Source organism: Stegostoma tigrinum, chromosome 2 (genome assembly GCF_030684315.1).
Source record: "Stegostoma tigrinum isolate sSteTig4 chromosome 2, sSteTig4.hap1, whole genome shotgun sequence".
In the NCBI taxonomy this organism is placed as follows: domain Eukaryota; kingdom Metazoa; phylum Chordata; class Chondrichthyes; order Orectolobiformes; family Stegostomatidae; genus Stegostoma; species Stegostoma tigrinum.
The window spans coordinates 162948078-163019549 of record NC_081355.1 but is presented as its reverse complement, the minus strand read 5'-3'; the positions used below and the strand labels follow the sequence as shown (position 1 = coordinate 163019549).

At 50.7% G+C, this 71472-nt stretch overlaps 5 non-coding genes across 5 annotated transcripts; all 5 read left to right on the top strand.

Moving 5' to 3' along the window:
* Nucleotides 1-32577: 32577 nt before the first annotated feature.
* LOC132207285 (U2 spliceosomal RNA) lies at nt 32578-32768 on the top strand. Its single transcript, XR_009443420.1, has one exon. It is a non-coding gene; the product is annotated as a U2 spliceosomal RNA (small nuclear RNA).
* A 7404-nt stretch (nt 32769-40172) lies between these two features.
* On the top strand, nt 40173-40363 carry LOC132207282 (U2 spliceosomal RNA). Its single transcript, XR_009443417.1, has one exon. It is a non-coding gene; the product is annotated as a U2 spliceosomal RNA (small nuclear RNA).
* Nucleotides 40364-47766: 7403 nt separating this feature from the next.
* Nucleotides 47767-47957, top strand: LOC132207274 (U2 spliceosomal RNA). The gene has a single exon (XR_009443414.1). It is a non-coding gene; the product is annotated as a U2 spliceosomal RNA (small nuclear RNA).
* Nucleotides 47958-55361: 7404 nt separating this feature from the next.
* LOC132207268 (U2 spliceosomal RNA) lies at nt 55362-55552 on the top strand. Its single transcript, XR_009443404.1, has one exon. It is a non-coding gene; the product is annotated as a U2 spliceosomal RNA (small nuclear RNA).
* Nucleotides 55553-62950: 7398 nt separating this feature from the next.
* Nucleotides 62951-63141, top strand: LOC132207259 (U2 spliceosomal RNA). The gene has a single exon (XR_009443388.1). It is a non-coding gene; the product is annotated as a U2 spliceosomal RNA (small nuclear RNA).
* Nucleotides 63142-71472: the final 8331 nt, after the last annotated feature.

Sequence of the window (71472 nt, the reverse complement as noted above, 5' to 3'; positions counted from 1 at the left end):
CTTTTGTCTTCAAATAAATCTGTTGGACAATAACCTGGTGTCGTGCGATTTTGGATCTTCACCACCCCAGTCCAACATTGGCACCTCCACCTCATGGTGAAAAGTTTCAAGTACAAGAGCATGGATTTCTTGCTGCAATTATTAAGGGCCTTAGTAAGACCGCACTGGGAACCTTACAGTGAAGAAGGAGATAGCTGGGACTGCAGCTGCTGGAAGTATCAACCTGGTGAAGCTACCAAACAGGACTACTTGCATAAGCAGCAAGTGACAGACAGTGCAACACAATTTCACAACCAATGGTGCAGATCGAAGCTCTGCAGTCCTGCCACATCGCTCATGAACGGTAGTGAACAGCCGAACAACTCACTGGGGGAAGGGGCTCCACAAATATCCCCCATCCTCAACGATTACAACAGAGCAGATGATAATGCTGATGTTCTCCAGTTGTTCCCATCGTCACCGATGCTAATCTTCAGCCAATCGTGATATCAAGAAACAGTTGGAAACAGTGGACACTTAAAGGCTCTGGGGCCCTACAACATTCTGCTGCTTGGCCTGCTGTGTTCATCCAGCTTCACACTTTGTTATCTTGGATTCTCCAGCATCTGCAGTTCCCACTATCTCTACTGAAGGTCAATACTGACGCTCTCAAAAATCACCAGTAAAAGAGTTTGTTCCACTCACATTCATGGCTTAACTGAGAGCCTTAAATGCAAAAAGTATCATTTCAAGCCTCATATTTGACAAAAACGTTGAAGCAAACGCCTTCCAAAACTTACAGGATTTTTAACCTTGGCAAGAAGTGTGCACTGGGACTCACAAAACAACTGCTACACGTAAAATACTCAACGCCTGCCCATCAGAATCCAATCCGCAAACAGAATTTTCCAACCATTCACCAGACAAAACCCAACCCATGATGGACAGAAACCCAATCCACACACTCGTAATATTCAAGCTCCCATCTGCAAACAAACTGGTTTTGTCTGTCTCTCCCCGACTTTTTCTCCCATGCCTGAGCCAGGCTATCTTGTCCTTCTTCGTTGCACACTCTGTTGTAACCTTTCCCTTGGCTTTAAGTAGCAGCTGCTGTTGTTCACACTGCTGAGCCATTAAGGGCAAAATGTTTAAACCCATTGAGTACATACTGGGTCTGCGTAGCAATCCAATAAATCCCACTGCCCCATTCTAACACAGAAATAAAGGACTGAATGATCTACCTCAGTGCTGTATAATTCTATGATAACAGGATCAATGTGAATATACAAAGATGACAGATGAATTTTCTTAGATAATGAAATGTGAGGCTGGATGAACACAGCTGGCCCAGCAGCATCTCAGGAGCACAAAAGCTGACGTTTCGGGCCTAGACCCTTCATCAGAGAGAGATGCTGCTGGGCCTGCTGTGTTCATCCAGCCTCACATTTCATCATCTTGGATTCTCCAGCATCTGCAGTTCCCATTATCACAGATGAATTTTCTTTATGGGATTATATTTGCTCCTCATATCTCCACAGATGTTAATGATCTTTCATACTGAGAACCAGGGCAAAATGGGTCATTTTCTCCCTTTACAAAGCTTCTTCCAGGTTATCTGACTAAGCCTTGCATGAGCAGTATACAAAAAAGCACTTTATCTGAGAGAGCTTGCTTTAAAAGAGTCCACAAATCAGTGAAAACGATCCAAGCACCTAGCTCTGTGAAGAAGCTGACTCAGGGAGCTGCTATTTCACATGATTGTTCCGGATCACACCTGCAATCACAGCAGCAGGTTTATCATAGCTCGCCCCTACGGTTACAGATAAGAAATTCCACCTACACAGCATACCACAGGGCACTGTGAGCAGAGACAAGGAAATAAAAATGAATTCATTGATGTCTTCTCTAATCACACTTCACTTGGTACAGAGATAGTAAGAACTGCAGGTGCTGGCAAATCTGAGATAACAAGGCGTAGAGAGGAGCAGGAAAGCTGACGATTCGGGCCTACGCCCTTCTTGATCTGAAGAAGGGTCTAGGCCCGAAACGTCAGCCTTCCGGCTCCTCTGATGCTGCTTGGCCTGCTGTGTTCATCCAGCTCTACACCTTGTTATCTCACTTGGTACAGCTCAGGTTTGTGCTGAAATGTGGGAATGTAAACTGATTCTGTTCGATTAGAGCTGCCTATTTAAAACAGCTTTGCGTAACACAAGCCTATTACAGATGACAATGTCTGAAATTCTCCAAACAGTTGACTGAAATATTGGCCTCCTGCATTTGCTCTGGTTCTTTGAAAGGGATATTCAAATTGTTTGAAGGAATGTGACGGGACTGAGTGTATGTTATCTCTGACTCCAGTTTTGACAGTTCTTACTATCTCGGACTGAGTGTACTGTCTTGGCTTACCTCAGCCATGTGACCTCTGCCTCAGCTAGCAATGCCTTTCTGTGCTGTTTGCAGCCACTCTTCAACACACATTGCTTGATGCAAAGGGTTGGTGCAGGCTTGATGGCCAAATGGCTTCTTTCTGCACTGTGGGGATTCTATGATCCATGTGACCTTATAATGGAGGAAAGGTCGTGGACGAAGCAGCTGAAGATGGTCGGGCCGAGGACACCACTCTAAGCAACTCCTGCAGAGATGTCCTGGGCCTGAGATGACTGACCTCCAACAACCAAAAGAATATAAGGTGTAGCAGCAGAATTAGGCTATTTGGCCCATTGCGTCTGCTCCACTATTCAATCATGGCTGATATATTTCTCAATCCCATTCTACTGCCTTCTCCCCATAACCCTTGATCCCCTTATTTATCAAGAACCTATCTACCTCTGTCTCAAATACACTTAATGACTTGGCCTCCTTCTGTGGCAATGCTATTCATAGATTAACCATCCTCTGACTGAAGAAGTTCCTCCTCATCTCAGTTCTGGAGGTTCATCCCTTTATGCTAAACCTTTGCCCTTGGGTCCTAGTCTCTCTTACTCGTGGAAACAGCTTCTCCAAATCCACCCTATCCAGGCCTCTCAGTACTCTGTAGGTTTCAATAAGATCAAACTACTCCAGAGTCCTCAACTGCTGCCCACATGACATCTTTCTGTGCACCAGGTGTGTTTCTAACCAGCAGAGAGTATGCCCTCTGATACTCATTGATTTCATTCAGTGAAGAAACTAAAGGATGCAGGACAGAGAACCAAGACGGACTACATGAGAACGAAACCAGAAGGCGCAAATACCGCACCACCAGCACCACCCCCACCCCCCACCCCGACCTCCGCTTCAAAGGGCCTCCTAAAGTACACAAACAGACATTCTCTTCAGACCCATTGACTCTTAATCGGGCACATCTTCACACAAACTGGCCAAGGACCTCCAAGAGAGACTGAAACAGCTAGTCAACGGATCGCCCCATTCCATCCACTCAATCCAAGAATTCCTCAATAACCTCAAGAACATAAAAATCAGCAGCAGTGAAATATGGTAACCTTTGCCATCACAGCATTATTCACGTCAATTGACATCCCACTCGCCAAAGAAACACTGGCTACATGACGAGAGGAAGCAGGGACCTAGACCAGCAGCTCCATCAGCAATGACAACACACTCAAACTACTAGACTTGTGCCTCACCACACTCTTTGTCTTTAATGGTCAAGTATACAAATAGATCAACGGTTCACCAATGGGATTACCTGTCTCAGGAATCATCACAAAGGCAGTCATGCAAAGACTAGAATACACTACCCTCCCCCTCATTCGACCTTAACTGTGGACTGGGTACTTGGATGACACATTTGACATCACTAAACACACCACAATAGGAGAGTCCCACCACCTGATCAACAACGTATTCACAGGGATTAATTTCTCGAGAAACGAAGAAAACAACAATCAGCTTCCGCTTCTGTACTTCCAAGTTGAACGTACGGCCAACAGGGAGTTCCAAACCTCTGTGTACAGGAAAGCAAACCATACCGACCAAATCCCCAACATCCACAGCAACCACCCCAACATCCACAAACAAAGCTGCATTAGGACACTATTTAAATGGGCCGGGACACACCGCAACGCTCTGGAACTACGCCAGGAAAGAGGGCGAGTACCCGTACAAAATCTTTGCTTTGAGCAGATATCCCCGGAACTTCACCCACTACTAGATATGCCCATTAGACAGACAACAACAGGAGGACACAGTACGCCCTAACGCACTGGCCACACTGCTCTACATCATGAACATATCAGAACTGGCAACGTGACTCATAAGACCACTAGGAATCATGGTGGCCAACAAGCCCACGGCCACTCTATGACAAACACTTACAAGGATTAAAGACCCCATTCCCACAATATGCAGAACGAACGCGGTTTACAAAATACCATGCAACGACTTCCACAAACATCACATTTGGACAGACAGGAAGGAAACTAGCCATCAGTATACACGGACATCCGCTAGCAGCGAAACAACATGGCAAACTTGCCTTAATATCTCCACACTCGGACAACAAAGGCCATTAGTTTAACTGGGAAAACAGAACCATCGTAGCCCAAGCCAAACATAGACACGAACAAGAATTCCGAGAGGCACGGTTCTCAACCCATAATGCAGTCAATAAACATTTCGAATTGGATCCCGTATACAAACCTACACAGAACAAAACTGGAAATGACAGTACTCACCATAACAGACCGGACAGTATAAATTGCAAGCAGAGTAGAACAACATTGCTTCATCGGAGACCTCACTGATGATGTTACCTAGCACGGTGGTGAAAAGTCTGAACGCAAACAAGCCAGCTCGGCGAGCAAATCAACGACCTCGTTCATTGATTCCAATTTTGCTCTGGCTCTTTGACGCCATACCCGGTCAAACACAGTCCTGATATCAATGGCTGTCACTCTCACCTCACCGCTGGGATTTCAGCTCCTCTGTCCATGTTTGAACCAAGGCAGTAATGAGGACAAGAGCTAAGTAGCCTTCCAGAACTTAAGATAACAAAGTGTAGAGCTGGATGAACATAGCAGGCCAAGCAGCATCAGAGGAACAGCAAAGCTGACGTTTCGGGCCTAGACCTTTCTTCAGAAATAGGGGAGGGGAAGGGGGTTCTGAAATAAATAGGGAGAAAGGGATAGAGGAGAAGACAGGTGGACAGGAGACAGACAGGTCAAAGAGGCAGGCAGAGAACTGGATATCAGCACAGATCAGTGTCGGTGGGGAAATCAGTGAGGAGATAGGTCAGTCCAGGCAGGACGGACAGGTCAAGGGGGCGGGATGAGGTTAGTAGGTAGGAGATGGGCGGTAGGGCTTGAGGTGTGAGGAGGGGATATGTGGGAGGAAGGAAAGGACAGGACAGGTTAGGGAGGCGGGGACGAGCTGGGCTAGTTTTGGGATGCTGCGAGGGGAGATTTTGAAGCTTGTGAAGTCCACATTGTTACCATTGGGCTGCAGGGTTCCCAAGAGGAATATGAATTGCTGTTCCTGCAACCTATGGGTGGCATCATTGTGGCACGGTGGGAGGCCCAGCATGGACATGTCATCTGAGGAATGGGAAGGGAGTTGAAATGGTTCGCGACTGGGAGGTGTAGTTCTTTAGAGCAAGCCGAGCGTAGGTGTTCCGTAAAGCGGTCCCCGAGCCTCCGCTTGGTTTCCCCGATGTAGAGGAGACCACAACGGGAACAGTGGATGCAGTATACCACGTTAGCAGATGTGCAGGTGAACATCTGCTTGACGTGGAAAGTCTTCTTGGGGCCCGAGATGGGGGTACGGTGGGGGGGGAGGTGTAGCACTTCCTGCGGTTGCAGGGAAAAGTGCCAGGTGTGGTGGGGCTGGAGGGGAGTGTGGAGCGGACAAGGGAGTCACGTCTTAAGAGTGGTCCCTCCGGAAAGGAGATCAGGGCAGGGAGGGAAAAAATGTCATTGGTGGTGGGGTCGGATTGCAGATGGCAGAAGTGTCGGAGGATGACGCGGTGGATCCGGAGGTTGGTGGGGTGGTCTGCGACAACAAGGGGGATTCTACTTTGGTTGTTCTTGCGGGGATGGAGTGTGAGGGATGAGTTACTTGGGCCCATGGGGTGTGAGGGATGAGTTGCTTGGGCCCATGCAGGTACCCATGGCCACCCCTTTGTCTATAGAAAGTGAAAGGAATTGAAAGAGAAGTTGTTGAGGGTAAGGACAAGTTTGGCTAAGCGGATGAGGGTAACAGTGGAGGAGGAATGGTCGGGCCTGGAGGACAGGAAGAAGCAGAGGGCCTTTCGGCCATCTGTATGGGGAATGCAGGTATATCGGAACCAGATCATTCCCAACGGACTATAGTCCTCATTCAGGCCTTCCCAATTTGCCTCCAACCGTGACAACGTCTGCATTCAAAACATTGATTTCCTTCAGAAGCATTTCTCCCTGCGACTCCTGAAACAGGCACTCGCTGTAATGTGCCAGCATCTCCTGTCACGACAATTAAGACTACCCCATCTCAGAGCCTCCCTCTCCCAGGCCTGCAAAGGACCCCTCCTTATCCACCCCACCCACCTCCCTATTTCCTACATACAAACTGACATTTTCCCAGCCACCATCAGTTCTAAGGAAGGGTCACCGGACCCAAAACGTTAACCCTGTTTTTCTCCTCCACAGATGCAGCCAGACCTGCTGAGCTTTTCCAGCAACTTTGCTTTTGTTCGTGAGTTACAGCATCTGCAGCTCTTTTTGTTTTTGAAGGACCTCTCCTGTTTTTTTATTCTTCATAGGATTCACAACCTGAACTCACAGTTCTCCTCAGCTTTAGACAGTAAAAACCACAAGTACAGTAAACTTACTGGGGCCTACTTCCCAAATACCCAAACCTACACAAAGCCTTGCCGCAATTTCCCGCCACCATTGGCCACGTGGCCACTGATGGAGCATGCACGGATGACGTCACATCGTTCGCCGGATACACCAGTTCCGGGACAGCCAGTTTACACCCTCACCGCCTCTTTTGCCGCCTACGCCGAAAAACCACCCACCGACGCCGACGCAACTCCGCCCACCACAAACAGCGAAGCGACCACGCATGTCGCCCGCCGAAACTCCACCCACAAGCGCCAACGAAAGTCCGCCCACTACAATCGCCGACGCAGCTCCGCCCGCCGCCAACACAACTCCGCCCACCACAAACGCCGACGCAGCTCCGCCCACAGCAGACGCCGACGTCGCGATGCTCATGGTCTCCGCAGTTGGATGTAGCGAAAGTGCGCAGTTGGATGACCACCGCCGGCCAAGCAGCATCTTAGGAGCACAAAAGCTGATGTTTTGGGTCTAGCCAGAGCAGTTTTTCTACCGCTTCTGCCTCTACGCTTACTTCTTCATCCGTGAGGCTATCCCTCCGTCTAATTGACCCCTTCTCCCACCTCTAAAGCACTACCCTCCCTCGACCTCTTCAACTCCATTTGTTTTCGAGACATCAATCGCCTTAACCTCTTCACCCCTCTCACCCACTCAAACCCCTACTCCACAGAACGTGCAGCCCTCCGCTCCAATCCCAACCTCACCATAAAACACGCGGACAAGGGAGGAGCAGTTGTAGTATGGCACACTGACCTGTACATCACTGAGTCCAGGCGTCAACTCTCCGACACCTGCTCCTACCACCCCCTGGATCATGACCCTGCCCCCGAGCACCAAACCATCATCTCCCAAACCATCCAAAACCTCATCACCTCAGATGACCTCCTACCCACAGCCTCCAACTTCATTGTTCCCCAAACCCACACAACCCACTTCTATTTCCTTCCCAAAATCCACAAACCTGACTGCCCTGGTCGACCCATTGTCACAGCCTGCTCCTGCCCCATCGATCTTTTCTCCATCTGGACTCCATTTTTTCCCCTTTGGCCCAGGAACTCCCTATCGACATCCATGAAACCACCCACGCCCTCCACCTTATCCAGATCTTCCAATTCCCCAGTCCCGAACGTGTCATTTTTACTGTTGAGGTCCCATCCCAAAGCACCTATATTCCCCATGCAGATGGCCTAAAGGCCCTCCGCTACTTCCTGTCCCACAGGCCTGATCAGTCCCCCTCCACTGACACCGTCATCCGTTTAGCTGAACTCATCCTCACCCTCAACAACTTCTCTTTCAATTGCACACAAAGGCATGGCCATGAATAACCGCATGGGCCCAAGCTATGCCTGCCCCTTTGTAGGTTATGTGCAACAATCCCGCTTCCATATCAACACGGGCCCAAAACCCCACCTCTTGCTCCCTTACATTGATGACTGTATTGGTGCCGCCTCGTGCACCCACGAGGAGCTCGAACAGTTCATCCACTTTACCAGCACCTTCCACCCCAAGCTCAAGTTCACCTGGACCGTCTCTAATACCCCTCTCTCTTTCCTGGTCTTCTCTATCTCCATCTCTGGCAACCACCTAGAAACCAATATCCATTTCAAGCTCACCGACTCCCACCCAATTTTCTGCAAAAATGCCAACCCCTATTCCCAATTCCTTCACATCCGCCACATCTGCTCCCAGGATGAGGCATTCCACTCCCATACATCTCAGATGTCCTCATTTTTCAAGAGCCGCAACTTCCCTCCCTCAGTGGTCGCGAATGCCCTTGACCGTGTCTCCCGCCTTTCCCGCAACTCATCCCTCACACTCCATCCCCGCAAGAACAACCAAAGTAGAATCCCCCTTGTTGTCACAGACCACCCCACCAACCTCCGGATCCACCGCGTCATCCTCCGACACTTCTGCCATCTGCAATCCGACCCCACCACCAATGACATTTTTTCCCTCCCTGCCCTGATCTCCTTTCCGGAGGGACCACTCTTAAGACGTGACTCCCTTGTCCGCTCCACACTCCCCTCCAGCCCCACCACACCTGGCACTTTTCCCTGCAACCGCAGGAAGTGCTACACCTCCCCCCCCACCGTACCCCCATCTCGGGCCCCAAGAAGACTTTCCACGTCAAGCAGATGTTCACCTGCACATCTGCTAACGTGGTATACTGCATCCACTGTTCCCGTTGTGGTCTCCTCTACATCGGGGAAACCAAGCGGAGGCTCGGGGACCGCTTTACGGAACACCTACGCTCGGCTTGCTCTAAAGAACTACACCTCCCAGTCGCGAACCATTTCAACTCCCTTCCCATTCCTCAGATGACATGTCCATGCTGGGCCTCCCACCGTGCCACAATGATGCCACCCATAGGTTGCAGGAACAGCAATTCATATTCCTCTTGGGAACCCTGCAGCCCAATGGTAACAATGTGGACTTCACAAGCTTCAAAATCTCCCCTCGCAGCATCCCAAAACTAGCCCAGCTCGTTCCCGCCTCCCTAACCTGTCCTGTCCTTTCCTTCCTCCCACATATCCCCTCCTCACACCTCAAGCCCTACCGCCCATCTCCTACCTACTAACCTCATCCCGCCCCCTTGACCTGTCCGTCCTGCCTGGACTGACCTATCTCCTCACTGATTTCCCCACCGACACTGATCTGTGCTGATATCCAGTTCTCTGCCTGCCTCTTTGACCTGTCTGTCTCCTGTCCACCTGTCTTCTCCTCTATCCCTTTCTCCCTATTTATTTCAGAACCCCCTTCCCCTCCCCTATTTCTGAAGAAAGGTCTAGGCCCGAAACGTCAGCTTTGCTGTTCCTCTGATGCTGCTTGGCCTGCTATGTTCATCCAGCTCTACACTTTGTTATCTTAAGTTCTGGAAGGCTACTTAGCTCTTGTCCTCATTACTGCCTTGGTTCAAACATGGACAGAGGAGCTGAAATCCCAGCGGTGAGGTGAGAGTGACAGCCATTGATATCAGGACTGTGTTTAGAACATAGAACATAGAACATAGAACAGTACAGCACAGAACAGGCCCTTCAGCCCACAATGTTGTGCCGACCATTGATCCTCATGGATGCACCCTCAAATTTCTGTGACCATATGCATGTCCAGCAGTCTCTTAAATGACCCCAATGACCTTGCTTCCACAACTGCTGCTGGCAACGCATTCCATGCTCTCACAATTCTCTGCGTAAAGAACCTGCCTCTGACATCCCCTCTATACTTTCCACCAACCAGCTTAAAACTATGACCCCTCGTGCTAGCCATTTCTGCCCTGGGAAATAGTCTCTGGCTATCGACTCTATCTATGCCTCTCATTATCTTGTGTACCTCAATTAGGTCCCCTCTCCTCCTCCTTTTCTCCAATGAAAAGAGACCGAGCTCAGTCAACCTCTCTTCATAAGATAAGCCCTCCAGTCCAGGCAGCATCCTGGTAAACCTCCTCTGAACCCTCTCCAAAGCATCCACATCTTTCCTATAATAGGGCGCCCAGAACTGGACGCAGTATTCCAAGTGCGGTCTAACCAAAGTTTTATAGAGCTGCAACAAGATCTCACGACTCTTAAACTCAATCCCCCTGTTAATGAAAGCCAAAACACCATATGCTTTCTTAACAACCCTGTCCACTTGGGTGGCCATTTTAAGGGATCTATGTATCTGCACACCAAGATCCCTCTGTTCCTCCACGCTGCCAAGAATCCTATCCTTAATCCTGTACTCAGCTTTCAAATTCGACCTTCCAAAATGCATCACCTCGCATTTATCCAGGTTGAACTCCATCTGCCACCTCTCAGCCCATCTCTGCATCCTGTCAATGTCCCGCTGCAGCCTACAACAGCCCTCTACACTGTCAACGACACCTCCGACCTTTGTGTCGTCTGCAAACTTGCTGACCCATCCTTCAATTCCCTCGTCCAAGTCATTAATAAAAATTACAAACAGTAGAGGCCCAAGGACAGAGCCCTGTGGAACCCCACTCACCACTGACTTCCAGGCAGAATATTTTCCTTCTACTACCACTCGCTGTCTTCTGTTGGCCAGCCAATTCTGTATCCAAGCAGCTAAGTTCCCCTGTATCCCATTCCTCCTGACCTTCTGAATGAGCCTTCCATGGGGAACCTTATCAAATGCCTTACTGAAGTCCATATACACCACATCCACAGCTCGACCCTCATCAACCTTCCTAGTCACATCCTCAAAAAACTCGATAAGGTTTGTAAGGCATGACCTACCCCTCACAAAGCCGTGTTGACTGTATTTGATCAAGCCATGCTCTTCCAGATGGTCATAAATCTTATCCCTCAGAATCCTTTCTAACACCTTGCAGACAACAGACGTGAGACTTACCGGTCTATAATTGCCGGGGATTTCCCTATTTCCTTTCTTGAAGAGAGGAATTACATTTGCCTCTCTCCAGTCCTCAGGTACGACTCCAGTGGAGAGCGAGGATGCAAAGATCTTCGCAAGTGGCGAAGCAATTGCATTTCTCGCTTCCCAAAGCAGCCGAGGACAAATCTGATCCGGGCCTGGCGACTTGTCAATCTTAATGTTTGACAAAATTTTGACCGGGTATGGCGTCAAAGAGCCAGAGCAAAATTGGAATCAATGAACGAGGTCGTTGATTTGCTCGCCGAGCTGGCTTGTTTGCGTTCAGACTTTTCACCACCGTGCTAGGTAACATCATCAGTGAGGTCTCCGATGAAGCAATGTTGTTCTACTCTGCTTGCAATTTATACTGTCCGGTCTGTTATGGTGAGTACTGTCATTTCCAGTTTTGTTCTGTGTAGGTTTGTATACGGGATCCAATTCGAAATGTTTATTGACTGCATTATGGGTTGAGAACCGTGCCTCTCGGAATTCTTGTTCGTGTCTATGTTTGGCTTGGGCTACGATGGTTCTGTTTTCCCAGTTAAACTAATGGCCTTTGTTGTCCGAGTGTGGAGATATTAAGGCAAGTTTGCCATGTTGTTTCGCTGCTAGCGGATGTCCGTGTATACTGATGGCTAGTTTCCTTCCTGTCTGTCCAAATGTGATGTTTGTGGAAGTCGTTGCATGGTATTTTGTAAACCGCGTTCGTTCTGCATATTGTGGGAATGGGGTCTTTAATCCTTGTAAGTGTTTGTCATAGAGTGGCCGTGGGCTTGTTGGCCACCATGATTCCTAGTGGTCTTATGAGTCACGTTGCCAGTTCTGATATGTTCATGATGTAGAGCAGTGTGGCCAGTGCGTTAGGGCGTACTGTGTCCTCCTGTTGTTGTCTGTCTAATGGGCATATCTAGTAGTGGGTGAAGTTCCGGGGATATCTGCTCAAAGCAAAGATTTTGTACGGGTACTCGCCCTCTTTCCTGGCGTAGTTCCAGAGCGTTGCGGTGTGTCCCGGCCCATTTAAATAGTGTCCTAATGCAGCTTTGTTTGTGGATGTTGGGGTGGTTGCTGTGGATGTTGGGGATTTGGTCGGTATGGTTTGCTTTCCTGTACACAGAGGTTTGGAACTCCCTGTTGGCCGTACGTTCAACTTGGAAGTACAGAAGCGGAAGCTGATTGTTGTTTTCTTCGTTTCTCGAGAAATTAATCCCTGTGAATACGTTGTTGATCAGGTGGTGGGACTCTCCTATTGTGGTGTGTTTAGTGATGTCAAATGTGTCATCCAAGTACCCAGTCCACAGTTAAGGTCGAATGAGGGGGAGGGTAGTGTATTCTAGTCTTTGCATGACTGCCTTTGTGATGATTCCTGAGACAGGTAATCCCATTGGTGAACCGTTGATCTATTTGTATACTTGACCATTAAAGACAAAGAGTGTGGTGAGGCACAAGTCTAGTAGTTTGAGTGTGTTGTCATTGCTGATGGAGCTGCTGGTCTAGGTCCCTGCTTCCTCTCGTCATGTAGCCAGTGTTTCTTTGGCGAGTGGGATGTCAATTGACGTGAATAATGCTGTGATGGCAAAGGTTACCATATTTCACTGCTGCTGATTTTTATGTTCTTGAGGTTATTGAGGAATTCTTGGATTGAGTGGATGGAATGGGGCGATCCGTTGACTAGCTGTTTCAGTCTCTCTTGGAGGTCCTTGGCCAGTTTGTGTGAAGATGTGCCCGATTAAGAGTCAATGGGTCTGAAGAGAATGTCTGTTTGTGTACTTTAGGAGGCCCTTTGAAGCGGAGGTCGGGGTGGGGGGTGGGGGTGGTGCTGGTGGTGCGGTATTTGCGCCTTCTGGTTTCGTTCTCATGTAGTCCGTCTTGGTTCTCTGTCCTGCATCCTTTAGTTTCTTCACTGAATGAAATCAATGAGTATCAGAGGGCATACTCTCTGCTGGTTAGAAACACACCTGGTGCACAGAAAGATGTCATGTGGGCAGCAGTTGAGGACTCTGGAGTAGTTTGATCTTATTGAAACCTACAGAGTACTGAGAGGCCTGGATAGGGTGGATTTGGAGAAGCTGTTTCCACGAGTAAGAGAGACTAGGACCCAAGGGCAAAGGTTTAGCATAAAGGGATGAACCTCCAGAACTGAGATGAGGAGGAACTTCTTCAGTCAGAGGATGGTTAATCTATGAATAGCATTGCCACAGAAGGAGGCCAAGTCATTAAGTGTATTTGAGACAGAGGTAGATAGGCTCTTGATAAATAAGGGGATCAAGGGTTATGGGGAGAAGGCAGTAGAATGGGATTGAGAAATATATCAGCCATGATTGAATAGTGGAGCAGACGCAATGGGCCAAATAGCCTAATTCTGCTGCTACACCTTATATTCTTTTGGTTGTTGGAGGTCAGTCATCTCAGGCCCAGGACATCTCTGCAGGAGTTGCTTAGAGTGGTGTCCTCGGCCCGACCATCTTCAGCTGCTTCGTCCACGACCTTTCCTCCATTATAAGGTCACATGGATCATAGAATCCCCACAGTGCAGAAAGAAGCCATTTGGCCATCAAGCCTGCACCAACCCTTTGCATCAAGCAATGTGTGTTGAAGAGTGGCTGCAAACAGCACAGAAAGGCATTGCTAGCTGAGGCAGAGGTCACATGGCTGAGGTAAGCCAAGACAGTACACTCAGTCCGAGATAGTAAGAACTGTCAAAACTGGAGTCAGAGATAACATACACTCAGTCCCGTCACATTCCTTCAAACAATTTGAATATCCCTTTCAAAGAACCAGAGCAAATGCAGGAGGCCAATATTTCAGTCAACTGTTTGGAGAATTTCAGACATTGACATCTGTAATAGGCTTGTGTTACGCAAAGCTGTTTTAAATAGGCAGCTCTAATCGAACAGAATCAGTTTACATTCCCACATTTCAGCACAAACCTGAGCTGTACCAAGTGAGATAACAAGGTGTAGAGCTGGATGAACACAGCAGGCCAAGCAGCATCAGAGGAGCCGGAAGGCTGACGTTTCGGGCCTAGACCCTTCTTCAGATCAAGAAGGGCGTAGGCCCGAATCGTCAGCTTTCCTGCTCCTCTCTACGCCTTGTTATCTCAGATTTGCCAGCACCTGCAGTTCTTACTATCTCTGTACCAAGTGAAGTGTGATTAGAGAAGACATCAATGAATTCATTTTTATTTCCTTGTCTCTGCTCACAGTGCCCTGTGGTATGCTGTGTAGGTGGAATTTCTTATCTGTAACCGTAGGGGCGAGCTATGATAAACCTGCTGCTGTGATTGCAGGTGTGATCCGGAACAATCATGTGAAATAGCAGCTCCCTGAGTCAGCTTCTTCACAGAGCTAGGTGCTTGGATCGTTTTCACTGATTTGTGGACTCTTTTAAAGCAAGCTCTCTCAGATAAAGTGCTTTTTTGTATACTGCTCATGCAAGGCTTAGTCAGATAACCTGGAAGAAGCTTTGTAAAGGGAGAAAATGACCCATTTTGCCCTGGTTCTCAGTATGAAAGATCATTAACATCTGTGGAGATATGAGGAGCAAATATAATCCCATAAAGAAAATTCATCTGTGATAATGGGAACTGCAGATGCTGGAGAATCCAAGATGATGAAATGTGAGGCTGGATGAACACAGCAGGCCCAGCAGCATCTCTCTCTGATGAAGGGTCTAGGCCCGAAACGTCAGCTTTTGTGCTCCTGAGATGCTGCTGGGCCAGCTGTGTTCATCCAGCCTCACATTTCATTATCTAAGAAAATTCATCTGTCATCTTTGTATATTCACATTGATCCTGTTATCATAGAATTATACAGCACTGAGGTAGATCATTCAGTCCTTTATTTCTGTGTTAGAATGGGGCAGTGGGATTTATTGGATTGCTACGCAGACCCAGTATGTACTCAATGGGTTTAAACATTTTGCCCTTAATGGCTCAGCAGTGTGAACAACAGCAGCTGCTACTTAAAGCCAAGGGAAAGGTTACAACAGAGTGTGCAACGAAGAAGGACAAGATAGCCTGGCTCAGGCATGGGAGAAAAAGTCGGGGAGAGACAGACAAAACCAGTTTGTTTGCAGATGGGAGCTTGAATATTACGAGTGTGTGGATTGGGTTTCTGTCCATCATGGGTTGGGTTTTGTCTGGTGAATGGTTGGAAAATTCTGTTTGCGGATTGGATTCTGATGGGCAGGCGTTGAGTATTTTACGTGTAGCAGTTGTTTTGTGAGTCCCAGTGCACACTTCTTGCCAAGGTTAAAAATCCTGTAAGTTTTGGAAGGCGTTTGCTTCAACGTTTTTGTCAAATATGAGGCTTGAAATGATACTTTTTGCATTTAAGGCTCTCAGTTAAGCCATGAATGTGAGTGGAACAAACTCTTTTACTGGTGATTTTTGAGAGCGTCAGTATTGACCTTCAGTAGAGATAGTGGGAACTGCAGATGCTGGAGAATCCAAGATAACAAAGTGTGAAGCTGGATGAACACAGCAGGCCAAGCAGCAGAATGTTGTAGGGCCCCAGAGCCTTTAAGTGTCCACTGTTTCCAACTGTTTCTTGATATCACGATTGGCTGAAGATTAGCATCGGTGACGATGGGAACAACTGGAGAACATCAGCATTATCATCTGCTCTGTTGTAATCGTTGAGGATGGGGGATATTTGTGGAGCCCCTTCCCCCAGTGAGTTGTTCGGCTGTTCACTACCGTTCATGAGCGATGTGGCAGGACTGCAGAGCTTCGATCTGCACCATTGGTTGTGAAATTGTGTTGCACTGTCTGTCACTTGCTGCTTATGCAAGTAGTCCTGTTTGGTAGCTTCACCAGGTTGATACTTCCAGCAGCTGCAGTCCCAGCTATCTCCTTCTTCACTGTAAGGTTCCCAGTGCGGTCTTACTAAGGCCCTTAATAATTGCAGCAAGAAATCCATGCTCTTGTACTTGAAACTTTTCACCATGAGGTGGAGGTGCCAATGTTGGACTGGGGTGGTGAAGATCCAAAATCGCACGACACCAGGTTATTGTCCAACAGATTTATTTGAAGACAAAAGTTTTCAGAGTCTTGCTCCTTCTTCCACACCTGAAGGAATGAGACTTCAAAAACTTGCGATTTAAAATAAATCTGTTGGACTATAGCCAGGTGTCGTGTGATTTCTGACCTTTTCACTAGGAACAGTGGGAATGGATGTTAGGGCAGTTGCGTGCTCCTCCTGTAGAATGTGGGAGGTAAGGGTCTCCACTAGTGTCCCCGCTGCCTTCATCTGCGGAAGGTGCACCCAACTCCAGCTCCTCGTGAGCCACGTTAGGGAGCTGGAGCTGGAGCTGGAACTGGATGAGCTTTGGATCATACGGGAGGTTGAGGGACTAATTGAGAGGAGTTACAGGGAGGTAGTCACACCTCAGGTACCCAGCAAAAGGTAGAAGGGTTACAGTCAGGGGATGGAAAGGGAACAGGCAGACAGTGCAGAGATCCTCTGGGGCTGTTCCCCTCAATAACAAGTATACCGTTTTGGATATTGTTGAGGGGGACGACTTACCAGGGGTAAGCCGTGGCGTACAGGTCTTTGGCACAGAGTCTGTCCCTGTTGCTCAGAAGGGAAGGGGGGAGAGGAGGAGTGCGTTAGTCACTGGGGACTCCAAAGTTAGGGGGACAGACAGGAGATTCTGTGGGAACGAGAGAGACTCGCGGTTGGTGTGTTGCTTCCCGGGTGCCAGGGTCTGTGATGTCTCAGGTGGTGTTTTCGGGATCCTTAAGGGGGAGGGGGAGCAGCCCCAAGTCGTGGTCCACATAGGCACCAATGACATAGTTAGGAAAATGGTTGGGGATTTAAGGCAGAAGTTCAAGGAGCTAGGGTGGAAGCTGAGAGCTGGAACAAACAGAGTTGTTATCTCTGGTTTGTTAGCTGTGCCACGTGCTAGTGAGGCGAGGAATAGGGAGGGAGAGCTGTTGAACACGTGGCTACAGGAATGGTGCAAGAGGGAGGGATTCAGCTATCTGGATAATTGGGGCTCATTCTGGGGTAGGTGGGACCTCTACAAACGGGATGGTCTAAACCTGAACCAGAGGGGCACCAATATCCTGGGGGGTGGGGGGGGGCGGATTTGCTAATGCTCTTTGGGAGTGTTTAAACTAATTCAGCAGGGGGATGGGAACCTGAATTGTAGCTCCAGTGAACAGGAGGTTGAGAGTAGTGAGGCCATAAATAAGGTTTCAAGGTCGCAGGAGTGTACCGGCAGGCAGGAAGGTGGTTTGACGTGTGTCTACTTCAAAACCAGGAGTATCCGGAGTAAGGTGGGTGAACTTGCAGCATGGTTTGGTACCTGGGACTTTGATGTTGTGGCCATTTCGGAGACAAGGATAGTGCAGAGACAAGAATGGTTGTTGCAGGTTCTGGGGTTTAGATGTTTCAGTAAGATCAGGGAAGGTGGTAAAAGAGGGGGGGGTGTGGCATTGTAGCCAAGGACAGTTTTACGGTGGCAGAAAGTACGTTTGGTGAGGACTCGTCTCCTGAGGTAGTATGGGCAGAGGCTAGAAACAGGAAAGGAGAGGTCACCCTGTTGGTAGTTTTCTATAGGCCTCTGAAAAGTTCCAGGGACGTAAAGGAAAGGCTTGCAAAGATGATTCCGGATAGGAGCAAAAATAACAGGGTAGTTGTTCTGGGGGACTTTAACTTTCCAAATATTGACTGGAAACGCTATAGTTCGAGTACCTGAGATGGGTCAGTTTTTGTCCAATGTGTGCAGGAGGGTTTCCTGACACAGTATGTCGAAAGGCCGACAAGAGGCGAGGCCACATTGCATTTGGTACCGAGTAATGAACCAGGCCAGGTGTTAGATTTGGAGGTAGGCGAACACTTTGGTGATAGTGATCACAATTTGGTTACGTTTACTTTAGCGATGGAAAGAGTTAGGTATATGCCGCAGGGCAAGCGTTATAGCTGTGGGAAAGGCAATTATGAGGCGATTAGGCAAGATTTAGGATGCATAGGATGTGGAAGGAAACTGCGGGGGCTGGGCACAATTGAAATGTGGAGCTTGTTCAAGGAACAGCTACTGCATGTCCTTGTTAAGTATTGTGCCTGTCAGGCAAGGAGGAAGTGGTCGAGCGAGGGAACCATGGTTTACTAAGAAGTTGAATCTCTTGTCAAGAAGAAGAAGGAGGCTGATGTAAAGATGATGGCTGAAGGCTCAGTTAGGGCGCTTGAGAGTTACAAGTTAGCTAGGAAGGACCGAAAGAGAGAGCTAAGAAGAGCCAGGAGGTGACATGAGAAGTCTTTGGCAGGTAGGATCAAGGAAAACCCTAAAGCTTTCTATAGGTACGTCAGGTATAAAAGACTGACTAGAGTAAGATTAGGGCCAGTCAAGGACAGTAGTGGGAAGTTGTGCGTGGAGTCCAAAGAGATAGGAGAGGCGCTAAATGAATATTTTTCGTCAGTATTCACACAGGAAAAAGACAGTGGTGTCGAGGAGAAAACTGAGCTAACAAAAGTTAACTGAGTTAGCCTAGATGGGATTGAGGTTCGTAAGGAGGAGTTGTTAGCAATTCTGGCAAGTGTGAAGATAGGTAAGTCCCCTGGGCTGGATTGGATTTATCCTAGGATTCTCTGGGAAGCTAGGGAGGAGATTGCAGAGCCTTTGGCTTTGATCTTTATGGGATTGAGGGTGGTTTAGTGGTTTGGATCAGAAATTGGCTAGCTGTAAGAAGACAGAGGGTGGTGGATGATGGGAAATGTTCGTCCTGGAGTTCAGTTACTAGTGGTGTACCGCAAGGATCTGTTTTGGGGCCACTGCTGTTTGTCATTTTTGTAAATGACCTGGATGAGGGCGTAGAAGGATGGGTTAGTAAATTTGCGAATGACACTAAAGTTGGTGGAGTTGTGGATAGTGCGGAAGGATGTTGCAGGCTACAGAGGGACGTAGATAAGCCGCAAAGCTGGGCTGAGCGGTGGCAAATGGAGTTTAATGCGGAAAAGTGTGAGGTGATTCACTTTGGAAGGAGTAACAGGAATACAGAGTGCTGGACTAATGGTAAGATTCTTGGCAGTGTGGATGAGCAGAGAGGTGTCGGTGTCCATGTGTACAGATCCCTGAAAGTTGCTACCCAGGTTGATAGTGCTGTTAAGAAGGCGTACGGTGTGTCAGGTTTTATTGGTGGAGGGATTGAGTTTCAGAGCCATGAGGTCATGTCGTAGCTGTACAAGAGTCTGGTGCGGCCGCACTTGGAGTATTGCGGACAGTTCTGGTCGCCCCATTGTAGGAAGGATGTGGAAACATTGGAAAGGATGCAGAGGAGATTTACCAGTATGAAGGGAAGGTCTAATGTGGTAAGGCTGAGGGACTTGAGGCTGTTTTCGTTAGGGAGAAGAAGGTTAAGCGGCAACTTAATGGAGACATGCATGAGGATGAGAGGATTTGATAGGGTGGACAGTGAGAGCCTTTTTCCTGGGATGGTGATGGCTGGCACGAGGGGACTTACGTTTAAATTGAAGGGTGATAGATATAGGACAGATGTCAGAGGTAGGTTCTCTACTCGGAGAGTAGTAAGGGCGTAGAATGCCCTGCCTGTGACAGGAGTAGACTCTCAACTTTAAGGGCATTTAAACGGTCACTGGATAAACATATGGATGATAATGGAATAGTGTAGGTTAGATGGGCTTCAGATTGGTTTCACAGGTCGGCGCAACATCGAGGGCCGACGGGCCTGTACTGCGCTGTAGTGTTCTATTTTAACATCATAGAGGCACAGGAATTCTGTTTGCAACCTCCTGTGCTCCGATGAAAAAGGTTCCAACTTATCCAGCCTCTTCCTATAATTCAAACCCTCTACTCCCGATAACATCCTTGTGAATATTTTTGCACCCTCCCCAATTTAATAATATCCTTCCTACAGCAGGACAACCAGAACTGTACGCAGTGCTCCAAAAGTGGCGTACAACCCAAACATGATGTGTCAACTCCTGAACTCAGTGATCTTAACAATGAAGACAAGTATGCTAAATGCCTTCTTCCCCACTCTGTCTTCTTGTGACACAAGCTTCAACGAACGATGTACCTGAATCCCTTGGTCTGTCTGTTCGACAACACGCCCGAGGACCTTACCATGAAGCGCCTGTCTAATGTAAGTTTCTAATGTAAATAATCCTAATCTACTCAACCTCTCTTCCTAGCTAGCACCCTCCATACCAGGCAACATCCTGGTGAACCTCCTCTGCACCCTCTTCAAAGCATCCACACCCTTTTGGTAATGTGGCGACCAGAACTGTACGCAGCATTCCAAATGTGGTCGAACCAAAGTCCTATACAACTGTAACATGAACTGCCAGCTCTTGTACTCCATACCCCGTCCGATGAATGAAAGCATGCCGTATGCCTTCTTGACCACTCTATCGACCTGCGTTGCCACCTTCAGGGTACAATGGACCCGAATACCCAGATCTTTCTGTTTGTCAGTTTTCCCCAGGGCTTTTCCGTTTACCATATAGTTTGCTCTTGAATTTGATCTTCCAAAATGCACTAACCTCGCATTTTTCCTGCAGTGAACTCGGTCTGCCGTTTCTCTGCCTGGCTGTCCAATCTATTTATACTCTGCTGCATTCTCTGACAGCCCCCTTCACTATCTGCTACTCCACCAATCTTAGTGTCATCTGCAAACTTGCTAATCAGACCATCTGTACCATTTATGTATATCACAAACAACAGTGGTCCCAACACAGATCCCAGTGGAACATGACAGTTCTCCATTTTGAGAAACTCCCTTCCAATACAACTGTCTGTCTCTGTTGCCCAGCCAGTTTTCTGTCCATCTAGCTAGCACACCCTGGGCCCCATGCAACTTCATTTCTCCACCATGGGGAACCTTATCAAATGCCTTACTGACGTCCTTGTACATGACGTCTGCAGCCCTTCCCTCATCTATCGACTTTGTCACTTCCTCAAGGAATTCTATCAAGTTGGTAAGACATGACCTTCCCTGCACAGAACCATGCCGCCTCTCACTAATAAGCCCATTTTCTTCCAAATGTTCTATGTTCTAGATCCTACCCTTCAGTATCTTCTCCAGCAGCTTCCCCACCACTGATGTCAGGCTCACCGGTCTGTAATTGCCTAGATTATCCTTGCTGGCCTTCTTAAACAAGGGGACAACATCAGCAATTCTCCAGTCCTCCGGGACCTCAGCCGTCCTCAAGGATGCTGCAGAGATATCTGTTAAGGCCCCAGCTATTTCCTCTTTCACTTCCCTCATCAACCTCGGATAGATCCCATCCGGACCTTGGGACTTGCCCGCCGTAAAGCCTTTTAGAGTACACCCTCCTTATGCCAACTTGACCGAGAGTAATCAAACATATATCCCTAACCTCAACATCTGTCATGTCCCTCTCCTCAAAGTTAACGTAAAGTAATGATGCAAAGTACTCATTAAGATACGTTCCACAGATTCACCAGCCTCTGGCTAAGGAAATTCCTCTTCATCTGAGTTCTAAAAGGTCATCCGTTCACTCTGAGGCTGTGGAGCGCTCAAGTCCTAGTGTCTCATACTAGTGAAAATATTTTCTGTGTATCCACTCTGCCCAGGCCTGTCAGTTGAACATAGAACATAGAACATTGAACAGTACAGCACAGAACAGGCCCTTCAGCCCATGATGTTGTGCCGACCATTGATCCTCATGTATGCACCCTCAAATTTCTGTGACCACATGCATGTCCAGCAGTCTCTTAAATGACCCCAATGACCTTGCTTCCACAACTGCTGCTGGCAACGCATTCCATGCTCTCACAACTCTCTCTGTAAAGAACCCGCCTCTGACATCCCCTCTATACTTTCCTCCAACCAGCTTAAAACTATGACCCCTCGTGTTAGTCATTTCTGCCCTGGGAAATAGTCTCTGGCTATCAACTCTATCTTTGCCTCTCATTATCTTGTATACCTCAATTAGGTCCCCTCTCCTCCTCCTTTTCTCCAATGAAAAAAGTCCGAGCTCAGTCAACCTCTCTTCATAAGATAAGCCCTCCAGTCCAGGCGGCATCCTGGTAAACCTCCTCTGAACCCTCTCCAAAGCATCCACATCTTTCCTATAATAGGGCGACCAGAACTGGACGCAGTATTCCAAGTGTTCTGTAAGTTTCAATGCGATCCCTACCGCATCCTTCTAAACCCCATTGAATACAGACTTGGAGTCCTCAACTGCTGTTCTGGAGACTTTGTCCCCAATACTCATTCTTTCCAATTCTGCTCAGGCTTCTTGATGCCTTACTCAGTCAACTATGGCCCTGCTACCGAGAGCTATCACTGTTGCCTGACCTCTGGATCTCGGCTCTTTTGTCCATGATGGACCCAAGGCTGTAAATGGTTAAGAGCGAAGTGGCCCTGGCAGAACCCAAACTGAGCGTCAGCGAACAGGCTATCGCTGCTTGCGACTGCTGCTTGACATCCATGTTGATGGCACTTTCCACCGATTTACTGATGATCGAGACTAGACTGATGGGGTGGTAATTGGCTAGGTTGGATTAGCCTTGATTTTTGTGCTCAGGACAAATGCATCTTGCCACAGTAAGAGTGCCAACATCAGCAAAGACCCATCCCACCCTGGTAATTCTCTTCTGCAACCTCTTACATCAGGTAGAAGATGCAGAAGCCTGAACATATGCAGCAACAGGTTCAAGAATAGCTTCTTCCCTGCTGTTATTGGATTAGAGGGGGGAAATTTAAAACTGAAATGAGACGACATTTCTTCAGCCAGAGAGTGGTGGGCTTGTGGAATTCATTGCCACGGAGTGCAGTGGAGGCCGGGACGTTGGATGCCTTCAAGGCAGAGATCGACAAATTCTTGATCTCACAAGGAATCAAGGGCTACAGGGAGAGTGCAGGGAAGTGGAGTTGAAATGCCCATCAGCCATGATTTAAATGGCGGAGTGGACTTGATGGGCCGAATGGCCTTACTTTCACTCCTACGTCTTATGGTCTTATGATGAATGGACTCTGTAACTTCAAATAATGCTGATCTTGCTAACGTTGGTCTTGCCTAGCACATGCCCTGTGTGATGTGACCCGCATGTCTCTGTCCAAGTTTTTTTTTCTCTCACCCTATGATCTGGTTGTCCTTGCTAACCGTAATCTGCCCCTACTGCTCGTAAAAAAGCTTTTCATTGGACTTAGGTACTGGTGACAATAAATCAAATAAAATTAAATCTTCTTCAATGTATGATTCTGTGGTTCCAGGTGTGGTCTCACCTAGGTTCTGTATAATTGCAGCAAGACATTCCTGTTCCTTTTTACTCAGAACTTTTCACTATGAAGGACAACATTCCTCTTGTCAGCTTCACCACCTGCAGTGCTTGCATGCTTACCTTCAGAGACTGGCGTGCAAGGACACCCACATCTCATTGCGCATCCCCCTGTCTTACAGACAACAATCTCCTTTCTGTTTTCTGTTGTGGAGTGGAGAATAACATTGATCCACATTATTCCTCATCTGCCACGTATTTGCCCAGTCACTCAACATGTCCAAATCGTGCTGCATTTGAATGAGATTCCAATCAATCTTGTTCTTTTGATACAGTGAAACTCAAGGAATGATTACATATGTCAAATTCATAATTGATTAGGGAACAAATTACAATAAAATGAGAAATTAAACAGGAAGCAAAATAGTGTTTTTTAGCATTGGTGAAGTGGCTAAGAAGTTTGAAAAAAGTGATTCCCATTTGCACTTGAAGTGAGTGAGGAGAGATAATTCGCTTTGGGTGTTCAGGTCCATTGTTCCCTGAAGGTGACAACGCAGGTCGGTAGGGTGGTCAAGAAGGCATATGGCATGCTTTCCTTCATTGGACGGGGTATTGAGTACAAGAGTTGGCAGGTCATGTTGCAGTTGTGTAGGACTTTGGTTCGGCCACATTTGGAGTACTGTGTACAGTTCTGGTCGCCACATTACCAAAAGGATGTGGATGCTTTGGAGAGGGTGCAGAGGAGGTTCACCAGGAAGTTGCCTGGTATGGCGGGTGCTAGCTAGGAAGAGCGGTTGAGTAGATTAGGATTATTTTCATTAGAAAGACGGAGATTGAGGGGAGACCTGATTGAGGTCTACAAAATCATGAGGGGAATGGACAGGGTGGATAGCAAGAAGCTTTTTCCCAGAGTGGGGGACTCAATTACTAGGGGTCATGCGTTCAAAGTGAGAGGAGGAAAGTTTAAGGGAGATATGCGTGGAAAGTTCTTTATACAGAGGGTGGTGGGTGCCTGGAACGCGTTGCCAGCGGAGGTGGTAGACGCAGACACGTTAGCGTCTTTTAAGATATATTTGGACAGGTACGTGGACGGGCAGGGAGCAAATGGACACAGACCGTTAGAAAATAGATGACAGGTTAGACAGAGGATCTCGATCGGCGCAGGCTTGGAGGGCCGAAGGGCCTGTTCCTGTGCTGTAATTTTCTTTGTTCTTTGAAACTTATTTCAAAATGCCTGGACCTCAGGTAAGGGATTTCAGAGTAATTTGTTATTTCTCTTGGCAACAAAGGGCTGTCTGGTGGCTGGAGTTCTGGGGTGGAGTCGTGACGCTATCACAGAAAGAACGTATCCATCTCAGAGCTCTCAAGTGAGCAAATGTAGTACCAGAGGCAGCTTTAAATCTGTGCAAGAACCCTGGATATTGTATTGAGATTAATAAAGAATCAACAGCTGCATGAGATAACCAACAAAGCCGACCCACACTCAGGTAAGCATGCGACCTTATCGATTGAAGCTCAATCTTTTTGGTAGATGTTGGTGGTTGCATAGTTAGCATTTGCAGTTAGCTCTCAAGTAAGCGTGCTACCTTATGAATCGAAGTTTAATCTTTTTGACAGGTACTAGCAGTTGCACGGATGCTTTTAGACCTGCTGATCTTTCCCGGCAATTTCTGCTTTTGAAGTATTCCGGTCTATTATGATGTTCAAAACACAAACATTAATGTTCTCGCAACAGAGTTGGTAGTTGGATTATGGGTGTCTCGGTGACTAAGTGATTAGCACTGCTGCTTCACAGCGCTAGGGACAGGGTCGGAGTGGAGGAGGTGGTGCAGGTCAGAGGTTTGATTGTTAGGTTTGTCTTATCGAAAAGGCAGGGAGGTGGGCAGAGGTGGCAGGGTTGCCTTGTTAGTTAAGAATGAAATTAAATCTATGGCACTGAATGACATAGGGTCAGAGGATGCGGAGTCTGTGTGGGTGGAGTTGAGGAACCACAAAGGCAAAAAAACCATAATGGGAGTTATGTACAGACCTCCGAACAGTGACCAGGACCAGGGGCGCAAGATGCACCGGGAAATAGATGGGGCATGTCAGAAAGGCAAGGTCACGGTGATCATGGGGGACTTCAATATGCAGGTGGACTGGGTGAATAATGTTGCCGGTGGATCCAAAGAAAGGGAATTCATGGAATGTTTGCAGGATGGCTTTTTGGAACAGCTGGTGATGGAGCCAATGAGGGAGCAGGCTATTCTGACTTAGTGCCATGTAATGAGCCAGATTTTATAAAAGATCTTAAAGTAAGGGAACACGTAGGAGGCAGCGATCATAAAATGGTAGAGTTCAGTCTGCAGTTTGAAAGAGAGAAGGCAAAATCGGATGTAATGGTGTTACAGTTAAATAAAGGTAATTACAGGGGCACGAGAGAGGAACTGACGAAAATCGACTGGAAGCGGAGCCCAGCGGGGAAGACAGTAGAGCAACAATGGCAGTAGTTTCTGGCCGTAACTGAGGACACAGTACAGATGTTCATCCCAAAGAAAAGAAAGATTATCCGGGGGTGGATTAGACAGCCATGGCTGACAAAGGAAGCCAGGAAATGTATCAAAGAAAAAGAGACAGCCTATAAAGTGGCCAAGAGCACTGGGAAATCAGAAGATTGGGAAGGCTACAAAAACAAACAGAGGATAACAAAGAGAGAAATAAGAAAGGAGAGGATCCAAATATGAAGGTAGGCTAGCCTACCAGAAATGATAGTAAAAGTTTCTTTCGCTATGTAAGAAACAAACGAGTGGCAAAAGTAGATATTGGGCCGCTCCAAATTGATGCTGGAAGGCTAGTGATGGGAGATAAGGAAATAGCTGAAGAACTTAATAAGTACTTTGCGTCAGTCATCTCAGTGGAAGACATGAGTAGTATCCCAACAATTAAGGAGAGTCAGGGGGCAGAGTTGAGTATGGTAGGCATTACAAAAGAGAAAGTGCTAAAAAAACTAGAAGGTCTAAAAATTGATAAATCTCCTGGCCCCGATAGGCTACATCCTAGAGTTCTGAGGGAGTTGGCTGAGGAAATAGCAGAGGCTTTGGTTGTGATCTTTCAAAAGTCACTGGAGTCTGGGAACGCCCCAGATGATTGGAAAATCGCTGTTGTAACCCCCTTGTTTAAGAAAGGATCAAGGCAAAAGATGGAAAGTTATAGGCCGATGAGCCTAACCTCGGTTGACGGTAAAATTCTAGAATCCATCGTTAAGGATGAGATTTCTAAATTCTTGGAAGTGCAGGGTCGGATTAGAACAAGTCAGCATGGATTTAGTAAGAGGAGGTCATGCCTGACAAACCTGTTAGAATTCTTTGAAGAGGTAGCACGTAGGTTAGACCAGGGAAATCCACTGGATGTTAGGTATCTAGACTTCCAAAAGGCCTTTGATAAGGTGCCTCACGGGAGGCTGCTGAGTAAGGTGAGGGCCGATTGTGTTTGAGGTGAGCTACTGGCTTGGATTGAGGATTGGCTGTCTGACAGAAGGCAGAGAATTGGGATAAAAGGCTCTTTTTTGGAATGGCAACCGGTGACAAGTGGTGTCCCGCAGCGTTCAGCGTTGGGGCCGCAGCTGTTCACTTTATATATTAATGATCTGGATGAAGGAACTAGGGGCATTCTGGCAAAGTTTGCCGATGATACCAAGATAGGTGGACAGGCAGGTAGTACTGAAGAGGTGGGGAGGCTGCAGAAAGATTCAGACAGTTTAGGAGAGTGGTCCAGGAAATGGCTGATGAAATTCAACATGAGCAAATGTGAGGTCTTGCACTTTGGAAAAAAGAATACAGGCATGGACTATTTTCTAAACGGTGAGAAAAATCATAAAAGCAAAAGTACAAATGGATCTGGGAGTGTTGGTCCAGGATTCTCTAAAGGTTAACTTGCAGGTAGAGTCCGTGATTAAGAAGGCGAATGTAATGTTGTCGTTTATCTCAAGAGGGCTGGAATATAAAAGCAGTGATGTGCTTCTGAGACTTTATAAAGCTGTAGTTAGGCCCGATTTAGAATACTGTGTCCAATTTTGGGCCCCACACCTCAGGAAGGACATACTGACGCTGGAGCGTGTCCAGCGGAGATTCACACGGATGATCCCTGGAATGCTAGGTTTAACGTACGATGAACAGCTGAGGATCCTGGGATTGTATTCATTAGAGTTCAGAAGGTTGAGGGGAGATCTAGTAGAAACTTACAAGATAATACATGGCTTAGAAAGGGTGGATGCTGGGAATTTGTTTCCCTTAGGCGGGGAGACTAGGACCCGTGGGCACAGCCCTAGAACTAGAGGGGGTAAATTTAAAACGGAAATGGGGAGACATTTCTTCAGCCAGAGAGTGGTGGCCCTGTGGAATTCATTGCCACGGAGCGCAGTGGAGGCCGGACGTTAAATGTCTTTCGGGCGGAGACTGATAAATTCTTGATCTCACAAGGAATTAAGGGCTACGGGGAGAGTGCAGGGAAGTGGAGTTGAAATGCCCATCAGCCATGATTAAATGGCGGAGTGGACTCTATGGGCCGAATGGCCTTACTTCCACTCCTATGTTTTATGGTCTTATGATCTTGATTGCAACCTCAAGTGACTGTTTGTACAGTTTGCACATTTTCCGTTCTGTGTGGGTTTCCACCGGGCGCTCAGGTTTCATTCGACAGTCCAAAGATTTGCGGTAAATTGGATTGATCATTGTCACAAATTGGATCGATCGTAAATTTGTCCATGGGTCCCAAGGGGTCTGCCGGCTAGGTGATTTAGCCATGAGGAGCTGGCAGTGGGTCTGGGTGGGCTGCTCTTCAGAGGGTAAGTGTGGACATGAGGAGCCAAATGGCCTCTTTCCACACTGTTGGGGTTCCCTGAACTATGATGTGCTTAGTTCCCTGGAGTGGTGCTTGACTGAGTGACTGTCCTGTTAGCTAAGTCACATAAAGTCTGCGTTTTTGAGCTTTATTTTCGTAAATCAAATTACTGATGGTCACGTTAATGACTATAAGTAACTTTAAATCACCGGACAGTCCAGGGTTGTTGCAGATTTACAGCGATCAGCTTGTCTCTATTGGGTGTGTTGCTATTTGGCCTGAAGACCTTTGTAGGAACACAGTAAACTTCAAGGGTTTGAGGGCTCGAAGGAAGGGTCACCGGACCCGAAACGTTAGCTCTGCTTTATCCTTCACTGATGCTGCCAGACCTGCTGAGCTTTTCCAGTGACTTTGTATTGTTCCTGATTTACAACATCCGCAATACTTCCGGTTTTTAAACCACAAATCATATCATATCCTGGCATTTTCTGTTGGAATGTCGGGCCCAACCTGCAGGATGTCTTTCATTGCGTGCTCTTTTCAGTGATTAAATTGGTAATGTCTCCAGTTGTTTCAGTGCTGATTCCGATTGATTGTTGTGAAAAAGCAGCTCACTCAACTACGTGCACGTTAAATTCAAAGAAACTGGTTGAAATAAAGGCTTTCATTAACAGGGGGATTGAGTTTAAGAGTCGTGCGATCTTGTTGCAGCTCTATAAAACTTTGGTTAGACCGCACTTGGAATACTGCTTCCAGTTCTGGTCGCCCTATTATAGGAAAGATGTGGATGCTTTGGAGAGGGTTCAGAGGAGGTTTACCAGGATGCCGCCTGGACTGGAGGGCTTATCTTATGAAGAGAGGTTGACTGAGCTCGGACTTTTTTCATTGGAGAAAAGGAGGAGGAGAGGGGACCTAATTGAGCTATACAAGATAATGAGAGGCATAGATAGAGTTGATAGCCAGAGACTATTTCCCAGGGCAGAAATGGCTAACACGAGGGGTCATAGTTTTAAGCTGGTTGGAGGAAAGTATAGAGGGGATGTCAGAGGCGAGTTCTTTACAGAGAGAGTTGTGAGAGCATGGAATGCGTTGCCAGCAGCAGTTGTGGAAGCAAGGTCATTGGGGTCATTTAAGAGACTGCTGGACATGCATATGGTCACAGAAATTTGAGGGTGCATACATGAGGATCAATGGTCGGCACAACATCGTGGGCTGAAGGGCCTGTTCTGTGCTGTACTGTTCTATGTTCTATGTTGTCACGATCAGGACATCGCACCAACATACTGCCCGAAATTGTGTTTGTGTCGGTTCGGCTTCTAGATTCCAATTAATTTCCAATTTGTTCCTGTAAAATTACCAACACTCGGCAATCGATTGGGATAACAGAAAGTAATTGTTTCTTGTCTTTACTGTACTGGATTCCTTGAATGACCGTTCGGAGACAATGTCACAGCCTCATAGCTAAAACCCTTCCTTGGAAAAGATTAAGAAAAGCCCATCTACGATCGGCAGACAAGAAATATCCTGAAATTCTTAATCGTTCTATTGATGCATGCCAGTACATTTCTGTTTGAATTCAGTGCTTTTGACATGGCAAAAGCTTGTGAAAAAGTGTCCCGACATGTTAATAGCCGGTGTTGCAAAGTTTCCAACAATAGTGCAAATTTCCTACGCGGGGCAGGAAGATGTAAAATTCAAACGAACAGAGATTTTGACAGCTGACTAACGTGGTTTTCCACTTCTGCTTAAACTGTTGTTCAACAGAATTTGCTTTTCTCATTTTCAATGCATCGTTTCATATGTGCACTGGCTTTAAAATTCATATCCTGCTGTTTCAATTTTCTCCTCTGTCAGACATTGCCCCCTATTGGATTCCTGTGCAATTTTAGGCATATCCCATTGGTGTCAGTGCTGCTGTCAAAGTCCGCCGTTGACCTCATATTGTTCAGCACCTTTTGTCAGTCCTTAGGTACAGGAGCGATCCATGTCCAAAGTCAGCAAAATGATATTCCCAGGTTTGGGCTGACAAGAGACAAGTGGCGTTCACAGCACACGCATGCCAGGCCTTGAACATCTCTGACAGGACAGAATCAAACTGTCAACCTCTGGAGTTCAATGGCGTCACCATCATTGAACCTCCGCAGACCCATCACTATCCCAGAGTTGCTGTTGATCAGAAGCTGAGGTGAACTCTGCTGGCCATGTAAGTACAATGGCTAAAAAAGCAGACTCATGAGCATATGCGGTAACACAGAGTGGAGCTGGAGGACCGCAGCAGACCAGGTAGCATCAGAAGGACAGGAAAGCTGACGTTTCAGGTCGGGACCCTTCTTCAGAAATCATATGCAACAGGCTTGAACTGATCTCAGAAACCAAGGTAAATCGACGCGCGAGAGAGGTCATATCCCTTGGGAACTGGGCTGACCAATCGCTTATCCCTTTGACTGTCAGCTCAGGCTACATGAAGGTGCTGGGTATATGGTTTGGAGTGGCCAGGGCGCGTGTGCTGAAAGTCGGTTGGAGGATATCGTCAAGTTGAGGCAGAAAGCAGACAGATGAGAGCACTGCCCCCCACCTCCATTGCATTTTAAAATTCATTCATGAGGGTGTCACTGACTAGGCCAACATTTATTGCCCGCCCCTAATTGCCCAGAGGGCAGTTAGGAGCCAACCACATTGCTTTGGGTCTGGAGTCACATGTAGGCCAGACCATAGTAAGCATGGCAGTTTCCTTCCCTAAAGGACATCAGTAAACCAGATGGGTTTTTCCTGACCATCGACAATGGAGTCATGGTCATCATTAGACTCTTAATTCCAGATTGTTATTGACTTCAAATTCCACCATCTGTCGTGGTGAGATTCAAACCTGGATCCCCAAAGCATTACCTGGCTCTCTGGATGAACAGTCCAGTGATATATTGCCTCCCCCAGGTTAAAATCTCAGGTACTCAGAGTGTCTTCGCGCATGCCGCAGGTCCGGCACATTCACAGGTTTAATCTGAGGTGAAAGTTGGAACGTGTCTGCGCCAGCGCCTTATATAAAGCTCTAGATAAGCGGATGAAGGACATATTCTCCTCTTAATGGCTGCTTTTGAGTGTGCCCGCTTCAAGCTGTGCGCAGGACCTCAATTCGCAAACACTAAGTTTCACAAGAAATTGAAATTCCGTCTCTTTTTGTAGGAGGGTGGCACAGTGGTTAACACTGCTGCCTTAGGGCCAAGGACCTTGGCTCGATTACGGCCTCGGGTGACCGTCTGTGTGGTTTAAAGTTTTAGCAAAAATTTGTCGGTCGCGTTGTGGATGAGGATGTTGATTTGCTCGCCGAGCTGGTTTGTCTTACGTTCAGACGTTTCATCACCATGCTAGGTAACATCCTCAGTGGATGAAGCGTTGTTGTTCTCCACCGCTGGGAATTTATGCTGACTGGTCCGTTACGGTGCCTGAGGTGTTTGCACATTCTCCCGTGTTTATGTGGGCTACTGCCAGGCGATGTTTTTTTCTCCCGTCAGTCCAAAGAAGCGCAGATGAGGTGGATTGGCCATTGTGTCTAGGGATGTGTAGGCTAGGTGGATGCAATGATGGTTACAGGGAGAGAGTGGGATGCTGTTCAGAGGGTCGTGGCAGAATCAGTTCGCTTAATTGGCTGCACTGCAGGGATTCCTGTCCAAGTGTCACATTTCAATGAGGTGGTGTCCTAGGCGTGAGCATCTTCGGCGAGTGGTTCGAACATGCAGTGCACTGCCTGAGAGGGTGCTGGAGGCAGATTGAATTGTGGCTTTCGTAAGAGAGTTAGGTAACGATCTGAAGAGAGAACATTTGCGGGAGGGCGAGCGGGAGTAGGGAAGTTGCTCGCGCAGAGAGCTGATGCAGGCACGGCAGGCTGGCTGTATCATTCATATCAAAAACGAAAGTGCTGCGGATGTTGTAAATCAGGAAACAGAACAGAAATTGCTGGAAGAGCTCAGCAGGCATGGCAGCATCTGTGAAGGAAAAAAACAATGAACGTTTCGGGTCCAGTGACCCTTTGTCAGAACTGGCTCTTTGATTGAATGTCTCATTCTATGCGTGCAGCTGTGCACAGTTGGTTGCTGCCTTATCACAGACGCCCTGCCAGACACGTGATAAGTGACGTTGGCTCAGTGCTGTTCCATCTGATTGGTGAAATACCAATGATCTACATGACTATGAAGCAGCGATTTACTGACAACGGCGGTGGGGGGGCCGGGAAGCAACTGCTGTTAAGCGATCTTGGCTGTAGTTAGAAATCCCGGAAGGACTGCGGGAATAGTGAACTGTCAGCAGTGAAGTACAAGTCTTTGAAAATAATCAAGCTGGTTGAAAAGACGGAGGACAAACAGGACTTGACGCAGTCCGCGGTGTTGTAGTTATCGCTTCTCGGCCTTTTGGCTAAGATCAAGTGTAGTATCTGTTCTTATCAGTTTAATATCTGATACGTCCCTTATCTGGGGACCATATATTAAATTGATTTTTGGAGCAGGGAGATGGAATAGGGGCTTGCTCCGTCCACTCCACGCATCGACCTGGTATTGCAGTACTTCCAGGAACGGTGCACCCCTCATTTGCAAGTCTAAAAACAGAATGTTATCTTCAGGTATACATATCACATCCAGGAGTGCTCCTCTCAGACTAATTGATACGTACGCCCCCCCCCCAGTCGGAAAGAGAGCGCGGTCAGCCGTCCTGCAGCAGCTTCTATTCCTACTGGCTATGTCCACGCCGCTCATTCTGGTGGAGGAGGAGGCCACCACCGAGTCAGGGCGGTGGAAAACCGTCACAGCAAATACCAGGAAAAGAAAGCCCCGTCAAGCCTTCGCACCGCGACAACGCAACAGAGGAGGAGGCAGCTGCAGGACGCCTACAGAAGCTCCTCCCAAGAAGAGGATTCTCAGAGGGAGGGCCGTCAAAGGAGGAGGATCAAGGTCACCAGGGAGAAGAAGGAGAGGAGCAGGCCGCCTGCCCGAAAGCCGTGGATGTCGGGTGCGCCCTGCCAACACTCAGCCCTCCAACGCCGGGTATCTGGAGGGTCGGTCCGCACCACGGCTCCGGGCGACTTGGAGCACCGAAGCTTCATGTCAGGAACAGGGAACAGCAGGACCCGCAGCCCGATGTTCCCAGTTGCGTCCTAAGCCCGGCGACTCCACACGGTGAACGTGACCCTGACAGTGACGTCAGCCCGGGGAGTGTCCAGGTGTTCGCCCGTACAGCGGGGTTGCAGGGACTGTCACAAGGACCGGAGCTTGGGGTGAATGGACTCGGACTAAGTACTGCGGTTACTGCTCGCAATCGGGGTACGAATCGCGAACGTTAACGTGCGGAGCGTCAAGTCTACAGCTCGATGTATCTCCACGTTGGCCTACCTGATCGACATTAAGGCAGACTCCCTGTTTCTGCAGCAGTGCTGGATACTGCACCTCGGCAGGTACGGGAAATGGTCGGGCGCCTGGACCCGTGGGCCTTCAGCCTGGTCGGGTGGGGGGTGGGGACGGATAACGACTGTCGCTCCTCGGGCCTGGCTATTTTGCTGCGGGGGTGCAACTTCACCATCTCCCAAGTTCAGGAGGTGGTGGGGTGGGGGGCGGGCGCCTCCTAGTGGCTGACGTCACCTGCAGGAACGCTCCCCTGAGGCTGATCAACGTGTACACCCCAGCGGTACGGAGTGAGCGGTTGGCCGTCCTGCAGCGGCTTCCACCCCTGCTGGCTGCGTCCAGGCCAGTCACCCTAGGCGGAGACTTCAACTGCGTCATCGATGCAGACGGAAGATCCGGCGTGGGACAGCGGGCAGGGGGAGTAAACTGGACGTCACGTCCAGATTCCTGATGGACACGGTGAAGGACGCCAAGCTGCTCGAAGTCTTCAGCACCCCTGCAGATGGAGCGCAGCGGAGATACACCTGGTCGCGGCCAGGCGGGTCTATCCGCTCAGGGATAGACTTCGTGTTTGTGTCGTGAGCGCTCTCGGTCAGGTCCACCGGCGTCGAGCCGGTGTTCTTCTCTGACCACCGCCTCCTGCTGGCCGACTGTCACTTACAGGACGACCGGCAGGCCGGCAAAGGGACGTGGAAGCTCAACACGACTCTGTCGACCCCAGGGAGCGTCGAGGAGCTCAAGAGGGAGTACGCCGGTTGGAGAACCGTGAAACCTCTCTTTGAGTCTCCGGGCGACTGGTGCGAGACGGTGAAGGAGAACGTCAAGAGGTCCTTTGTCCTCAAGGGTGTTCGGAAGGCGAGAGAGAGGCGGGGAAAGCTGTCGCGACTCCAGAAAAGATTGCAGGACCTGCTCCTTCTGCAATCGATGGGGGTCGATGTGACGGAGGACCTCCGCGAGGTGAGGGGCCAGCGAGCCTCGCTCTTCGCCGCGGAGGCCTCCCGGATAATCTTCCGGCCCAGGGTCCGCTCCGTGGAGCAGGACGAGACGTGCTCGCGTTTCTTCTTTCAGAAGGTGCACAAAGAGAGCTCTGTGCTTAGCCGGCTGAAGGAGGACGACGGCTCGGCGACGTTGTCTCGGCCCGACATTTTGAGGATCAGCAGATCCTTCTATGCCGGACTGTACGACACGAAGCCCACGGACAGCACGGCCTCCGAGTCGTTCCTGTCGTCTATCACGGAGGTCTCAGACGACGGCACGAGGGAGTGACTGGATCGGCCGATATCCCTGGACGAGCTGACCAGAGCCCTCAAGTCCTTGGAGAGGAATAAGACTCCCGGGAGCGACGGCTTACCGGTCGAGCTGTATTCCGCTCTGTGGGACCTGATCGGCCAGGACCTGCTGGAGGTGTACGACAGTGCACTTCGGGCAGGGGAAATGTGTAAGTCCATGAGGAAGGGCATCATCGCCCTCGTTTACAAGAAGAAACGGGGAGAGGGAAGAAATTAAGAATTGGCGTCCCGTTTCATTCTTGAACGTGGACTACAAAATCCTGGCCAAGGTCATTGCCAACCGGGTCAGGTCTGTCCTGGAGTCAGTGATTCACCCTGACCAAACCTGTGCTGTGCCGGGCGGGAAGATCGCTGAGAGCCTCGCGCTCATCAGGGACGCGATCGCCTACGTGCAGGACAGGAGGGTGGTCGTCAGCCTGGACCAGGAGAAAGCCTTCGACAGGGTCTCTCATGCTTACATGAGGGACGTCCTCTCCAAATTGGGGTTCGGGGAGGGCATCCGCAATTGGATCCGACTGCTCTACGCCAACATCGTTAGCGCAGTCTCGATCAACGGGTGGAAATCGGACAGTTTTCCCGTCAGATCTGGAGTCAGGCAGGGCTGCCCGCTCTCTCCTGCCTTGTTCGTGTGCTGTATGGAGCCCTTCGCCGCATCCATCAGGAAGGACGTGAGGCCTGCAGGTCAAGACCTCCCTGTACATGGACGACGTTGCCGTCTTCTGCGCCGATCGCCGGTCGGCGAGGAGGCTGTTTGACATCTGTGGCCAGATTGAACTGGCCTCGGGTGCTAAAGTCAATAGGGGCAAGAGCGAGGCCATGTTCTTCGGGAACTGGGACGACCGCTCCTTCATCCCCTTCACCGTCACGACAGACTACCTGAAGGTGCTGGGTGTTTGGTTCGGTGGAGCTGGGGCGTGCGCTAAGACTTGGGAGGAGCGTATCGCCAAACTGAGTTAGAAGCTGGGCAGGTGGACGCTCCGGTCCCCCTCCATCGCGGGTAAAACCCTGGTTGTCAGGTGCGAGGGGCTTTCGGTACTGTTGTATGTGGCGCAGGCCTGGCCTATTCCCCGGACCTGAGCCGCTGCGGTCACCCGGGCCATCTTCCTCTTCATTTGGGAGTCGAGGATGGACCGTGTCTGCAGGGACACTGTACAAAGACCTGGAAAACGGGGGAAAGGACGTGCCGAACGCCACCCTCGCCCTGATGGCTACCTTTGTGTGCGGCTGCGACAAGCTGTGCGTAGATCCTCAGTACGCAAACACCAAGTGCCACTACTTACTGAGGTTCTACCTGTCCCCGGTGTTGTGAAGTATGGGCCTGGCCTCGTTGCCGCGGAACATTCCGAGTAGTTGTGTCAGGTTTGTTTTCGGAGACCCTCACGGACTTGATGCAATAACAAGACACAGAGTGCAGCGTCTCGTAAGTAATTCTCTCCGAGCAGTGGACAGTCCCTGCTTCTTATACTTTGCTAAGTGCATAATACATAAAACAGTTCCACATCTCACAATGACATGATACATGAAACAACTACTACAACAGACAAAGACAGGATACAAAACGATTATTACTTCAAGAACATAAAAGACCAGGATATAGTATCTCTGATGAAGGGTCTAGGCCCGAAACGTCAGCTTTTGTGGTCCTGAGATGCTGCTGGGCCTGCTGTGTTCATCCAGCTCCACACTTTATTATCTTGGATTCTCCAGCATCTGCAGTTCGCATTATCACAGGATATAGTATCGATTGTTCGTGAAGTGACAGCCCACGACAGGGGGCGATTTCAAGTTGTTAACGTGACAGAATGTAATTTCAAGTTGCCGATGTGTCTGGCTTGAACAAGGTCAGTGCCCTGGCCCCTTTGTCAGAGACAGAAGTTAACTCCTTCAGGAGTCACACACCTTTACAAACGTTCCTCACTTAACCTTACTTGAAACAGTTTTCACATACCCCCTGTGCAGGAAGATAAAGATTTGCACAGTTTAGCTCCAATTCTATTCAGACAGGAAGCTGAAGGCAGTGTCTGCTTGCCGATGTGTAGGAAGATAAGGAGTTACAAAGTTTTACACCTAATTCTAGTTGGGCAGGAAGTTTTAAGGCTGTGTCTGCTTACCTATGTGTAGGCAGATAAAGCACATTAATTTATAGAAGTATAGAAATCAGTGGGATGCTATCCCCATAACATCTCATTCCCTCCTTTTATCATCTCATGATAACCTATATCGGGGCCGAGAAGGGAGCTGCCAGCTTGTCAAATGCAAATCTGCAGCACGGGTTCAGGCATGCCATAAATGTACAGCAGACAGCTATGATAACTACTAGAACTAACCCATGTAGCAGGTATGAGCCCCAAGAACCGCCCATAAGCCAACCTAACAAGGCCTCCCCAGTTCGGGGTCCCTGTCTGTACTGTTCCAACTGCCCCTGTATGGCTTGAATAGCCTGGATAATGTTATAGGACTCGCCGGTGACATGGGTGACACACTTGTCCCCTATAATAGTGCATACTCCTCCTTGCTGAGCCAGTTGATAGTCCACTGCGTGCCGGGTTTGCTGAGCACAGAGCCGAAGTTCGGCTAATTCTTGGTTGACTACCTCCAATGCCGTCATTGTGCCGTGTCCCAGGGCAGTGAGTCCACATACAAGGTAATTTCGATTTAATTTTTTTTTGTTTTGCGGCCACCACCGTGGGGAGCCTCCCAAGCTGACAGTTCCCAGGAAGCCGTATCCTAAGGAAGAGCCCAAGTCAATTGGGTTCTACCATGCAGCGCAAAACTCCCGGCTCAGGAAGCGTGTGACAATTTGCCATCGCGTTCGTGCTTGTTGGGGACAAGGGACTGTGAGGGGGTGCCAATGGTCCCAACAGTAGACAGCACCGGCAGAGTTGGAGTGGCAGTTGTGAAGGAGGAAAGCGAATCCCTTTTTAGTCCGGTAGCAGGTAATAGATTCACGTATTTCTTGATAGCTATGCCAGGAGGACTGAGTCTTATAGGGATGGAAGTTTGCGGAGCTAAATGGAAATAACCCGTAGTCTGTTTCTACATGGGTGCCATTGCAATCCCCACAAGTCCACTGTATGCCCGGGGTCCCAGTTATTGGCTTAGATTCTAAGCAGGGGCAGTTCAACAGTCCTCCTCTAGTAGTGCAAGTTCTCTTTTACGCACCGATGGGGCCAGGAAACATTATGGGGGTGATTAGTGACTGGAGCATGCACACAACAAGCCACAGTTCCATTAAAACAAAACTAGCTGTTGGGATTTGTACAGTTAGCCCCTTCCTTCCCATGTCTAGGTCTAGTGTCCCCACAATTAGAGGGGCTATTAACTACCAATTCCACACACTTACCCTGCACATCCCTCGTCCAAGTTCACCTCTCCCCTCGGCAAGGTTTACCAGAATACTCTACCTCATAAAGCTGACTAGGGTTCCAGGCTGGTGTTGCCACAAATCACGCTTCTACAGACCGTGCTAGCGGGTAACACGCTGTCTGATTCCCGTGCAGCTGGATGTGTGTTCTATAAAACAGATTGTCCTGCCGGCCATGCATGGGCAGAATAATACTCAGTTCAATGGTTAATTGCCAGCTGATGAGGAAATCCAAGCTCTCTGATGAAGGGCCTTGGCCCGAAACGTCAGTTTTTGAGCTCCTGAGATGCTGCTGGGCCTGCTGTGTTCATCCAGCTTCACACTTTGTTATCTTGGATTCTCCAGCATCTGCAGTTCCCATTATCTCTGAGGAAATCCATCGTTTGCAGTCACTTAGGTGGATCCAGCGATTCTGTCCTTTAAGTTTAAGACCTGTCAGAGTCTGAAGAAGCACTTGATATGGTCCTTTCCACCTTGGTCCAAGCGTGGGACGATCCCGGTCCCAGACAAGTACAAAATCTCTGATCTGCGGCCACGAAGATCAATCCTGAATCTTGAGGTCTTGGTCTGGTGTCGGCGGAGGCGGTCCAAAGGCGCACTTCACCTGTGAATGGAGAAACTTTAAAGATGATGTTAGTTGCCGGAAGTACCTTTGCATTTCTTCTCCCATCACGTTTAGGTCAATTTGGTTGTGTGGGCTGGTATTGGCATCCCGTGGTGTTCTGCTGGGTCAGCCATAGACTATTCCTGCTGCTGAGAGCCCAGTAGTAGAGTGGGGTGTTATTCGTATGTGATACAAGGCTAGTGGAAAATCTTTAACCAATTAAGGCCGGTCTCTCATGTTTGCACGTGGTACAAGGCTGGGGGCGAAACCTTTAATTAGTTAAGGCCGGTCTCTTATCAGCTTGGTCAATTTCGCTTTGTGTTCTGTTAGCTCTTTCCACTATCCCTGCCGCCCGGGGCTGGTAGGCACAGTGGAATTGCTGCTGGATGCGTAACGCCTCACACAGTTCCTTATTAATCTTTCCCACAAAGTGAGGACCATTGTCTGAACTAATTTGTCGAGGCACTCCAAACCTCGGTATTATTTCCATGAATAATAGTTTTACTACTGATGAGTCTTTGTTGTTTGTCATTGGGAAAGCCTCTGTCCACCTACTGAATACATCTACAATGACAAGACAATATTTATAACAGTTTACATGCGGTAATTCAATAAAATGTAGCTGAGTGCATTCAAACGGTCCACCTGGCAAGGGTGTTTTTCCCGATGAGCATCTCACCCCATGACCAACAAGATGCTGTACGAGACCGGGCTGCCTCAGCCAGTCTTGGGTGTCACCAGGTACGGAGCATAATACCACTGATTCCCTCCTTGCCAAGGTGGGTGTCAGAATGCAGACAGTCCACAAACATAGGTAACAAAGTATCAGGTACACACACTCGGCCGACTGGAGCGACCCAAAGGCCATAGGACGCAGATTGTGAGCATCCATGCGCCTTCCAAATATTCTCATCAGAAGCAGGGGCGGCATCCGTGAAGGAAAAAAACAATGAACGTTTCGGGTCCAGTGACCCTTTGTCAGAACTGGCTCTTTGATTGAATGTCTCATTCTATGCGTGCAGCTGTGCACAGTTGGTTGCTGCCTTATCACAGACGCCCTGCCAGACACGTGATAAGTGACGTTGGCTCAGTGCTGTTCCATCTGATTGGTGAAATACCAATGATCTACATGACTATGAAGCAGCGATTTACTGACAACGGCGGTGGGGGGGCCGGGAAGCAACTGCTGTTAAGCGATCTTGGCTGTAGTTAGAAATCCCGGAAGGACTGCGGGAATAGTGAACTGTCAGCAGTGAAGTACAAGTCTTTGAAAATAATCAAGCTGGTTGAAAAGACGGAGGACAAACAGGACTTGACGCAGTCCGCGGTGTTGTAGTTATCGCTTCTCGGCCTTTTGGCTAAGATCAAGTGTAGTATCTGTTCTTATCAGTTTAATATCTGATACGTCCCTTATCTGGGGACCATATATTAAATTGATTTTTGGAGCAGGGAGATGGAATAGGGGCTTGCTCCGTCCACTCCACGCATCGACCTGGTATTGCAGTACTTCCAGGAACGGTGCACCCCTCATTTGCAAGTCTAAAAACAGAATGTTATCTTCAGGTATACATATCACATCCAGGAGTGCTCCTCTCAGACTAATTGATACGTACGCCCCCCCCCAGTCGGAAAGAGAGCGCGGTCAGCCGTCCTGCAGCAGCTTCTATTCCTACTGGCTATGTCCACGCCGCTCATTCTGGTGGAGGAGGAGGCCACCACCGAGTCAGGGCGGTGGAAAACCGTCACAGCAAATACCAGGAAAAGAAAGCCCCGTCAAGCCTTCGCACCGCGACAACGCAACAGAGGAGGAGGCAGCTGCAGGACGCCTACAGAAGCTCCTCCCAAGAAGAGGATTCTCAGAGGGAGGGCCATCAAAGGAGGAGGATCAAGGTCACCTGGGAGAAGAAGGAGAGGAGCAGGCCGCCTGCCCGAAAGCCGTGGATGTCGGGTGCGCCCTGCCAACACTCAGCCCTCCAACGCCGGGTATCTGGAGGGTCGGTCCGCACCACGGCTCCGGGCGACTTGGAGCACCGAAGCTTCATGTCAGGAACAGGGAACAGCAGGACCCGCAGCCCGATGTTCCCAGTTGCGTCCTAAGCCCGGCGACTCCACACGGTGAACGTGACCCTGACAGTGACGTCAGCCCGGGGAGTGTCCAGGTGTTCGCCCGTACAGCGGGGTTGCAGGGACTGTCACAAGGACCGGAGCTTGGGGTGAATGGACTCGGACTAAGTACTGCGGTTACTGCTCGCAATCGGGGTACGAATCGCGAACGTTAACGTGCGGAGCGTCAAGTCTACAGCTCGATGTATCTCCACGTTGGCCTACCTGATCGACATTAAGGCAGACTCCCTGTTTCTGCAGCAGTGCTGGATACTGCACCTCGGCAGGTACGGGAAATGGTCGGGCGCCTGGACCCGTGGGCCTTCAGCCTGGTCGGGTGGGGGGTGGGGACGGATAACGACTGTCGCTCCTCGGGCCTGGCTATTTTGCTGCGGGGGTGCAACTTCACCATCTCCCAAGTTCAGGAGGTGGTGGGGTGGGGGGCGGGCACCTCCTAGTGGCTGACGTCACCTGCAGGAACGCTCCCCTGAGGCTGATCAACGTGTACACCCCAGCGGTACGGAGTGAGCGGTTGGCCGTCCTGCAGCGGCTTCCACCCCTGCTGGCTGCGTCCAGGCCAGTCATCCTAGGCGGAGACTTCAACTGCGTCATCGATGCAGACGGAAGATCCGGCGTGGGACAGCGGGCAGGGGGAGTAAACTGGACGTCACGTCCGGATTCCTGATGGACACGGTGAAGGACGCCAAGCTGCTCGAAGTCTTCAGCACCCCTGCAGATGGAGCGCAGCGGAGATACACCTGGTCGCGGCCAGGCGGGTCTATCCGCTCAGGGATAGACTTCGTGTTTGTGTCGTGAGCGCTCTCGGTCAGGTCCACCGGCGTCGAGCCGGTGTTCTTCTCTGACCACCGCCTCCTGCTGGCCGACTGTCACTTACAGGACGACCGGCAGGCCGGCAAAGGGACGTGGAAGCTCAACACGACTCTGTCGACCCCAGGGAGCGTCGAGGAGCTCAAGAGGGAGTACGCCGGTTGGAGAACCGTGAAACCTCTCTTTGAGTCTCCGGGCGACTGGTGCGAGACGGTGAAGGAGAACGTCAAGAGGTCCTTTGTCCTCAAGGGTGTTCGGAAGGCGAGAGAGAGGCGGGGAAAGCTGTCGCGACTCCAGAAAAGATTGCAGGACCTGCTCCTTCTGCAATCGATGGGGGTCGATGTGACGGAGGACCTCCGCGAGGTGAGGGGCCAGCGAGCCTCGCTCTTCGCCGCGGAGGCCTCCCGGATAATCTTCCGGCCCAGGGTCCGCTCCGTGGAGCAGGACGAGACGTGCTCGCGTTTCTTCTTTCAGAAGGTGCACAAAGAGAGCTCTGTGCTTAGCCGGCTGAAGGAGGACGACGGCTCGGCGACGTTGTCTCGGCCCGACATTTTGAGGATCAGCAGATCCTTCTATGCCGGACTGTACGACACGAAGCCCACGGACAGCACGGCCTCCGAGTCGTTCCTGTCGTCTATCACGGAGGTCTCAGACGACGGCACGAGGGAGTGACTGGATCGGCCGATATCCCTGGACGAGCTGACCAGAGCCCTCAAGTCCTTGGAGAGGAATAAGACTCCCGGGAGCGACGGCTTACCGGTCGAGCTGTATTCCGCTCTGTGGGACCTGATCGGCCAGGACCTGCTGGAGGTGTACGACAGTGCACTTCGGGCAGGGGAAATGTGTAAGTCCATGAGGAAGGGCATCATCGCCCTCGTTTACAAGAAGAAACGGGGAGAGGGAAGAAATTAAGAATTGGCGTCCCGTTTCATTCTTGAACGTGGACTACAAAATCCTGGCCAAGGTCATTGCCAACCGGGTCAGGTCTGTCCTGGAGTCAGTGATTCACCCTGACCAAACCTGTGCTGTGCCGGACGGGAAGATCGCTGAGAGCCTCGCGCTCATCAGGGACGCGATCGCCTACGTGCAGGACAGGAGGGTGGTCGTCAGCCTGGACCAGGAGAAAGCCTTCGACAGGGTCTCTCATGCTTACATGAGCGACGTCCTCTCCAAATTGGGGTTCGGGGAGGGCATCCGCAATTGGATCCGGCTGCTCTACGCCAACATCGTTAGCGCAGTCTCGATCAACGGGTGGAAATCGGACAGTTTTCCCGTCAGATCTGGAGTCAGGCAGGGCTGCCCGCTCTCTCCTGCCTTGTTCGTGTGCTGTATGGAGCCCTTCGCCGCATCCATCAGGAAGGACGTGAGGCCTGCAGGTCAAGACCTCCCTGTACATGGACGACGTTGCCGTCTTCTGCGCCGATCGCCGGTCGGCGAGGAGGCTGTTTGACATCTGTGGCCAGATTGAACTGGCCTCGGGTGCTAAAGTCAATAGGGGCAAGAGCGAGGCCATGTTCTTCGGGAACTGGGACGACCGCTCCTTCATCCCCTTCACCGTCACGACAGACTACCTGAAGGTGCTGGGTGTTTGGTTCGGTGGAGCTGGGGCGTGCGCTAAGACTTGGGAGGAGCGTATCGCCAAACTGAGTTAGAAGCTGGGCAGGTGGACGCTCCGGTCCCCCTCCATCGCGGGTAAAACCCTGGTTGTCAGGTGCGAGGGGCTTTCGGTACTGTTGTATGTGGCGCAGGCCTGGCCTATTCCCCGGACCTGAGCCGCTGCGGTCACCCGGGCCATCTTCCTCTTCATTTGGGAGTCGAGGATGGACCGTGTCTGCAGGGACACTGTACAAAGACCTGGAAAACGGGGGAAAGGACGTGCCGAACGCCACCCTCGCCCTGATGGCTACCTTTGTGTGCGGCTGCGACAAGCTGTGCGTAGATCCTCAGTACGCAAACACCAAGTGCCACTACTTACTGAGGTTCTACCTGTCCCCGGTGTTGTGAAGTATGGGCCTGGCCTCGTTGCCGCGGAACATTCCGAGTAGTTGTGTCAGGTTTGTTTTCGGAGACCCTCACGGACTTGATGCAATAACAAGACACAGAGTGCAGCGTCTCGTAAGTAATTCTCTCCGAGCAGTGGACAGTCCCTGCTTCTTATACTTTGCTAAGTGCATAATACATAAAACAGTTCCACATCTCACAATGACATGATACATGAAACAACTACTACAACAGACAAAGACAGGATACAAAACGATTATTACTTCAAGAACATAAAAGACCAGGATATAGTATCTCTGATGAAGGGTCTAGGCCCGAAACGTCAGCTTTTGTGGTCCTGAGATGCTGCTGGGCCTGCTGTGTTCATCCAGCTCCACACTTTATTATCTTGGATTCTCCAGCATCTGCAGTTCGCATTATCACAGGATATAGTATCGATTGTTCGTGAAGTGACAGCCCACGACAGGGGGCGATTTCAAGTTGTTAACGTGACAGAATGTAATTTCAAGTTGCCGATGTGTCTGGCTTGAACAAGGTCAGTGCCCTGGCCCCTTTGTCAGAGACAGAAGTTAACTCCTTCAGGAGTCACACACCTTTACAAACGTTCCTCACTTAACCTTACTTGAAACAGTTTTCACATACCCCCTGTGCAGGAAGATAAAGATTTGCACAGTTTAGCTCCAATTCTATTCAGACAGGAAGCTGAAGGCAGTGTCTGCTTGCCGATGTGTAGGAAGATAAGGAGTTACAAAGTTTTACACCTAATTCTAGTTGGGCAGGAAGTTTTAAGGCTGTGTCTGCTTACCTATGTGTAGGCAGATAAAGCACATTAATTTATAGAAGTATAGAAATCAGTGGGATGCTATCCCCATAACATCTCATTCCCTCCTTTTATCATCTCATGATAACCTATATCGGGGCCGAGAAGGGAGCTGCCAGCTTGTCAAATGCAAATCTGCAGCACGGGTTCAGGCATGCCATAAATGTACAGCAGACAGCTATGATAACTACTAGAACTAACCCATGTAGCAGGTATGAGCCCCAAGAACCGCCCATAAGCCAACCTAACAAGGCCTCCCCAGTTCGGGGTCCCTGTCTGTACTGTTCCAACTGCCCCTGTATGGCTTGAATAGCCTGGATAATGTTATAGGACTCGCCGGTGACATGGGTGACACACTTGTCCCCTATAATAGTGCATACTCCTCCTTGCTGAGCCAGTTGATAGTCCACTGCGTGCCGGGTTTGCTGAGCACAGAGCCGAAGTTCGGCTAATTCTTGGTTGACTACCTCCAATGCCGTCATTGTGCCGTGTCCCAGGGCAGTGAGTCCACATACAAGGTAATTTCGATTTAATTTTTTTTTGTTTTGCGGCCACCACCGTGGGGAGCCTCCCAAGCTGACAGTTCCCAGGAAGCCGTATCCTAAGGAAGAGCCCAAGTCAATTGGGTTCTACCATGCAGCGCAAAACTCCCGGCTCAGGAAGCGTGTGACAATTTGCCATCGCGTTCGTGCTTGTTGGGGACAAGGGACTGTGAGGGGGTGCCAATGGTCCCAACAGTAGACAGCACCGGCAGAGTTGGAGTGGCAGTTGTGAAGGAGGAAAGCGAATCCCTTTTTAGTCCGGTAGCAGGTAATAGATTCACGTATTTCTTGATAGCTATGCCAGGAGGACTGAGTCTTATAGGGATGGAAGTTTGCGGAGCTAAATGGAAATAACCCGTAGTCTGTTTCTACATGGGTGCCATTGCAATCCCCACAAGTCCACTGTATGCCCGGGGTCCCAGTTATTGGCTTAGATTCTAAGCAGGGGCAGTTCAACAGTCCTCCTCTAGTAGTGCAAGTTCTCTTTTACGCACCGATGGGGCCAGGAAACATTATGGGGGTGATTAGTGACTGGAGCATGCACACAACAAGCCACAGTTCCATTAAAACAAAACTAGCTGTTGGGATTTGTACAGTTAGCCCCTTCCTTCCCATGTCTAGGTCTAGTGTCCCCACAATTAGAGGGGCTATTAACTACCAATTCCACACACTTACCCTGCACATCCCTCGTCCAAGTTCACCTCTCCCCTCGGCAAGGTTTACCAGAATACTCTACCTCATAAAGCTGACTAGGGTTCCAGGCTGGTGTTGCCACAAATCACGCTTCTACAGACCGTGCTAGCGGGTAACACGCTGTCTGATTCCCGTGCAGCTGGATGTGTGTTCTATAAAACAGATTGTCCTGCCGGCCATGCATGGGCAGAATAATACTCAGTTCAATGGTTAATTGCCAGCTGATGAGGAAATCCAAGCTCTCTGATGAAGGGCCTCGGCCCGAAACGTCAGTTTTTGAGCTCCTGAGATGCTGCTGGGCCTGCTGTGTTCATCCAGCTTCACACTTTGTTATCTTGGATTCTCCAGCATCTGCAGTTCCCATTATCTCTGAGGAAATCCATCGTTTGCAGTCACTTAGGTGGATCCAGCGATTCTGTCCTTTAAGTTTAAGACCTGTCAGAGTCTGAAGAAGCACTTGATATGGTCCTTTCCACCTTGGTCCAAGCGTGGGACGATCCCGGTCCCAGACAAGTACAAAATCTCTGATCTGCGGCCACGAAGACCAATCCTGAATCTTGAGGTCTTGGTCTGGTGTCGGCGGAGGCGGTCCAAAGGCGCACTTCACCTGTGAATGGAGAAACTTTAAAGATGATGTTAGTTGCCGGAAGTACCTTTGCATTTCTTCTCCCATCACGTTTAGGTCAATTTGGTTGTGTGGGCTGGTATTGGCATCCCGTGGTGTTCTGCTGGGTCAGCCATAGACTATTCCTGCTGCTGAGAGCCCAGTAGTAGAGTGGGGTGTTATTCGTATGTGATACAAGGCTAGTGGAAAATCTTTAACCAATTAAGGCCGGTCTCTCATGTTTGCACGTGGTACAAGGCTGGGGGCGAAACCTTTAATTAGTTAAGGCCGGTCTCTTATCAGCTTGGTCAATTTCGCTTTGTGTTCTGTTAGCTCTTTCCACTATCCCTGCCGCCCGGGGCTGGTAGGCACAGTGGAATTGCTGCTGGATGCGTAACGCCTCACACAGTTCCTTATTAATCTTTCCCACAAAGTGAGGACCATTGTCTGAACTAATTTGTCGAGGCACTCCAAACCTCGGTATTATTTCCATGAATAATAGTTTTACTACTGATGAGTCTTTGTTGTTTGTCATTGGGAAAGCCTCTGTCCACCTACTGAATACATCTACAATGACAAGACAATATTTATAACAGTTTACATGCGGTAATTCAATAAAATGTAGCTGAGTGCATTCAAACGGTCCACCTGGCAAGGGTGTTTTTCCCGATGAGCATCTCACCCCATGACCAACAAGATGCTGTACGAGACCGGGCTGCCTCAGCCAGTCTTGGGTGACACCAGGTACGGAGCATAATACCACTGATTCCCTCCTTGCCAAGGTGGGTGTCAGAATGCAGACAGTCCACAAACATAGGTAACAAAGTATCAGGTACACACACTCGGCCGACTGGGGCGACCCAAAGGCCATAGGACGCAGATTGTGAGCATCCATGCGTCTTCCAAATATTCTCATCAGAAGCAGGGGCGGCATCCGTGAAGGAAAAAAACAATGAACGTTTCGGGTCCAGTGACCCTTTGTCAGAACTGGCTCTTTGATTGAATGTCTCATTCTATGCGTGCAGCTGTGCACAGTTGGTTGCTGCCTTATCACAGACGCCCTGCCAGACACGTGATAAGTGACGTTGGCTCAGTGCTGTTCCATCTGATTGGTGAAATACCAATGATCTACATGACTATGAAGCAGTGATTTACTGACAACGGCGGTGGGGGGGCCGGGAAGCAACTGCTGTTAAGCGATCTTGGCTGTAGTTAGAAATCCCGGAAGGACTGCGGGAATAGTGAACTGTCAGCAGTGAAGTACAAGTCTTTGAAAATAATCAAGCTGGTTGAAAAGACGGAGGACAAACAGGACTTGACGCAGTCCGCGGTGTTGTAGTTATCGCTTCTCGGCCTTTTGGCTAAGATCAAGTGTAGTATCTGTTCTTATCAGTTTAATATCTGATACGTCCCTTATCTGGGGACCATATATTAAATTGATTTTTGGAGCAGGGAGATGGAATAGGGGCTTGCTCCGTCCACTCCACGCATCGACCTGGTATTGCAGTACTTCCAGGAACGGTGCACCCCTCATTTGCAAGTCTAAAAACAGAATGTTATCTTCAGGTATACATATCACATCCAGGAGTGCTCCTCTCAGACTAATTGATACGTACGTTTCCCCCCCCCCCCCCAGTCGGAAAGAGAGCGCGGTCAGCCGTCCTGCAGCAGCTTCTATTCCTACTGGCTATGTCCACGCCGCTCATTCTGGTGGAGGAGGAGGCCACCACCGAGTCAGGGCGGTGGAAAACCGTCACAGCAAATACCAGGAAAAGAAAGCCCCGTCAAGCCTTCGCACCGCGACAACGCAACAGAGGAGGAGGCAGCTGCAGGACGTCTACAGAAGCTCCTCCCAAGAAGAGGATTCTCAGAGGGAGGGCCATCAAAGGAGGAGGATCAAGGTCACCAGGGAGAAGAAGGAGAGGAGCAGGCCGCCTGCCCGAAAGCCGTGGATGTCGGGTGCGCCCTGCCAACACTCAGCCCTCCAACGCCGGGTATCTGGAGGGTCGGTCCGCACCACGGCTCCGGGCGACTTGGAGCACCGAAGCTTCATGTCAGGAACAGCAGGACCCGCAGCCCGATGTTCCCAGTTGCGTCCTAAGCCCGGCGACTCCACACGGTGAACGTGACCCTGACAGTGACGTCAGCCCGGGGAGTGTCCAGGTGTTCGCCCGTACAGCGGGGTTGCAGGGACTGTCACAAGGACCGGAGCTTGGGGTGAATGGACTCGGACTAAGTACTGCGGTTACTGCTCGCAATCGGGGTACGAATCGCGAACGTTAACGTGCGGAGCGTCAAGTCTACAGCTCGATGTATCTCCACGTTGGCCTACCTGATCGACATTAAGGCAGACTCCCTGTTTCTGCAGCAGTGCTGGATACTGCACCTCGGCAGGTACGGGAAATGGTCGGGCGCCTGGACCCGTGGGCCTTCAGCCTGGTCGGGTGGGGGGTGGGGACGGATAACGACTGTCGCTCCTCGGGCCTGGCTATTTTGCTGCGGGGGTGCAACTTCACCATCTCCCAAGTTCAGGAGGTGGTGGGGTGGGGGGCGGGCGCCTCCTAGTGGCTGACGTCACCTGCAGGAACGCTCCCCTGAGGCTGATCAACGTGTACACCCCAGCGGTACGGAGTGAGCGGTTGGCCGTCCTGCAGCGGCTTCCACCCCTGCTGGCTGCGTCCAGGCCAGTCATCCTAGGCGGAGACTTCAACTGCGTCATCGATGCAGACGGAAGATCCGGCGTGGGACAGCGGGCAGGGGGAGTAAACTGGACGTCACGTCCGGATTCCTGATGGACACGGTGAAGGACGCCAAGCTGCTCGAAGTCTTCAGCACCCCTGCAGATGGAGCGCAGCGGAGATACACCTGGTCGCGGCCTGGCGGGTCTATCCGCTCAGGGATAGACTTCGTGTTTGTGTCGTGAGCGCTCTCGGTCAGGTCCACCGGCGTCGAGCCGGTGTTCTTCTCTGACCACCGCCTCCTGCTGGCCGACTGTCACTTACAGGACGACCGGCAGGCCGGCAAAGGGACGTGGAAGCTCAACACGACTCTGTCGACCCCAGGGAGCGTCGAGGAGCTCAAGAGGGAGTACGCCGGTTGGAGAGCCGTGAAACCTCTCTTTGAGTCTCCGGGCGACTGGTGCGAGACGGTGAAGGAGAACGTCAAGAGGTCCTTTGTCCTCAAGGGTGTTCGGAAGGCGAGAGAGAGGCGGGGAAAGCTGTCGCGACTCCAGAAAAGATTGCAGAACCTGCTCCTTCTGCAATCGATGGGGGTCGATGTGACGGAGGACCTCCGCGAGGTGAGGGGCCAGCGAGCCTCGCTCTTCGCCGCGGAGGCCTCCCGGATAATCTTCCGGCCCAGGGTCCGCTCCGTGGAGCAGGACGAGACGTGCTCGCGTTTCTTCTTTCAGAAGGTGCACAAAGAGAGCTCTGTGCTTAGCCGGCTGAAGGAGGACGACGGCTCGGCGACGTTGTCTCGGCCCGACATTTTGAGGATCAGCAGATCCTTCTATGCCGGACTGTACGACACGAAGCCCACGGACAGCACGGCCTCCGAGTCGTTCCTGTCGTCTATCACGGAGGTCTCAGACGACGGCACGAGGGAGTGACTGGATCGGCCGATATCCCTGGACGAGCTGACCAGAGCCCTCAAGTCCTTGGAGAGGAATAAGACTCCCGGGAGCGACGGCTTACCGGTCGAGCTGTATTCCGCTCTGTGGGACCTGATCGGCCAGGACCTGCTGGAGGTGTACGACAGTGCACTTCGGGCAGGGGAAATGTGTAAGTCCATGAGGAAGGGCATCATCGCCCTCGTTTACAAGAAGAAACGGGGAGAGGGAAGAAATTAAGAATTGGCGTCCCGTTTCATTCTTGAACGTGGACTACAAAATCCTGGCCAAGGTCATTGCCAACCGGGTCAGGTCTGTCCTGGAGTCAGTGATTCACCCTGACCAAACCTGTGCTGTGCCGGACGGGAAGATCGCTGAGAGCCTCGCGCTCATCAGGGACGCGATCGCCTACGTGCAGGACAGGAGGGTGGTCGTCAGCCTGGACCAGGAGAAAGCCTTCGACAGGGTCTCTCATGCTTACATGAGCGACGTCCTCTCCAAATTGGGGTTCGGGGAGGGCATCCGCAATTGGATCCGGCTGCTCTACGCCAACATCGTTAGCGCAGTCTCGATCAACGGGTGGAAATCGGACAGTTTTCCCGTCAGATCTGGAGTCAGGCAGGGCTGCCCGCTCTCTCCTGCCTTGTTCGTGTGCTGTATGGAGCCCTTCGCCGCATCCATCAGGAAGGACGTGAGGCCTGCAGGTCAAGACCTCCCTGTACATGGACGACGTTGCCGTCTTCTGCGCCGATCGCCGGTCGGCGAGGAGGCTGTTTGACATCTGTGGCCAGATTGAACTGGCCTCGGGTGCTAAAGTCAATAGGGGCAAGAGCGAGGCCATGTTCTTCGGGAACTGGGACGACCGCTCCTTCATCCCCTTCACCGTCACGACAGACTACCTGAAGGTGCTGGGTGTTTGGTTCGGTGGAGCTGGGGCGTGCGCTAAGACTTGGGAGGAGCGTATCGCCAAACTGAGTTAGAAGCTGGGCAGGTGGACGCTCCGGTCCCCCTCCATCGCGGGTAAAACCCTGGTTGTCAGGTGCGAGGGGCTTTCGGTACTGTTCTATGTGGCGCAGGCCTGGCCTATTCCCCGGACCTGAGCCGCTGCGGTCACCCGGGCCATCTTCCTCTTCATTTGGGAGTCGAGGATGGACCGTGTCTGCAGGGACACTGTACAAAGACCTGGAAAACGGGGGAAAGGACGTGCCGAACGCCACCCTCGCCCTGATGGCTACCTTTGTGTGCGGCTGCGACAAGCTGTGCGTAGATCCTCAGTACGCAAACACCAAGTGCCACTACTTACTGAGGTTCTACCTGTCCCCGGTGTTGTGAAGTATGGGCCTGGCCTCGTTGCCGCGGAACATTCCGAGTAGTTGTGTCAGGTTTGTTTTCGGAGACCCTCACGGACTTGATGCAATAACAAGACACAGAGTGCAGCGTCTCGTAAGTAATTCTCTCCGAGCAGTGGACAGTCCCTGCTTCTTATACTTTGCTAAGTGCATAATACATAAAACAGTTCCACATCTCACAATGACATGATACATGAAACAACTACTACAACAGACAAAGACAGGATACAAAACGATTATTACTTCAAGAACATAAAAGACCAGGATATAGTATCTCTGATGAAGGGTCTAGGCCCGAAACGTCAGCTTTTGTGGTCCTGAGATGCTGCTGGGCCTGCTGTGTTCATCCAGCTCCACACTTTATTATCTTGGATTCTCCAGCATCTGCAGTTCGCATTATCACAGGATATAGTATCGATTGTTCGTGAAGTGACAGCCCACGACAGGGGGCGATTTCAAGTTGTTAACGTGACAGAATGTAATTTCAAGTTGCCGATGTGTCTGGCTTGAACAAGGTCAGTGCCCTGGCCCCTTTGTCAGAGACAGAAGTTAACTCCTTCAGGAGTCACACACCTTTACAAACGTTCCTCACTTAACCTTACTTGAAACAGTTTTCACATACCCCCTGTGCAGGAAGATAAAGATTTGCACAGTTTAGCTCCAATTCTATTCAGACAGGAAGCTGAAGGCAGTGTCTGCTTGCCGATGTGTAGGAAGATAAGGAGTTACAAAGTTTTACACCTAATTCTAGTTGGGCAGGAAGTTTTAAGGCTGTGTCTGCTTACCTATGTGTAGGCAGATAAAGCACATTAATTTATAGAAGTATAGAAATCAGTGGGATGCTATCCCCATAACATCTCATTCCCTCCTTTTATCATCTCATGATAACCTATATCGGGGCCGAGAAGGGAGCTGCCAGCTTGTCAAATGCAAATCTGCAGCACGGGTTCAGGCATGCCATAAATGTACAGCAGACAGCTATGATAACTACTAGAACTAACCCATGTAGCAGGTATGAGCCCCAAGAACCGCCCATAAGCCAACCTAACAAGGCCTCCCCAGTTCGGGGTCCCTGTCTGTACTGTTCCAACTGCCCCTGTATGGCTTGAATAGCCTGGATAATGTTATAGGACTCGCCGGTGACATGGGTGACACACTTGTCCCCTATAATAGTGCATACTCCTCCTTGCTGAGCCAGTTGATAGTCCACTGCGTGCCGGGTTTGCTGAGCACAGAGCCGAAGTTCGGCTAATTCTTGGTTGACTACCTCCAATGCCGTCATTGTGCCGTGTCCCAGGGCAGTGAGTCCACATACAAGGTAATTTCGATTTAATTTTTTTTTGTTTTGCGGCCACCACCGTGGGGAGCCTCCCAAGCTGACAGTTCCCAGGAAGCCGTATCCTAAGGAAGAGCCCAAGTCAATTGGGTTCTACCATGCAGCGCAAAACTCCCGGCTCAGGAAGCGTGTGACAATTTGCCATCGCGTTCGTGCTTGTTGGGGACAAGGGACTGTGAGGGGGTGCCAATGGTCCCAACAGTAGACAGCACCGGCAGAGTTGGAGTGGCAGTTGTGAAGGAGGAAAGCGAATCCCTTTTTAGTCCGGTAGCAGGTAATAGATTCACGTATTTCTTGATAGCTATGCCAGGAGGACTGAGTCTTATAGGGATGGAAGTTTGCGGAGCTAAATGGAAATAACCCGTAGTCTGTTTCTACATGGGTGCCATTGCAATCCCCACAAGTCCACTGTATGCCCGGGGTCCCAGTTATTGGCTTAGATTCTAAGCAGGGGCAGTTCAACAGTCCTCCTCTAGTAGTGCAAGTTCTCTTTTACGCACCGATGGGGCCAGGAAACATTATGGGGGTGATTAGTGACTGGAGCATGCACACAACAAGCCACAGTTCCATTAAAACAAAACTAGCTGTTGGGATTTGTACAGTTAGCCCCTTCCTTCCCATGTCTAGGTCTAGTGTCCCCACAATTAGAGGGGCTATTAACTACCAATTCCACACACTTACCCTGCACATCCCTCGTCCAAGTTCACCTCTCCCCTCGGCAAGGTTTACCAGAATACTCTACCTCATAAAGCTGACTAGGGTTCCAGGCTGGTGTTGCCACAAATCACGCTTCTACAGACCGTGCTAGCGGGTAACAGGCTGTCTGATTCCCGTGCAGCTGGATGTGTGTTCTATAAAACAGATTGTCCTGCCGGCCATGCATGGGCAGAATAATACTCAGTTCAATGGTTAATTGCCAGCTGATGAGGAAATCCAAGCTCTCTGATGAAGGGCCTCGGCCCGAAACGTCAGTTTTTGAGCTCCTGAGATGCTGCTGGGCCTGCTGTGTTCATCCAGCTTCACACTTTGTTATCTTGGATTCTCCAGCATCTGCAGTTCCCATTATCTCTGAGGAAATCCATCGTTTGCAGTCACTTAGGTGGATCCAGCGATTCTGTCCTTTAAGTTTAAGACCTGTCAGAGTCTGAAGAAGCACTTGATATGGTCCTTTCCACCTTGGTCCAAGCGTGGGACGATCCCGGTCCCAGACAAGTACAAAATCTCTGATCTGCGGCCACGAAGACCAATCCTGAATCTTGAGGTCTTGGTCTGGTGTCGGCGGAGGCGGTCCAAAGGCGCACTTCACCTGTGAATGGAGAAACTTTAAAGATGATGTTAGTTGCCGGAAGTACCTTTGCATTTCTTCTCCCATCACGTTTAGGTCAATTTGGTTGTGTGGGCTGGTATTGGCATCCCGTGGTGTTCTGCTGGGTCAGCCATAGACTATTCCTGCTGCTGAGAGCCCAGTAGTAGAGTGGGGTGTTATTCGTATGTGATACAAGGCTAGTGGAAAATCTTTAACCAATTAAGGCCGGTCTCTCATGTTTGCACGTGGTACAAGGCTGGGGGCGAAACCTTTAATTAGTTAAGGCCGGTCTCTTATCAGCTTGGTCAATTTCGCTTTGTGTTCTGTTAGCTCTTTCCACTATCCCTGCCGCCCGGGGCTGGTAGGCACAGTGGAATTGCTGCTGGATGCGTAACGCCTCACACAGTTCCTTATTAATCTTTCCCACAAAGTGAGGACCATTGTCTGAACTAATTTGTCGAGGCACTCCAAACCTCGGTATTATTTCCATGAATAATAGTTTTACTACTGATGAGTCTTTGTTGTTTGTCATTGGGAAAGCCTCTGTCCACCTACTGAATACATCTACAATGACAAGACAATATTTATAACAGTTTACATGCGGTAATTCAATAAAATGTAGCTGAGTGCATTCAAACGGTCCACCTGGCAAGGGTGTTTTTCCCGATGAGCATCTCACCCCATGACCAACAAGATGCTGTACGAGACCGGGCTGCCTCAGCCAGTCTTGGGTGACACCAGGTACGGAGCATAATACCACTGATTCCCTCCTTGCCAAGGTGGGTGTCAGAATGCAGACAGTCCACAAACATAGGTAACAAAGTATCAGGTACACACACTCGGCCGACTGGGGCGACCCAAAGGCCATAGGACGCAGATTGTGAGCATCCATGCGTCTTCCAAATATTCTCATCAGAAGCAGGGGCGGCATCCGTGAAGGAAAAAAACAATGAACGTTTCGGGTCCAGTGACCCTTTGTCAGAACTGGCTCTTTGATTGAATGTCTCATTCTATGCGTGCAGCTGTGCACAGTTGGTTGCTGCCTTATCACAGACGCCCTGCCAGACACGTGATAAGTGACGTTGGCTCAGTGCTGTTCCATCTGATTGGTGAAATACCAATGATCTACATGACTATGAAGCAGTGATTTACTGACAACGGCGGTGGGGGGGCCGGGAAGCAACTGCTGTTAAGCGATCTTGGCTGTAGTTAGAAATCCCGGAAGGACTGCGGGAATAGTGAACTGTCAGCAGTGAAGTACAAGTCTTTGAAAATAATCAAGCTGGTTGAAAAGACGGAGGACAAACAGGACTTGACGCAGTCCGCGGTGTTGTAGTTATCGCTTCTCGGCCTTTTGGCTAAGATCAAGTGTAGTATCTGTTCTTATCAGTTTAATATCTGATACGTCCCTTATCTGGGGACCATATATTAAATTGATTTTTGGAGCAGGGAGATGGAATAGGGGCTTGCTCCGTCCACTCCACGCATCGACCTGGTATTGCAGTACTTCCAGGAACGGTGCACCCCTCATTTGCAAGTCTAAAAACAGAATGTTATCTTCAGGTATACATATCACATCCAGGAGTGCTCCTCTCAGACTAATTGATACGTACGCCCCCCCCCCCAGTCGGAAAGAGAGCGCGGTCAGCCGTCCTGCAGCAGCTTCTATTCCTACTGGCTATGTCCACGCCGCTCATTCTGGTGGAGGAGGAGGCCACCACCGAGTCAGGGCGGTGGAAAACCGTCACAGCAAATACCAGGAAAAGAAAGCCCCGTCAAGCCTTCGCACCGCGACAACGCAACAGAGGAGGAGGCAGCTGCAGGACGTCTACAGAAGCTCCTCCCAAGAAGAGGATTCTCAGAGGGAGGGCCATCAAAGGAGGAGGATCAAGGTCACCAGGGAGAAGAAGGAGAGGAGCAGGCCGCCTGCCCGAAAGCCGTGGATGTCGGGTGCGCCCTGCCAACACTCAGCCCTCCAACGCCGGGTATCTGGAGGGTCGGTCCGCACCACGGCTCCGGGCGACTTGGAGCACCGAAGCTTCATGTCAGGAACAGCAGGACCCGCAGCCCGATGTTCCCAGTTGCGTCCTAAGCCCGGCGACTCCACACGGTGAACGTGACCCTGACAGTGACGTCAGCCCGGGGAGTGTCCAGGTGTTCGCCCGTACAGCGGGGTTGCAGGGACTGTCACAAGGACCGGAGCTTGGGGTGAATGGACTCGGACTAAGTACTGCGGTTACTGCTCGCAATCGGGGTACGAATCGCGAACGTTAACGTGCGGAGCGTCAAGTCTACAGCTCGATGTATCTCCACGTTGGCCTACCTGATCGACATTAAGGCAGACTCCCTGTTTCTGCAGCAGTGCTGGATACTGCACCTCGGCAGGTACGGGAAATGGTCGGGCGCCTGGACCCGTGGGCCTTCAGCCTGGTCGGGTGGGGGGTGGGGACGGATAACGACTGTCGCTCCTCGGGCCTGGCTATTTTGCTGCGGGGGTGCAACTTCACCATCTCCCAAGTTCAGGAGGTGGTGGGGTGGGGGGCGGGCGCCTCCTAGTGGCTGACGTCACCTGCAGGAACGCTCCCCTGAGGCTGATCAACGTGTACACCCCAGCGGTACGGAGTGAGCGGTTGGCCGTCCTGCAGCGGCTTCCACCCCTGCTGGCTGCGTCCAGGCCAGTCACCCTAGGCGGAGACTTCAACTGCGTCATCGATGCAGACGGAAGATCCGGCGTGGGACAGCGGGCAGGGGGAGTAAACTGGACGTCACGTCCGGATTCCTGATGGACACGGTGAAGGACGCCAAGCTGCTCGAAGTCTTCAGCACCCCTGCAGATGGAGCGCAGCGGAGATACACCTGGTCGCGGCCTGGCGGGTCTATCCGCTCAGGGATAGACTTCGTGTTTGTGTCGTGAGCGCTCTCGGTCAGGTCCACCGGCGTCGAGCCGGTGTTCTTCTCTGACCACCGCCTCCTGCTGGCCGACTGTCACTTACAGGACGACCGGCAGGCCGGCAAAGGGACGTGGAAGCTCAACACGACTCTGTCGACCCCAGGGAGCGTCGAGGAGCTCAAGAGGGAGTACGCCGGTTGGAGAGCCGTGAAACCTCTCTTTGAGTCTCCGGGCGACTGGTGCGAGACGGTGAAGGAGAACGTCAAGAGGTCCTTTGTCCTCAAGGGTGTTCGGAAGGCGAGAGAGAGGCGGGGAAAGCTGTCGCGACTCCAGAAAAGATTGCAGAACCTGCTCCTTCTGCAATCGATGGGGGTCGATGTGACGGAGGACCTCCGCGAGGTGAGGGGCCAGCGAGCCTCGCTCTTCGCCGCGGAGGCCTCCCGGATAATCTTCCGGCCCAGGGTCCGCTCCGTGGAGCAGGACGAGACGTGCTCGCGTTTCTTCTTTCAGAAGGTGCACAAAGAGAGCTCTGTGCTTAGCCGGCTGAAGGAGGACGACGGCTCGGCGACGTTGTCTCGGCCCGACATTTTGAGGATCAGCAGATCCTTCTATGCCGGACTGTACGACACGAAGCCCACGGACAGCACGGCCTCCGAGTCGTTCCTGTCGTCTATCACGGAGGTCTCAGACGACGGCACGAGGGAGTGACTGGATCGGCCGATATCCCTGGACGAGCTGACCAGAGCCCTCAAGTCCTTGGAGAGGAATAAGACTCCCGGGAGCGACGGCTTACCGGTCGAGCTGTATTCCGCTCTGTGGGACCTGATCGGCCAGGACCTGCTGGAGGTGTACGACAGTGCACTTCGGGCAGGGGAAATGTGTAAGTCCATGAGGAAGGGCATCATCGCCCTCGTTTACAAGAAGAAACGGGGAGAGGGAAGAAATTAAGAATTGGCGTCCCGTTTCATTCTTGAACGTGGACTACAAAATCCTGGCCAAGGTCATTGCCAACCGGGTCAGGTCTGTCCTGGAGTCAGTGATTCACCCTGACCAAACCTGTGCTGTGCCGGACGGGAAGATCGCTGAGAGCCTCGCGCTCATCAGGGACGCGATCGCCTACGTGCAGGACAGGAGGGTGGTCGTCAGCCTGGACCAGGAGAAAGCCTTCGACAGGGTCTCTCATGCTTACATGAGCGACGTCCTCTCCAAATTGGGGTTCGGGGAGGGCATCCGCAATTGGATCCGGCTGCTCTACGCCAACATCGTTAGCGCAGTCTCGATCAACGGGTGGAAATCGGACAGTTTTCCCGTCAGATCTGGAGTCAGGCAGGGCTGCCCGCTCTCTCCTGCCTTGTTCGTGTGCTGTATGGAGCCCTTCGCCGCATCCATCAGGAAGGACGTGAGGCCTGCAGGTCAAGACCTCCCTGTACATGGACGACGTTGCCGTCTTCTGCGCCGATCGCCGGTCGGCGAGGAGGCTGTTTGACATCTGTGGCCAGATTGAACTGGCCTCGGGTGCTAAAGTCAATAGGGGCAAGAGCGAGGCCATGTTCTTCGGGAACTGGGACGACCGCTCCTTCATCCCCTTCACCGTCACGACAGACTACCTGAAGGTGCTGGGTGTTTGGTTCGGTGGAGCTGGGGCGTGCGCTAAGACTTGGGAGGAGCGTATCGCCAAACTGAGTTAGAAGCTGGGCAGGTGGACGCTCCGGTCCCCCTCCATCGCGGGTAAAACCCTGGTTGTCAGGTGCGAGGGGCTTTCGGTACTGTTCTATGTGGCGCAGGCCTGGCCTATTCCCCGGACCTGAGCCGCTGCGGTCACCCGGGCCATCTTCCTCTTCATTTGGGAGTCGAGGATGGACCGTGTCTGCAGGGACACTGTACAAAGACCTGGAAAACGGGGGAAAGGACGTGCCGAACGCCACCCTCGCCCTGATGGCTACCTTTGTGTGCGGCTGCGACAAGCTGTGCGTAGATCCTCAGTACGCAAACACCAAGTGCCACTACTTACTGAGGTTCTACCTGTCCCCGGTGTTGTGAAGTATGGGCCTGGCCTCGTTGCCGCGGAACATTCCGAGTAGTTGTGTCAGGTTTGTTTTCGGAGACCCTCACGGACTTGATGCAATAACAAGACACAGAGTGCAGCGTCTCGTAAGTAATTCTCTCCGAGCAGTGGACAGTCCCTGCTTCTTATACTTTGCTAAGTGCATAATACATAAAACAGTTCCACATCTCACAATGACATGATACATGAAACAACTACTACAACAGACAAAGACAGGATACAAAACGATTATTACTTCAAGAACATAAAAGACCAGGATATAGTATCTCTGATGAAGGGTCTAGGCCCGAAACGTCAGCTTTTGTGGTCCTGAGATGCTGCTGGGCCTGCTGTGTTCATCCAGCTCCACACTTTATTATCTTGGATTCTCCAGCATCTGCAGTTCGCATTATCACAGGATATAGTATCGATTGTTCGTGAAGTGACAGCCCACGACAGGGGGCGATTTCAAGTTGTTAACGTGACAGAATGTAATTTCAAGTTGCCGATGTGTCTGGCTTGAACAAGGTCAGTGCCCTGGCCCCTTTGTCAGAGACAGAAGTTAACTCCTTCAGGAGTCACACACCTTTACAAACGTTCCTCACTTAACCTTACTTGAAACAGTTTTCACATACCCCCTGTGCAGGAAGATAAAGATTTGCACAGTTTAGCTCCAATTCTATTCAGACAGGAAGCTGAAGGCAGTGTCTGCTTGCCGATGTGTAGGAAGATAAGGAGTTACAAAGTTTTACACCTAATTCTAGTTGGGCAGGAAGTTTTAAGGCTGTGTCTGCTTACCTATGTGTAGGCAGATAAAGCACATTAATTTATAGAAGTATAGAAATCAGTGGGATGCTATCCCCATAACATCTCATTCCCTCCTTTTATCATCTCATGATAACCTATATCGGGGCCGAGAAGGGAGCTGCCAGCTTGTCAAATGCAAATCTGCAGCACGGGTTCAGGCATGCCATAAATGTACAGCAGACAGCTATGATAACTACTAGAACTAACCCATGTAGCAGGTATGAGCCCCAAGAACCGCCCATAAGCCAACCTAACAAGGCCTCCCCAGTTCGGGGTCCCTGTCTGTACTGTTCCAACTGCCCCTGTATGGCTTGAATAGCCTGGATAATGTTATAGGACTCGCCGGTGACATGGGTGACACACTTGTCCCCTATAATAGTGCATACTCCTCCTTGCTGAGCCAGTTGATAGTCCACTGCGTGCCGGGTTTGCTGAGCACAGAGCCGAAGTTCGGCTAATTCTTGGTTGACTACCTCCAATGCCGTCATTGTGCCGTGTCCCAGGGCAGTGAGTCCACATACAAGGTAATTTCGATTTAATTTTTTTTTGTTTTGCGGCCACCACCGTGGGGAGCCTCCCAAGCTGACAGTTCCCAGGAAGCCGTATCCTAAGGAAGAGCCCAAGTCAATTGGGTTCTACCATGCAGCGCAAAACTCCCGGCTCAGGAAGCGTGTGACAATTTGCCATCGCGTTCGTGCTTGTTGGGGACAAGGGACTGTGAGGGGGTGCCAATGGTCCCAACAGTAGACAGCACCGGCAGAGTTGGAGTGGCAGTTGTGAAGGAGGAAAGCGAATCCCTTTTTAGTCCGGTAGCAGGTAATAGATTCACGTATTTCTTGATAGCTATGCCAGGAGGACTGAGTCTTATAGGGATGGAAGTTTGCGGAGCTAAATGGAAATAACCCGTAGTCTGTTTCTACATGGGTGCCATTGCAATCCCCACAAGTCCACTGTATGCCCGGGGTCCCAGTTATTGGCTTAGATTCTAAGCAGGGGCAGTTCAACAGTCCTCCTCTAGTAGTGCAAGTTCTCTTTTACGCACCGATGGGGCCAGGAAACATTATGGGGGTGATTAGTGACTGGAGCATGCACACAACAAGCCACAGTTCCATTAAAACAAAACTAGCTGTTGGGATTTGTACAGTTAGCCCCTTCCTTCCCATGTCTAGGTCTAGTGTCCCCACAATTAGAGGGGCTATTAACTACCAATTCCACACACTTACCCTGCACATCCCTCGTCCAAGTTCACCTCTCCCCTCGGCAAGGTTTACCAGAATACTCTACCTCATAAAGCTGACTAGGGTTCCAGGCTGGTGTTGCCACAAATCACGCTTCTACAGACCGTGCTAGCGGGTAACACGCTGTCTGATTCCCGTGCAGCTGGATGTGTGTTCTATAAAACAGATTGTCCTGCCGGCCATGCATGGGCAGAATAATACTCAGTTCAATGGTTAATTGCCAGCTGATGAGGAAATCCAAGCTCTCTGATGAAGGGCCTCGGCCCGAAACGTCAGTTTTTGAGCTCCTGAGATGCTGCTGGGCCTGCTGTGTTCATCCAGCTTCACACTTTGTTATCTTGGATTCTCCAGCATCTGCAGTTCCCATTATCTCTGAGGAAATCCATCGTTTGCAGTCACTTAGGTGGATCCAGCGATTCTGTCCTTTAAGTTTAAGACCTGTCAGAGTCTGAAGAAGCACTTGATATGGTCCTTTCCACCTTGGTCCAAGCGTGGGACGATCCCGGTCCCAGACAAGTACAAAATCTCTGATCTGCGGCCACGAAGACCAATCCTGAATCTTGAGGTCTTGGTCTGGTGTCGGCGGAGGCGGTCCAAAGGCGCACTTCACCTGTGAATGGAGAAACTTTAAAGATGATGTTAGTTGCCGGAAGTACCTTTGCATTTCTTCTCCCATCACGTTTAGGTCAATTTGGTTGTGTGGGCTGGTATTGGCATCCCGTGGTGTTCTGCTGGGTCAGCCATAGACTATTCCTGCTGCTGAGAGCCCAGTAGTAGAGTGGGGTGTTATTCGTATGTGATACAAGGCTAGTGGAAAATCTTTAACCAATTAAGGCCGGTCTCTCATGTTTGCACGTGGTACAAGGCTGGGGGCGAAACCTTTAATTAGTTAAGGCCGGTCTCTTATCAGCTTGGTCAATTTCGCTTTGTGTTCTGTTAGCTCTTTCCACTATCCCTGCCGCCCGGGGCTGGTAGGCACAGTGGAATTGCTGCTGGATGCGTAACGCCTCACACAGTTCCTTATTAATCTTTCCCACAAAGTGAGGACCATTGTCTGAACTAATTTGTCGAGGCACTCCAAACCTCGGTATTATTTCCATGAATAATAGTTTTACTACTGATGAGTCTTTGTTGTTTGTCATTGGGAAAGCCTCTGTCCACCTACTGAATACATCTACAATGACAAGACAATATTTATAACAGTTTACATGCGGTAATTCAATAAAATGTAGCTGAGTGCATTCAAACGGTCCACCTGGCAAGGGTGTTTTTCCCGATGAGCATCTCACCCCATGACCAACAAGATGCTGTACGAGACCGGGCTGCCTCAGCCAGTCTTGGGTGACACCAGGTACGGAGCATAATACCACTGATTCCCTCCTTGCCAAGGTGGGTGTCAGAATGCAGACAGTCCACAAACATAGGTAACAAAGTATCAGGTACACACACTCGGCCGACTGGGGCGACCCAAAGGCCATAGGACGCAGATTGTGAGCATCCATGCGTCTTCCAAATATTCTCATCAGAAGCAGGGGCGGCATCCGTGAAGGAAAAAAACAATGAACGTTTCGGGTCCAGTGACCCTTTGTCAGAACTGGCTCTTTGATTGAATGTCTCATTCTATGCGTGCAGCTGTGCACAGTTGGTTGCTGCCTTATCACAGACGCCCTGCCAGACACGTGATAAGTGACGTTGGCTCAGTGCTGTTCCATCTGATTGGTGAAATACCAATGATCTACATGACTATGAAGCAGTGATTTACTGACAACGGCGGTGGGGGGGCCGGGAAGCAACTGCTGTTAAGCGATCTTGGCTGTAGTTAGAAATCCCGGAAGGACTGCGGGAATAGTGAACTGTCAGCAGTGAAGTACAAGTCTTTGAAAATAATCAAGCTGGTTGAAAAGACGGAGGACAAACAGGACTTGACGCAGTCCGCGGTGTTGTAGTTATCGCTTCTCGGCCTTTTGGCTAAGATCAAGTGTAGTATCTGTTCTTATCAGTTTAATATCTGATACGTCCCTTATCTGGGGACCATATATTAAATTGATTTTTGGAGCAAGGAGATGGAATAGGGGCTTGCTCCGTCCACTCCACGCATCGACCTGGTATTGCAGTACTTCCAGGAACGGTGCACCCCTCATTTGCAAGTCTAAAAACAGAATGTTATCTTCAGGTATACATATCACATCCAGGAGTGCTCCTCTCAGACTAATTGATACGTACGTTTCCCCCCCCCCCCCCCAGTCGGAAAGAGAGCGCGGTCAGCCGTCCTGCAGCAGCTTCTATTCCTACTGGCTATGTCCACGCCGCTCATTCTGGTGGAGGAGGAGGCCACCACCGAGTCAGGGCGGTGGAAAACCGTCACAGCAAATACCAGGAAAAGAAAGCCCCGTCAAGCCTTCGCACCGCGACAACGCAACAGAGGAGGAGGCAGCTGCAGGACGTCTACAGAAGCTCCTCCCAAGAAGAGGATTCTCAGAGGGAGGGCCATCAAAGGAGGAGGATCAAGGTCACCAGGGAGAAGAAGGAGAGGAGCAGGCCGCCTGCCCGAAAGCCGTGGATGTCGGGTGCGCCCTGCCAACAATCAGCCCTCCAACGCCGGGTATCTGGAGGGTCGGTCCGCACCACGGCTCCGGGCGACTTGGAGCACCGAAGCTTCATGTCAGGAACAGCAGGACCCGCAGCCCGATGTTCCCAGTTGCGTCCTAAGCCCGGCGACTCCACACGGTGAACGTGACCCTGACAGTGACGTCAGCCCGGGGAGTGTCCAGGTGTTCGCCCGTACAGCGGGGTTGCAGGGACTGTCACAAGGACCGGAGCTTGGGGTGAATGGACTCGGACTAAGTACTGCGGTTACTGCTCGCAATCGGGGTACGAATCGCGAACGTTAACGTGCGGAGCGTCAAGTCTACAGCTCGATGTATCTCCACGTTGGCCTACCTGATCGACATTAAGGCAGACTCCCTGTTTCTGCAGCAGTGCTGGATACTGCACCTCGGCAGGTACGGGAAATGGTCGGGCGCCTGGACCCGTGGGCCTTCAGCCTGGTCGGGTGGGGGGTGGGGACGGATAACGACTGTCGCTCCTCGGGCCTGGCTATTTTGCTGCGGGGGTGCAACTTCACCATCTCCCAAGTTCAGGAGGTGGTGGGGTGGGGGGCGGGCGCCTCCTAGTGGCTGACGTCACCTGCAGGAACGCTCCCCTGAGGCTGATCAACGTGTACACCCCAGCGGTACGGAGTGAGCGGTTGGCCGTCCTGCAGCGGCTTCCACCCCTGCTGGCTGCGTCCAGGCCAGTCATCCTAGGCGGAGACTTCAACTGCGTCATCGATGCAGACGGAAGATCCGGCGTGGGACAGCGGGCAGGGGGAGTAAACTGGACGTCACGTCCGGATTCCTGATGGACACGGTGAAGGACGCCAAGCTGCTCGAAGTCTTCAGCACCCCTGCAGATGGAGCGCAGCGGAGATACACCTGGTCGCGGCCTGGCGGGTCTATCCGCTCAGGGATAGACTTCGTGTTTGTGTCGTGAGCGCTCTCGGTCAGGTCCACCGGCGTCGAGCCGGTGTTCTTCTCTGACCACCGCCTCCTGCTGGCCGACTGTCACTTACAGGACGACCGGCAGGCCGGCAAAGGGACGTGGAAGCTCAACACGACTCTGTCGACCCCAGGGAGCGTCGAGGAGCTCAAGAGGGAGTACGCCGGTTGGAGAACCGTGAAACCTCTCTTTGAGTCTCCGGGCGACTGGTGCGAGACGGTGAAGGAGAACGTCAAGAGGTCCTTTGTCCTCAAGGGTGTTCGGAAGGCGAGAGAGAGGCGGGGAAAGCTGTCGCGACTCCAGAAAAGATTGCAGAACCTGCTCCTTCTGCAATCGATGGGGGTCGATGTGACGGAGGACCTCCGCGAGGTGAGGGGCCAGCGAGCCTCGCTCTTCGCCGCGGAGGCCTCCCGGATAATCTTCCGGCCCAGGGTCCGCTCCGTGGAGCAGGACGAGACGTGCTCGCGTTTCTTCTTTCAGAAGGTGCACAAAGAGAGCTCTGTGCTTAGCCGGCTGAAGGAGGACGACGGCTCGGCGACGTTGTCTCGGCCCGACATTTTGAGGATCAGCAGATCCTTCTATGCCGGACTGTACGACACGAAGCCCACGGACAGCACGGCCTCCGAGTCGTTCCTGTCGTCTATCACGGAGGTCTCAGACGACGGCACGAGGGAGTGACTGGATCGGCCGATATCCCTGGACGAGCTGACCAGAGCCCTCAAGTCCTTGGAGAGGAATAAGACTCCCGGGAGCGACGGCTTACCGGTCGAGCTGTATTCCGCTCTGTGGGACCTGATCGGCCAGGACCTGCTGGAGGTGTACGACAGTGCACTTCGGGCAGGGGAAATGTGTAAGTCCATGAGGAAGGGCATCATCGCCCTCGTTTACAAGAAGAAACGGGGAGAGGGAAGAAATTAAGAATTGGCGTCCCGTTTCATTCTTGAACGTGGACTACAAAATCCTGGCCAAGGTCATTGCCAACCGGGTCAGGTCTGTCCTGGAGTCAGTGATTCACCCTGACCAAACCTGTGCTGTGCCGGACGGGAAGATCGCTGAGAGCCTCGCGCTCATCAGGGACGCGATCGCCTACGTGCAGGACAGGAGGGTGGTCGTCAGCCTGGACCAGGAGAAAGCCTTCGACAGGGTCTCTCATGCTTACATGAGCGACGTCCTCTCCAAATTGGGGTTCGGGGAGGGCATCCGCAATTGGATCCGGCTGCTCTACGCCAACATCGTTAGCGCAGTCTCGATCAACGGGTGGAAATCGGACAGTTTTCCCGTCAGATCTGGAGTCAGGCAGGGCTGCCCGCTCTCTCCTGCCTTGTTCGTGTGCTGTATGGAGCCCTTCGCCGCATCCATCAGGAAGGACGTGAGGCCTGCAGGTCAAGACCTCCCTGTACATGGACGACGTTGCCGTCTTCTGCGCCGATCGCCGGTCGGCGAGGAGGCTGTTTGACATCTGTGGCCAGATTGAACTGGCCTCGGGTGCTAAAGTCAATAGGGGCAAGAGCGAGGCCATGTTCTTCGGGAACTGGGACGACCGCTCCTTCATCCCCTTCACCGTCACGACAGACTACCTGAAGGTGCTGGGTGTTTGGTTCGGTGGAGCTGGGGCGTGCGCTAAGACTTGGGAGGAGCGTATTGCCAAACTGAGTTAGAAGCTGGGCAGGTGGACGCTCCGGTCCCCCTCCATCGCGGGTAAAACCCTGGTTGTCAGGTGCGAGGGGCTTTCGGTACTGTTGTATGTGGCGCAGGCCTGGCCTATTCCCCGGACCTGAGCCGCTGCGGTCACCCGGGCCATCTTCCTCTTCATTTGGGAGTCGAGGATGGACCGTGTCTGCAGGGACACTGTACAAAGACCTGGAAAACGGGGGAAAGGACGTGCCGAACGCCACCCTCGCCCTGATGGCTACCTTTGTGTGCGGCTGCGACAAGCTGTGCGTAGATCCTCAGTACGCAAACACCAAGTGTCACTACTTACTGAGGTTCTACCTGTCCCCGGTGTTGTGAAGTATGGGCCTGGCCTCGTTGCCGCGGAACATTCCGAGTAGTTGTGTCAGGTTTGTTTTCGGAGACCCTCACGGACTTGATGCAATAACAAGACACAGAGTGCAGCGTCTCGTAAGTAATTCTCTCCGAGCAGTGGACAGTCCCTGCTTCTTATACTTTGCTAAGTGCATAATACATAAAACAGTTCCACATCTCACAATGACATGATACATGAAACAACTACTACAACAGACAAAGACAGGATACAAAACGATTATTACTTCAAGAACATAAAAGACCAGGATATAGTATCTCTGATGAAGGGTCTAGGCCCGAAACGTCAGCTTTTGTGGTCCTGAGATGCTGCTGGGCCTGCTGTGTTCATCCAGCTCCACACTTTATTATCTTGGATTCTCCAGCATCTGCAGTTCGCATTATCACAGGATATAGTATCGATTGTTCGTGAAGTGACAGCCCACGACAGGGGGCGATTTCAAGTTGTTAACGTGACAGAATGTAATTTGAAGTTGCCGATGTGTCTGGCTTGAACAAGGTCAGTGCCCTGGCCCCTTTGTCAGAGACAGAAGTTAACTCCTTCAGGAGTCACACACCTTTACAAACGTTCCTCACTTAACCTTACTTGAAACAGTTTTCACATACCCCCTGTGCAGGAAGATAAAGATTTGCACAGTTTAGCTCCAATTCTATTCAGACAGGAAGCTTAAGGCAGTGTCTGCTTGCCGATGTGTAGGAAGATAAAGAGTTACAAAATTTTACACCTAATTCTAGTTGGGCAGGAAGTTTTAAGGCTGTGTCTGCTTACCTATGTGTAGGCAGATAAAGCACATTAATTTATAGAAGTATAGAAATCAGTGGGATGCTATCCCAATAACATCTCATTCCCTCCTTTTATGATCTCATGATAACCTATATCGGGGCCGAGAAGGGAGCTGCCAGCTTGTCAAATGCAAATCTGCAGCACGGGTTCAGGCATGCCATAAATGTACAGCAGACAGCTATGATAACTACTAGAACTAACCCATGTAGCAGGTATGAGCCCCAAGAACCGCCCATAAGCCAACCTAACAAGGCCTCCCCAGTTCGGGGTCCCTGACTGTACTGTTCCAACTGCCCCTGTATGGCTTGAATAGCCTGGGTAATGTTATAGGACTCGCCGGTGACATAGTTGACGCACTTGTCCCCTATAATAGTGCATATTCCTCCTTCCTGATCCAGTTGATAGTCCACTGCATGCCGGGTTTGCTGAGCATAGAGCCCAAGTTCGGCTAATTCTTGGTTGACTGCCTCCATTGCCGTCATTGTGCCGTGTCCCAGGGCAGTGAGTCCACATACAAGGTAATTTCGATTTAATTTTTTTTTTGTTTTGCGGCCACCACCGTGGGGAGTCTCCCAAGCTGACAGTTCCCAGGAAGCCGTATCCTAAGGAAGAGCCCAAGTCAATTGAGTTCTACCATGCAGCGCAAAACTCCCGGCTCAGGAAGCGTGTGACAATTTGCCATTGCGTTCGTGCTTGCTGGGGACAAGGGACTGTGAGGGGGTGCCAATGGTCCCAACAGTAGACAGCACCGGCAGAGTTGGAGTGGCAGTTGTGAAGGAGGAAAGCGAATCCCTTTTTAGCCCGGTAGCAGGTAATAGATTCACGTATTTCTTGATAGCTATGCCAGGAGGACTGAGTCTTATATGGATGGATGTTTGCGGAGCTAAATGGAAATAACTCGTAGATAACAAAATGTGAGGCTGGATGAACACAGCAGGCCAAGCAGCATCTCAGGAGCACAAAAGCTGACGTTTCGGGCCTAGACCCTTCATCAGAGAGGGGGATGGGGGGAGGGAACTGGAATAAATAGGGAGAGAGGGGGAGGCGGACCGAAGATGGAGAGTAAAGAAGATAGGTGGAGAGGGTGTGGGTGGGGAGGTAGGGAGGGGATAGGTCAGTCCAGGGAAGACGGACAGGTCAAGGAGGTGGGATGAGGTTAGTAGGTAGCTGGGGGTGCGGCTTGGGGTGGGAGGAAGGGATGGGTGAGAGGAAGAACCGGTTAGGGAGGCAGAGACAGGTTGGACTGGTTTTGGGATGCAGTGGGTGGGGGGGAAGGGGGGGAAGAGCTGGGCTGGTTGTGTGGTGCAGTGGGGGGAGGGGATGAACTGGGCTGGTTTAGGGATGCAGTGGGGGAAGGGGAGATTTTGAAACTGGTGAAGTCCACATTGATACCATATGGCTGCAGGGTTCCCAGGCGGAATATGAGTTGCTGTTCCTGCAACCTTCGGGTGGCATCATTGTGGCAGTGCAGGAGGCCCATGATGGACATGTCATCAAGAGAATGGGAGGGGGAGTGGAAATGGTTTGCGACTGGGAGGTGCAGTTGTTTGTTGCGAACTGAGCGGAGGTGTTCTGCAAAGCGGTCCCCAAGCCTCCGCTTGGTTTCCCCAATGTAGAGAAAGCCGCACCGGGTACACTGCATCCACTGTACCCGGTGCGGCTTTCTCTACATTGGGGAAACCAAGCGGAGGCTTGGGGACCGCTTTGCAGAACACCTCCGCTCAGTTCGCAACAAACAACTGCACCTCCCAGTCGCAAACCATTTCCACTCCCCCTCCCATTCTCTTGATGACATGTCCATCATGGGCCTCCTGCACTGCCACAATGATGCCACCCGAAGGTTGCAGGAACAGCAACTCATATTCCGCCTGGGAACCCTGCAGCCATATGGTATCAATGTGGACTTCACCAGTTTCAAAATCTCCCCTTCCCCCACTGCATCCCTAAACCAGCCCAGTTCATCCCCTCCCCCCACTGCACCACACAACCAGCCCAGCTCTTGCCCCCCTTCCCTCCCACCCACTGCATCCCAAAACCAGTCCAACCTGTCTCTGCCTCCCTAACCGGTTCTTCCTCTCACCCATCCCTTCCTCCCACCCCAAGCCGCACCCCCAGCTACCTACTAACCTCATCCCACCTCCTTGACCTGTCCGTCTTCCCTGGACTGACCTATCCCCTCCCTACCTCCCCACCCACACCCTCTCCACCTATCTTCTTTACTCTCCATCTTCGGTCCGCCTCCCCCTCTCTCCCTATTTATTCCAGTTCCCTCCCCCCATCCCCCTCTCTGATGAAGGGTCTAGGCCCGAAACGTCAGCTTTTGTGCTCCTGAGATGCTGCTTGGCCTGCTGTGTTCATCCAGCCGCACATTTTGTTATCTTGGAGTCTCCAGCATCTGCAGTTCCCATTATCTCGGAAATAACTCGTAGTCTGTTTCTACATGGGTGCCATTGCAATCCCCACAAGTCCACTGTATGCCCGCGGTCACAGTTATTGGCTTAGATTCTAAGCAGGGGCAGTTCAACAGTCCTCCTCTAGTCGTGCAAATTCTCTTTTACGCACCGATGGGGCCAGGAAACATTATGGGGGTGATTAGTGACTGGAGCATGCACACAACAAGCCGCAGTTCGATTAAAACAAAACTAGCTGTTGGGATTTGTACAGTTAGCCCCTTCCTTCCCATGTCTAGGTCTAGTGTCCCCACAATTAGAACATAGAACATAGAACATAGAACAGTACAGCACAGAACAGGCCCTTCAGCCCACAATGTTGTGCCGACCATTGATCCTCCATTAGAGGGGCTATTAACTACCAATTCCACACACTTACCCTGCACACCCCTCGTCCAAGTTCACCTCTCCCCTCGGCAAGGTTTACCAGAATACTCTACCTCATAAAGCTGACTAGGCTTCCAGGCTGGTGTTGCCACAAATCACGCTTCTACAGACCGTGCTAGCGGGTAACACGCTGTCTGATTCCCGTGCAGCTGGATGTGTGTTCTATAAAACAGATTGTCCTGCCGGCCATGCATGGGCAGAATAATACTCAGTTCAATGGTTAATTGCCAGCTGATGAGGAAATCCAAGCTCTCTGCTGAAGGGCCTCGGCCCGAAACGTCAGTTTTTGAGCTCCTGAGATGCTGTTTGGCCTGCTGTGTTCATCCAGCTTCACACTTTGTTATCTTGGATTCTCCAGCATCTGCAGTTCCCATTATCTCTGAGGAAATCCATCGTTTGCAGTCACTTAGGTGGATCCAGCGATTCTGTCCTTTAAGTTTAAGACCTGTCAGAGTCTGAAGAAGCACTTGATACGGTCCTTTCCACCTTGGTCCAAGCTTGGGACGATCCCGGTCCCGGACAAGTACAAAATCTCTGATCTGCGGCCACGAAGACCAATCCTGAATCTTGAGGTCTTGGTCCGGTGTCGGCGGAGGCGGTCCAAAGGCGCACTTCACCTGTGAATGGAGAAACTTTAAAGATGATGTTAGTTGCCGGAAGTACCTTTGCATTTCTTCTCCCATCACGTTTAGGTCAATTTGGTTGTGTGGGCTGGTATTGGCATCCCGTGGTGTTCTGCTGGGTCAGCCATAGACTATTCCTGCTGCTGAGAGCCCAGTAGTAGAGTGGGGTGTTATTCGTATGTGATACAAGGCTAGTGGAAAATCTTTAACCAATTAAGGCCGGTCTCTCATGTTTGCACGTGGTACAAGGCTGGGGGCGAAACCTTTAATTAGTTAAGGCCGGTCTCTTATCAACTTGGTCAATTTCGCTTTGTGTTCTGTTAGCTCTTTCCACTATCCCTGCCGCCCGGGGCTGGTAGGCACAGTGGAATTGCTGCTGGATGCGTAACGCCTCACACAGTTCCTTATTAATCTTTCCCACAAAGTGAGGACCATTGTCTGAACTAATTTGTCGAGGCACTCCAAACCTCGGTATTATTTCCATGAATAATAGTTTTACTACTGATGAGTCTTTGTTGTTTGTCATTGGGAAAGCCTCTGTCCACCTACTGAATACATCTACAATGACAAGACAATATTTATAACAGTTTACATGCGGTAATTCAATAAAATGTAGCTGAGTGCATTCAAACGGTCCACCTGGCAA